Source organism: Castanea sativa, chromosome 4, assembly GCF_040712315.1.
Source record: "Castanea sativa cultivar Marrone di Chiusa Pesio chromosome 4, ASM4071231v1".
Classification (NCBI taxonomy): Eukaryota; Viridiplantae; Streptophyta; class Magnoliopsida; order Fagales; family Fagaceae; genus Castanea; species Castanea sativa.
In genome coordinates this window covers 23964713-24036801 of record NC_134016.1, presented here as the reverse complement: position 1 = coordinate 24036801, position 72089 = coordinate 23964713, and the positions used below count along the sequence as shown (strand labels likewise).

Sequence of the window (72089 nt, the reverse complement as noted above, 5' to 3'; positions counted from 1 at the left end):
TATATATATATATAGTAGCTTTTAGACCCTTGCATATACACTAGATACATTTACAAATAAACATAACTAACTTTGGATTAAAATTTTACCAATTTAATATATAATATTTATAAAGTTTGTATATTTGAAAATATAAAATAACTATTAATAAAATAAATATAAGTTTATTTCAAACAAATGAAAAAAAAAATCATGTAAATTTTTATTCATAAAATTCTAAATTTTAATTTATCCAACCACTATTTGTATAATAATATAAGAAAAATGAATCAATGTTGGTGATTTTTTAAAGGTTTACAAATTTTGATTCTATGGTTTCTCACCTTTTTTTTTTATTTTTTTATTTAGAAGACTATGATTTCTCACTTAATAACTCATTTAGGACAAAAAAAAATAAAGAAAAAAATTAATCAATGTTGGTGATATTTTAAACGTTTACTAATTTTGATTCTACAATTTCTCACCTTTTTTTTTATATATAGAAGACTATGATTTCTCACTTAATAACTCATTTAGGACAAAAAAAAATTAAAGAAAAAAATAAATTGGACTCCATTATTTTTTAAGTATAGTAAATAGGTGCACCAAAATTAAGAAACTTGAATGGAACATGTTTGTTCGTTTAGACCTCTTAAACCAGGTTGTTTAACCTAATTAATTAACCAGGTTGATTATTAGATTTATTATTCAAATCTAAGTTAAACAAACATATATCATATCATGCATAAACACGGAAAAGTAAATAAAACCACGATATGATAACCTAGAAAAACCGATAAAACGAACTGTTTCAAGGTAAAAACTTGGGGAAGATTTGATCTAGCTATCTTTAAGGTAAAGCAAATGTTATAAGAGAATTGAAATTTTTACAATCAGATTTAACTATAAATCTATTGTTATCTCATGTAGTAACTTACTGACACAACCATTTGCAAGCTTCAAATCCATGGACTCCTTCTCTTCTTAGATTTATACCAACAGAAGCACCCTTGCTTGTGACTTTGAGATCCTACTCAAAGGCTTCAGATCACCTTCAATAATGATCTTTATGCAGCAACTATTTTCTACTAACACTTGATTGTAGTTCTGGCTCCGGTAGATTTTTGTGTAGTTAAAAGGTACAAAATCTCTTAGATCTCACTAGGAGTAACACACAAATCTTCCAAAAGTATTCAAAACGTAGCTAGGGTTTCCCTTTTATATGTGGAGAAGTTGGAATGAAACCCTAAACGTTTTCGTGGGCTTGGGCCTAGTTCAAAAATTTACAAAATTTCTGCTCCTGCGATTTTCGATCGGTCAAGCCTAATTTCTCGATCGGTCGAGCAAGGCAGAAACTCACTTCCTTTTTTTGTAGTTAGCTGGACTTGAAACTTTGAAAGAAACCCTTTTAAACATTGCCTAATACCTAGACTACACATGTTTTTTTCTCAGTTTGCCAACACAATAAAATCATGATTATAAGCATTTAAACCTAAATCTTTAGAATCCAACAGAACACAAAGCATAAAATTAGACTTCAATTTAAGTTCTACTTGGATTTTCTCTCAACTTTGGTTTATATATATATATATATATATATATATATATATATATATATATATATAAATGCTAAAGCTATATATTAAATTTTACTATAAAAAACTTACAAATTGATGCTGTTTGAATGTGATCAACAACACTTCAACAAAATAATAAATAAATATTTGAATGAATGATGCTAGAAATATTACAAATTTTACAACATAATACTTATGTATCACCAATCATAAAAATAACAAATAAAAAAAAAATATGTATTTGAATGAATGATGCTAGATATATTACAAATTTTACAACATGATACTTATGTATCACCAATCACAAAAATAACAAATAAAAAAAATATCAAAAACACTAATTAGCATTGATAAAATCCATTTATATGGGTCAAAATACAAAAGAAAAGTAAAATGAATGTCACAATTAATTTATATGTTATGGAAGGAGATTCATGATGGGAGAACTAGAAAAGAAAACAAGTCATAAGGCTTATATAGATAAAGATTATCATCATGATCTTTACTTTTATTTCTTTTAACCAATGAAGCATATTACAAGAAATGATCAACACTAGCTCTCCTTTCTACCTCTTACTCTCTATTTTTTCTATCCCCTTCTTGAAATGGGGGTGGGTTTTGTTTATACAGGTGATTCATCTCTCTCTCTATAATTTGTGCGGTAGGGAGGAAGATATTTTTCCCATCAAAGATATCCTCCATCTTTTTGAGGGAGTAAGTGAGTAGATGGGTGAAAAGCACTATTGTGATGAATTATTCGATATTAAGTGTAGTCTGATTGGTAGGTACATTCATTTACAATTTGGACGTGAAAATTGTTGGATTTAGGTGCTACCTTCTCTAGTTCATTTGCAGCATTTCTTTGTTATTTTTCAAGTACTTCTTGGCTCTTCCACAGTTGGATCATCTCCTTAGTCACAGGACAAGGACAAGATTGTCCTCGCCCATGTACCCAGTAAGAGTGGGGCCCTTGGTGGGTTGGGCCATATTACCCAACAAGGTCTCTTTGTTTTCTCTTTGGTGTCCGGCTCGTTCCTTCTACTACTATCTTGGGCTGGATCTATTATTTCCCTTTCCTTTTTCTCGTTCTCATGGTTTTTTGCCCATTGGGCTTGTATTTATTCCACTCTCCACAATATTTATTGTCACATCAATTTGAAAAGACTATGTATTTTGTAGTATCTCAAGTATTTTCCTATCTGAATCATTTCTTGAAATTGGTGATACACCTATTATAAGACCTATGTAGTAAAATTTGTATTATCTCTAACATTTACTCTATTTTGGAAACTTTTTTAAAAGTTGAAGAAAAAAACAAGGTACAAATAACAATTATTTTTATTTATTTTTAAATAAAATAATTGCCCTTAAATTTAGCGGTCTTTCTCTTGTAGGAGGCCTAAACAAGTGGCCTAGGCCCAATCAGCTTGTTTTATTTACAAAAGTGGTGGAGGGGTTTCAACTTATATATATATATAAAACCGAAGCCTCTGAAACTTCCACAAATTTCCACATCATCACTATTTTCTTTTTCTTTTTATTTTAAATTCTTTTTATTTTCGTTCCCCCACAATATAGAGTTTTGGTCGTGGTGATGTCCTTACTCCAAGGACACTTTGGATGTAGTTTAAACATTTCTGCCTATTTTTTTGATAGGTCGTCTACCTAAATCTGTATCTACATTAGCTAATATTTTTTTGGAGAGGGCTTAAAAAAAATTATTGATATTGTTTGTTATAATTAGAATTCTACAATACAAACCAACACTCTTCTAATTCGTCGTTTAAAAAAATAATAATAATAAGAGAGAGAATTCTATTATAGTTGTATCACGTACAAATCCAATTTTGTTATAGTATTGTTTGATGGTTCTTCATGTTTTTATGTTTTTGTTTTCCTTTTGATTTTGTAGGTTTCCTAGGAACACAACCTAGCAGGTAAGAGAATCAGTAATGTTTTTATCTAGTTTTTCTTTTAGGTACAATGATGTTTTACAATATTCCTCACTTAATGTCACATATAATCTGGTATATAAAGAGTAGATAATTGAAGGTGATCTACAACCATCAAAATCTAAACCTTCTAAAGGTGGTGTTTTGCAAATATTAGAATCTAAATCTACAGCTACAAAGAACTTGGTATGTGTGTGTATTTTTTTTTTTTTTTTCATATGAGTTTGTCTAATTCTATGTTTTTTAATTCTTTAGTTTGATTTCAAAAATATGTGCATGTTTATGATTCCTTTTTGTGGTAATAAGTTTCTTTAGTTTTTGTTTGCTTTTTATGTCAAAACATCCTCCTTCCTCTGTTGTAAGTATTGAATTTAAAACAAAAAATCTTTTAAACTATAATTTTTACTTATCAATTTTTATGTTAGAATATATTCATGAACTTTGAGGTTTGTAAGATTTATAGTTGGAGTTTGTGCAAGTATTTGGTTAGGAATACAATTATGTGCTCTCTACTGTGTGGGCTAATGATAAGTTTGTTAGAGAAGCTTAAAATGTAATATCAACTTTCTCATTATTTTTATGTTTTTATGAGAGTAGACCACAAACAGAGAAGTTCTATTCTATTCAAAATTTACTATCAACTTTCTTCTTCTTTTCTTTCAATCTATAAATGTCTCACACAACTTTCATACGCCAACTTCGTATTAGCTAGAATCGTATCACATGTTTAATGTCTCTTTCAATGCAGAGATTTGTATGTAATGTTTCTTATTGGCAGATTTATGGACATTGAGAACATGCTCTATTAGCTTGAACTCACATGTCTATAACAAAAACTACTCAAAGAAGCGACTAGTTTTTATTACGGCGATAGAAAAACTAGTGGATCAAATGAGTTTACCAAAACCGCCTAAACTAGACCAGTTTGACCAATTATTTTATTGATCTACTCTAGTCTAGTTTTGTAGAATAGTAGTGGTTGCGCTTGCGCTTTTGGTGAAATTTACACCAAATAAGCACTGCTGATCCTTGTCAAGTTGCTCACACTGAGCACAGCCACCTCCACTCCTCTCAAGTCTCCCACATTGAACACAATCAACGCTATTCCTCGTCAACCTCTCGTCATTAGAGAAATTTGCTAAATAGCATCTTACCAAAGTTATTTAGTTATGTAACATTTTTTCGGAACTCATGTTTGTCAAACTCGAGTTTCAAGTGAAACTCAAGCATTATGTTTGATCAAATTGCCATAATGCTTGGAACTCGAGTTTGACAAACTCGAGTTCCAAAAAGATGCTATATAACTAAATAACTTTGACCTAGTGTTTTTTCCTAAATTATTCCTAAAATTATGCTATTTGGCAAAAAACGCCATCATCGTCTCGTTGCCAGCAACCCAATCAGCAACCTTGTTGGTAATACCTCTCTTCCTCTCTTTCTCACCAACAAAGACTGAAAACTAGAATCTTGATTGAACCACACCAAATCGACCCAAATTAATTTGGTGCAAAGGTGCAAAATGTGCGGTCAATCTCTATGCCATGTCCCCTCTAACCAATTGATGTAGTTCTTTCCATAAACACCCCCCCCCCCCAAAAAAAATGATTGGACCACAAAAAATTCATCCTTAATTTGTATGGGTATCTTATTATTCTTACTCCTTCAAACCTCTCATTTTATATTCCCTATTATTGGGAAATTTGAAGGGTGAGGAGAGGGGTTGCACTTAAATTAAAAAATAAAAATTAAAGATTAAATTTTCTTTTATGATGTAAATTTATATATAATTTTTTTTAAAATGACAATAAAAAAGGTTAGTATAACTTGAACCCAATATATAATTGGTGAAGCTTTAAGTATTTAACCACCTAATAACTTTTTATTGGATTAATATTTGAATATCTGGATTACATATTCTCTATGTTCTTAACACACATACCAAATTTTATGCCAATGGAATATTGCTTACTATTTATTTATAAACTTATCTTTTATACATAATTTTAAAATATCATATTGAAAATTTACAAGCATAGAGGGTATATGAAGGTAATTTAATCTAATAGTGGATTTGTCAAAATCATCCAATTAAAAATATTTGAGTGATGACATGTTAGGAACCCACATTTGGGTATAAAATGCATTTATTTAATTAGATAGTTAGTTACAATTTCAAACATGTTAATCACATTTAACACATGTAGGAATTATCAATGCACATGGAGAATGATAGGACCATTAGGATATGGCCATGTGGGCCAATAGAATAATTTTCTGGTTTTATAAATACCTACTTTTTTAATCACATTTCCATCATTGAAGAATAAACCAACTCATTTCTAAGTGCATTTCCTCTCTTTCTTAATATTTCTCTTAGTAATGTTAATTTGTTTAGTGAGACAACTAAGTTTGTAGCTAAACTTTGTCCTTAACAATATATTAAGCCCTTAAAAAAAACCCCAAGAAATATTTTATCTAACTAAAACTTTGAAAGAGATATAGCTTGCAAAATTGATAAAGAGACTCTCAGGCAACGATTTCAAAATTAAAAAACTTGTAAAAGGAAATTGTAAAACTTTATTGGTATGTTTTATAACTGTTTTTCTCCTTATTTTCCATTTCCAATAACAATTTTTTATTTTTGAGACTAAAAAACTTGTTTGGCAACCTAAAATGGACTAAAAACAAAAACTTTTCTCAAAACTCAATTTGTGAAGAAAACTAAAAATATGTAAAATGCTATTTTTAGTTTCTAATTTTTGAAAGTCAATGAAAGTACACATTTAATTTAATGAATCTGTCTCATTTAATGAGTTAGTATTAAAGTTGAAATCCTAGTAACAACATATTTTAGTATTTTCTATTTTTTCTTCAATTTTTTTTTAATTTCAACTAACCAAACATATTTTTTATTTCAAAAATTCAAGAAAATTGTTTTTTTTCCCAAGACAAGTTTTTGAAAATAGAAAACAAAAATTGTTACCAAACATAACTTATATATTTGTGTATTTTTTTTGTTATTATATGAATTTTTTATTAGATTTTGTATAATTGAAGTTTCTTAATGACCACCATCACCACAACAATGCTTCATAGATAACAATAAAACATGCCTACTAAATAGTTACTGCACTACAAAGGATAGAGAATAGAGAGAAAAGCTTGAAGGTACTTGCTTTTAGTATTAACTAACTGATGGCTAGTTTAGAATGCAAAACGAATGAAAAATCGAAGAAGCCACGAATGAAAAATCAATATGAAGTAACAACTAGTTAATACCTCACCGAAGTAACCACATTGGTTAATCCATGAATGAAAAAACAATTTAGAATGTAATGTACTACTTAAGAGTATGTTTGGTTGGGGTGATTATTGGGAGGATGGAAAACTAATGAAAGAAAAAGGAAGAGAAAACATGTTTTTTGTTTGTTTGGTAGGAGGTGAAAATGAGGGTGGATTTTGGTAGGGCCTAGGAGTTTTTTCTTTAAGCCCACCAAAAATGAATCTCCCCAATCAGAGCATCCACATTGGTGGAGTCATAAATTTAGCAATTTGACTTCACAAAAAGTTATTTTAGCTTGTTTAGACCTTCAATTTTAAACTTACAGCTAAATAGTTTTTATTCTAACTTATCTAAGTGTAGAACAAGAGTAAATGATACGCAATAACCGGAACTACTCTCTAAGCCATAACCACAAGCAAACAATAGCAAATATAAAACTTAAAGAGTAAATGAAGAGAAATGCAAACACAAGATAATACCGAGATATGTTATTGAAGAGAAAATCAAAGTATTTGGTGAAAAACCTCTATGCAGTCCTCTAAGCTGAAATTGATCCACTAGTGAATAAAGTTGGAGTAAAAAGACCCTCTAAGCCTAATTTACTCAATATACTTGAACCCTCCAAGTTCCAGCTACCAACGGGCTTTACAGAGCCATGTCTTCACTAGTTATTCGAATCTCGCAATTAGTTCCAAATTGTATCCATCAATCAATGGCTTTTTCCAATACTTCCCATACGCACCAAAAGTTCTCTCAACACTCAGAATGAGTGAAGTAAGTGTTTGGGCTAAGAACCTTTCCAGAATATGTAAATGGAGAGGTAGGGGTAGAGGAAAATTTTAGAGACATGATATAGATGATTTTGGGTTTACAATCTATAACTCTTGTTGGGGGCGATTTTTACGCGTGACCATGTGTCTTTCGCTGGAGGTGTGATTTTGCTAGGCCCGAATTTGTTTTGGGGAGTTCAACTCGGAACTTGACATTGGACCGCATAGACCAATGGCTTCTGGTACATTTTTAAGCCTACAAAATAGATAAAGCCCAAAGTTTTAGAATCATGATAATAGTTGAAATAAATAAATAATATATTTAATTGAATAGCTTTGATTAAAGGATTAGTTAAACATCATTATTATCTATTTTAAGTGATGTCCAATATTGGAAAGTAATTAATTGTCATATGTCTAGTAATGAGATGAGTCCAAAATAGTCCATATCCAACTGCGGTTTAGTTCATGTTCAATATAATAAGGTATGTCCAGTAATGGTCTATGTCCAATGATGTATGTCGAATAGTTCCTATCCAGTCATGGTTCTTGTCCAAATAATATATGTCCAGTGGTGGTTCATATCCAAATGATATATGTCCAATAGTAGTTCATGTCCAAATAATATATGTCCGGTGGTGAGATAGATTCAATTTATCATTATATATGTTTATTAACAAAGCATTGGTGAATCCATACATATTAGATAGTGAGACAATATTAAAGTAGTTTGCATCTAGTGGTGCAATAGTGATGAGTTAACATGTACTCAATAATGTAATCTTAAAGATAGAGAAATATTGACTTATCTTGTATGTTTCTGATTCCAGCTGTATATCATCACTTTGTTCTTTATATGATTTGTGGCTCCAACCGTATAGTGTTAATGAGCTAATAACATTATAGCGGTATAATAACATTAGTCAAGCGGTATAAATATAATGAATATAATATACTTAATAATATAAATTTGAAGATAAAAATATAATGACTTATTTTCATAGTTTGTGGCTTCAGCCATATAATATCAGTGGACTAATAACATTCCAGCAACATGATAATATGAGTCCAGCGGTACAATGTGTTATTAGGAGTCCTTTCATGGTGACTTCATAATCGAAGGGGGAAAAATGGATGCAATTGGAGAGAGAGAGAACATGTCCAGCCGTGTGCATAGATTGGTTAAATTTATCCTCCTTATCATGCACTTAAATGATTTTCCCAATGTAATACTTAGTTTTTTGTCAATTATGAGTGTTATTGCCTTTCATAAAAAGGACTTTTATTATTGGAAATTTATGTCTTTCATGAGAATGACTTTAATATAAAATTATTGTGTCTTCTAGGAGAAAGACTTTTAGCCTTTAATGTTCATATGCCTTCCATGAGGAAGGCTTTAGTAATATGTTTTTGGAAGAGTGTTTGGTATAGTTAAAGATGTATGGAGATAGTAAAAAATATATATGTTTTGTGAGATATGATGTTTATAAGATAGATTAGAAATATGTGAGAAGTATGTATTGATAACTTATGAGGAATGTGTTTATAAAATATATGAAAGTATGAGATAGATAATATGAAGGTTAAATATAGTAAATACATGAGCTTATAATTGCTGCTGGAATGATTTTTTGTGTTATGACATTGGTTATGTTGCTTTCTAAGAAGAGAGGCGTTGTAAGAGAAATAGATAAAGAAATGGAGATGTGTTTTTGGGCAGCAAAATGATGAAGTTTTAGAATATTAAAGTGTGGGAGAGATGGGTAATAGTGTGTGCAATAGGTGTTATTTAAGGAGAGAGACTTTGTCAGAGAAATGGAGAAAGATATGGAGATGTTTAGAGATATGGTAGCAAAATGAACGAAGTTTTAAAATATTGAGGGTGAGAAAGGGATGGATAGTGTGTGTGTGTGTGTGTGTGTGTGTGTGTAAGTGTGTGGCTTGGTCCTTTTTATATAGAGCCAAGTATGTAACAAAATTAGAATTAGTTGAAGGAAAATTTAGTAAATAAGGAAAAGTCTTTGACAAAGTAAGTGGTTTCATTAGTGGGTTTTTGGTTTTTAGCCAAAAGAAGAAGGTTTGAGACTTTAAGGCTGCTGCTGCAGCTGTCAAGTCTACAGCAGTAGCACAGCTGGATGATGTCAGCTGTGTGAGGTCTTCTGCTAGAGAAAATATCTTACATTAAATTTATGAGTTTGGCTAAAACTGGTAGGATAACCTTTATGGAATCTTCCTATTTTTAGTACAACAGTTAAAGACTAAGGATCTTAGCTTAAAATGGTATGATTTCTTTTATAGGACCCTTGCTTCTTTGGGTATGGCAGCAAGCTGCTAGGATTGGACATTAATGGATTAATGATGTTACTTTTGGACATGTGTCAGTTGCCTAAGCTGCTGTTGGAGCTACTACAGTTGCTGCTAAAGCTACTATAGCTTCTGCTGGAGTTAAGGCATTTTAGCTGGAACTATTATTGGTATTTTTGGCTAAGTTTACTTTTTTGGAAAATTATATGTTTAGTTCATATATAATTTTAGTAAGTAATAAACTAGTTGATTGATATTTGATGAAGTTTTAGAGATATAATTATGGTCTTTTTGTGCTTTAACCAAATCTTGGAGAGCAAAAAGAGCATTTAATGCTAGATATGAGATATTAATATAGATTTAGCCACATGCTTGAGATTGATTTAAATAAAAATAAAAATATAATTTATATGAAATAATATGATTGCATTTTTAAACTTATATTATATGATGAATATTAATTTTTTATGTAAAGAGCATGGAGAGTTTTATCTTTTTAAGTGTTATGTGATATGAGAGGCTTACCAGATACTACCTATTGCACACTAACTTGTCAGAATTCAGGAAATTAGGGAAGACATGCAACCAGATGTTTTCCTTTATCAACTTTGAATCACGACTCCCAAAATTCCTCTGATGAGATTCATGAGCTTGGATCATAAGCCGAAAATGAGATGTTGTGCCATGAGCTTGAACTATGAGCTTTGATGAGATAATATCGCTATGGGTTTTGGACCATGGGCTTCAGTTTCATTTTGTTAAAATGGCTCTTTTGGGCTTTAAAAGAAAATTTTTCAAAATCCATAATTTATTGATGCGGTGCGAGTTGCCAATGAAATAAATTCCATGTCTTGTGAGAAATTTGTCCTCAACAACTCTTAAGTGTATTGTAGGGTTTTATCTTTTAAAATTTTCTTGGAAAAACTCCTTACAATTTCATGGGTAATGTGGGCTTATATTGTGCTTGTAAACGAATGAGAAAATCACACTTTAAAAAGCTCAAAGCAGTGAGTTTTACGGGTCACTCGCGTCTTGGCCTGAGTCACAAAGTGGGTCGCGAAATCCAACTTGGCATAAGACTATTCAAATTCCAATATGTGCTTCTCGCGTGGCTTTTCGTGGGTTGTCACTTGCAAGCCAGTCGCGAAATCTTATTTTTCACAAATCTTCACTAAACTCTTATACACAACCCTTACATTAAATCCCACAATAAATACAAGGAAATGATTTAACTAAATTACAATCAAATTTGACATAAAATTAAAGCCAACATAAAAATATAGTTGTAAATTACAACTTTACAAACATAATAAAATAATATATCCTCTACAATAAAATAACGTATATTATACATAAAAATAACATAAAAATTACAACAACATAAATACATACAAAACATACCACCCACCACCACCTTGGTCAACCACCACTTTACACAGCCCACCACCACCACCACTACCCACAGCCTACTCTTACCTCCACCACAACCACCAAAATTAGCCCACAACTACCCAAGAAAATTAACCCATAACTGTTAAGTGCACGTGGACACCAATGTCCAGCCCACACTAAAGTAGTGCTCATTTATTGAGCTTATGTTTGTGTGACTTTCAAGCCACATGAAGTTGAACTCTCTTAATTCAATTAAAATTAGAAAATAGTAGTAGTAGTGCTCTTCAAGAACTATAATTAGAGTAGTGTTAGGAATCCTTGTGTTCCTAGGATTTATATGTGTGGGCGCAAGGGGTCTTTGGAATCACCACCTAGTTATATGGTCTAGGAACCATGAATATAGCTTCCTTTCAAGGAAAGACTTTTGATCTTACTACCAAAGTATGGGTTCAGAGTTTAGGTACGTTCTTGGGAAGATATTAAGCACCCAAAATCGCCAAAACCTAAGGTTGGCCTTCCATCATTGTGTCTTACGTCTTAATCTTATTAAAAACATGTTCAACACTTGCATCTATATTCACACATACACTGGCATACATATAAGCATATGACATGGCATCTTTCATCACAAATAAAATATACTCATCTATCTACCCAAACAAAAGAGAGCCAAACATATAAAAAAAAACCTAGCATTCATCTATCATGTGAAAACCTGTCATACATCTAAAACATATCATGCATATCATAAGCCAAAAATTAACAAACTAGAAACCCTAATCATAGATCTAAGCATGTTCTATAAGACCAAAGCACAAATGCATGGACATTGCTAATGCTTGACTTACCTTTTACTTACCTCTCAGCAGCACAGCACCTATGGCATCAATGCATGAGCATGTGAATGAATGACATTAAAACTAAGAAACCCTAAGGAAAACCCTAAGACAAACCCTAATCTAAACATGTAATAACAAACAAGCATGTTAAGAGGTGAAAGGAACTTATGGGGCTTAAAACTTATGAAAAAGAGGCTAAACAAAACAAACATGTGAGGGCGAAACAAAACAAGAAAAAATTTAATGCTTCTAGACAACGACATCATGCACGCTAGAACAGGTCTGCGTACGCATAATCAAGCCTGGACATGCCTACGTGTGTAGGCTAGATCATGCATACACAAATCCTAGCCCAGAAAACCTAAAAATGCAAAAACAGAGAAAAACCTTAAAACAACTATCTAACAACCTAACGTACACAAAACATGAAAAGAACTAAAGGACTAATTAAAACAGACATACACAAACATAGACTATGCAAGAAATAAAATCAAAACGCAAAAGAAAAGTAGAAAAGGAAGAGAAATAAAGAAAGGGTTAGACTTAATACCTTAAACAAAAGCTTTCCAAGCTTGATTTTGATTGTTACCTCAGTCAATTCTATTCACAAACTAATAAGAAAGTGATTAGCAACGTTGAACTAAAAAGATTGGGGTTAGAAAAGGTTCCAATCAAATAAATTGACTTGAGAGTGTCTTGTGAAAAAATCCCTTTTGATTTACTATTTTCTAGTGAATCTTAAACTTTTGCTGTGGGGTTTCTGTGTATTTTGAAAATGTACCATGTAAGGCTTTATATAGTGGAAAATGGGGTTTGGAATGGCTCCCAAACGAAGTGAGATTCATTCCAAACCTTAGCCATTATTGTAGAAAACTTACCTTTCTTATACTTTTGAAACCCTAGCTGTGTATGCAGGCCGCAACCCACGTATGCAGACTGAGGGTCTTTTTGGTCATTTTATTTTCAAAAATGGATTTTTGCTCATTTAAAATAATATACTTTCTATTTTAACACTCCTCAAGTCAACTTAATATCTAATTGGGCTCTAAACTGGCCTTGGGCTTTAGAGTTCGAGCATCATTCAAGAACGGTGGCCCAAGTCGTAAGAGGTATGGAATATGGTGACTACAATGTGGGGCGGCAAACTTATTATATAAAGCAAGGAGTGGGTGCCACATAGAGGTGTGCCAAAAAGGAGTGTCACATATTGAAGAAAACAAAGAAAGAGGGAGCTGTGCAAGAAAAAAGAGAGAGCAGACAAGAGGGAGCCGCTTAGAGAAATGAAGATAACTAAGAGAGAGCTGTGCATGGAGAAGAAAATAGAAAGGAGAGAGTAAAGTGTTGTTGCCTTTGAGAGTGATAATTAGTGTGTATGAGAGTAAACAAAAATAAGAGAGATTTTCTTTAGCCGTGAGACATACACAAAAATTATTGTAATTGATTTGATAATAGTGAAATTATTCGAAATTTGTCCTGTGGTTTTTTCCTTCAAAGAGAAAAGGTTTTCTATATAAATTTTGTGTTCTTGTGTGTGATTATTGTTTTGGATTGCTAATATTGTTGATACTATTATTTGGGACCCAACAAGTGGTATTAAAGCAAAGGTTAGAGTAGAAGCGATGGGCGGAGAAGAAGGCAAGGCTTCAGGAACTGAGAAGTTTGATGGAATAAACTTCGGGTATTGGAGGATGCAGATTGAAGATTATCTCTATGGGAAGAAATTTCATCTACCTCTTTTGGGGAAGAAACCTGAAACTATGAAGGATGAAGACTGGAACCTTCTTCATAGACAAGTATTGGGAGTTATTCGATTAACTCTATCATGATCAGTTGTGCACAATGTTGTGAAAGAAAAGACCATAGTGGATTTGATGAAGGCTTTGTCTAGCATGTATGAAAAGCCGTCGGCTAATAACAAGGTATATCTGATGAAGAAGTTATTTAATCTGAAGAAGGTAGAAGGCACTCCTGTAGAGTAGCATCTGAATGAGTTCAATACAATCACAAATCAATTATCCATTATGGAAATTGAATTTGATGATGAGGTTCATGCATTGATTCTTTTGGCTTCTTTACCAAACAGTTGGGAAGCCATGAGAATGACAATGAGTAATTTTGCAGGGAAAAGAAAACTCAAATATGATGATATATAAGATTTGATTTTAAGTGAAGAGATTCACAAGAGAGATGCAAATATAGACAATGCACAAGATCAAGCTTTTTTGTCACAGAGAACAAGAACAAAGGTAGAAGCAGAGGACTTGATGATCGAAAATTCAATGGTTGGTTACAATCAAAAGATAGATCTTAGTTCAAGGAAACTAGAAAATGTTTCCGTTATGGGAAAAATGGTCACTTAAGAAGAGATTGTTGGCATTGGAATAAGGAACAAAATAAAGGAAAATATGAAAAGAATGATAGTGAGAAAAATACTACAGTTGCTATGATTGCTGAGGATGTTGTGGTGCTCTCTATTGAAGAGTAAAAGTGTGAGCATGTTACTAATAGTGATGTTGAGTGGGTTGTTGATTTTGCAGCCTCCCACCTTATTATCCCTACGAAGGGGTTGTTTACCACGTACAAAGTAGGAGACTTTGGTACAATTAAGATAGGTAATTCTAGTTACTAAAAAATTGTAGGAATTGGTGATGTGTGCATCAAAACAAATGTTGGTAGCACTGTGATGTTGAAGGATATGCGATATGTTCCAAATTTAAGGATGAATGTGTTTTCTACATTGCTTATGGATCGAGCTGGTTATCGTAACTACCTTGATAATGGAAGATGGAAACTTACTAAGAGGCCATTGATTCTTGCAAGAGGACGTGCATGTTGCAGTATGTACAAGACTCATGTGAAGACTTATATGAAAAAGTTCAATGAGATTAAAAATTTTGAGAAGACTCCACAGTTGAGAGTTGGAATTAATGGTGTTGATACCAAAAGTGTGAAATTCTTATTGCCTAATAGTGCTTCAAAAGAGAAAGTGGTAGGTGATGAAGAATATGAAGATGTTAAGGCTACATGGGATGATGATGATGAAGAAGTGAAAGATCCTAGAGGTCTTGAGCATAGGGAGTAATATCATCCACTAGAGATTGTTAAACCTCATGAGAAGAGGACTACTAGAGAACGTCGAATTGTTAGCTTCAAGAATAATTGGGCTTTTGTTGAGGGGCAACTAAGGGATTGGATTAAAGAAATCCAAAATGAGATGAATTCTTTGAGAATGAAAGGTATTGACATTGATGAGGTGTTCTCAATGTTGGTGAAGATAATGAAGATGGTCAAGTTTGGAGTCGGCTTGACCGACATGGAATTGAATTGAAGAGATAGAATGAAGATCTTCCCCCATCGGTGGCCTAAAGGGGAAGATTGTTGGGTGTATGTGGACACCAATGTCCAGCCCACACCAAAGTAGTGCTCATCTAATGAGCTTATGTTTGTGTGACTTTCAAGCCACGTGAAGTTGAACTCTCTTAATTCTAGAATTAGGAAATAGTAATAGTAGTGTTAGGAATCCTTATGTTCTTAGGATTCATGTGGGATGGCACACTTATTATATAAAGCAAGGAATGGGTGTTGCATTGTGCCAAAAAGGAGTGTTGCATATTGAAGAAAACAAAGAAAGAGGAAGCCACGCAAGAAAAAAGAGAGAGCAGCCAAGTGAGAGCCGCTTAAAGAAAAGAAGACAGCCAAGAGAGAGCTGTGTGTGGAGAAGAAAATAGAAAAGAGATAGCAAAATGTTGCCACCTTTGATAGCGATAATTAGTGTGTGTGAGAGCAAAGAAAAACAAAAGAGATTTTTCTTTAACCATGAGACATACGCAAGAATTACTGTAATTGATTTGATAATAGTGAAATTATTTGGAATTTGTCCCATGGTTTTTCCCTTCAAAGATGAATGGTTTTTCACGTAAATTTTGTATTCTTGTGTGTGATTGTTGTTTTGAATTGCTAATATTATTGATAATATTATTTGGGACCCAACAACAACTACAAAAATTAAATCCACAGCCACAACCATAACCAGCCACCACAACTCTGATTTAAAAAAAAAAAAAAACAACAACAACAACAACCACTACCACCAGGCTTAGGTCGTTGGAAAGAAATTTCAGGCTTGGGTTGGCGGCGGCTTGGCTGACTGCTTCGGTGAAGTGGTGGTGAAAGGAGGAAGTGAGGGAGAGGGCTTGAATTGGTGAAGAAGAAAGAAAAAAAAATAGAGAAAGAGAGAAGTGATCTGTGATATGGTGAAGAAGAAAGAAAAAGGAAAGAGAAGGAAGTGAGGGAGAGGGCTTGAATTGGTGAAAAAGAAAGAAAAAAAAAATTAGAGAAAGAGAGGAGATACTGTGATGCAGTGAAGAAAAGGTGAAGAAGAAAGAAGAAGAAAAAAGAAAGAAAAAGGAGGGAGAGAGAAAAGATTATTTTAATAAAAAACCTACTTATAGAATAAAAAATTAGTATTGGCGGTACTTAAAATAGCAATTTAGCTTTTTAACACCACCAATACTAATGCTCTCAGAAGGTATAAAATAAACTAATTTTTTATTCTACAAGTAGATCATTTTATTAAAATAATATTTTCTCTCTCCCTCTTTTTTTCTTTTTTATTTCTTCTTTACCTTTTCTTCAACGTATCATAGAATCTTCTCTTTTTCTCTATTTTTTTTTCTTTTTTGTTTTTTTCACTGATTCAAGCCATCTCCCTCACTTCCTCCTCTTTCTTTTTTCTTTCTTCTTCACCGTATCACAAATCACTTCTCACTTTTTTCTTTTTTTTTTTCCTTTCTTCTTCACCAATTCAAGCCCTTTCCCTCTCTTCCTCCTCTCGCTACCACTTCACTGAAGCGAACTGCCAAGCCACCGCCAACTGAAGCCTGGAATTTCTTTCCAAAGACCTAAACTTGGTGGTGGTGGTGGTGGTTGTTGTTGTTGGGTTTTTTTTTTTTTTTTTTTAATCAGAGTTAGGTTGTCTTGTTGTGATTGTGGTTGTGGCCATGAGTTTTATTTTTGTGGTTGTGGGTTAATTTTCTTGGGTAGTTGTGGGCTGATTTTGGTAGTTGTGGTGGCGGTAGGAGTAGGCTGTGGGTAGTGGTGGTGGTGGCGGGTTGTGTAAAGTGGTGATTGACTAGGGTGGTGGTGGGATGTCTGTTTTGTATTTATTTATATTGTTGTAGTTTTTTATGTTATTCTAATGTGTAGTATATCTATACTACTATTTAAAGAGCTTCTCCTATTTGAGATCCTCATTTGTTTTGTTCAAAAATATCCTTACACCCCTATCTTTAAGTAAAAACAAAACTAAATGACAATTCAGTAAAAATACAACTTTAACTCCTATTGAAATATTGTCTAAAAAATAGGGTCACTCGTTTGTTGAATTTCAAATTGCTTTATTCACTTATAAATTAAATTCTTAAAATAAAAATTATACATATATAATAAAAATACAGTTTTTTTTTTAATTTTTTTATTTTGCTACAAAAAAGCCTCATTGCATGTGCAAAGCGAGGGTAATGAGGCTAATTTATCTTTAATGTTTTCAGCTTTGTGTGTATATATTGACTATTCAGGAACCTTTTTCACCCATTCAAGTGACGGGCTGGGTTGTCCGATCCAATCCGACCCACCTGTATATAGACTATAGGGTCCAGTTAATGGTGCCCTCAAGACATTTGTTAATTTTATCATTTTAGGAAGAAAAAAGCTATGTCAATAACATTTTCACAATACTTTCATAACAAATCATAGGTGATAAGTTATTATTGGTTCTAAATTAAACTTACCACTAAAATTACTTTTTTGCCCACTAATAACAACCTGTTACTTATGATTTGTTGTGAAAATGATGTAGACATAACATTTCTCTTTTAATAAAGTCTAACATTTCTCTTTTAAGAAAGTCTTAATATTGGGCAATACAAAAAAGGTCAAATAATCTATTTTCTTTTTCTTTTTCCCTAAAAAGTTTATAAAAATATTTTATAAACTTGTTGGGTTTTAGATTGATCTCAATTAATTTTTGAATAACCCAAGTTGATTAATTAGTCAACCTACATGCATGTAAGATTAAGGCACAATCAAATCACCAAGCTAAATTATGTGAGGTGGAAAACTCTCGTAGGCAAAACCCTACCAGGTCAATTTTAGGTCACTAATCCCAAAGAATCCATTAACAAAAAAAAAAAAAAATTACGAGTACAAAAAATCTTACCCTACATACTTATCCCGAGGTGCCTACCTATAGTAGAACCTACTAAGCTATACCAATCTCAGCTCCATATACCTAATTGGATAGATATTGTAAAAGATTTCTCCTTTGCACGAATCTCTCTATCCATGATTGACTCTACAACAAACTTTTATTTTTATTGTTGTAATTTTGTAGAGTTTTTCAATCCACGCTTGAATAAACCAAAAGTAACATTGAACAAAACCCTAGGTGCACAAACATCATAGCAACTCCTATTATGCATGTAACTCTATGCCTCTCTAATGATGACTGTAAAATATGGTTTTTATAAGTTTTGGAACCTTGGTACACGAGTTTCTAAAAGTCAAGTCATCATGGGTCAAAAACATAACTTGCTATTAAATTTTTCCGAGCCTTAATAGATAAAGAGGTGTCAAGCTAGGTATTAATGTTCATTAAATCTCGATAAATAGATAAGTATCAAGACCTAGTAGATGTAGTTTTTCTTGAGCAACTTCTTTTGCAATCTTGTGTTATTTTATTGTAGTAGATATAGTATTTTATTGTGTTGTTTATATTATTTTATTATGATGAAAATTAAAATAAGACCGACAATATTGAGTGTTTTGTAAAGTGAAGAGATAAAATAAATAAGGTAATTTTTTGTGAAGCTAAATTTATGATTTCACCAATGTGAATACTTTGAGCTATAGTAAATAGCTACTCTGGGCTGTTTACCGCAGCATGAAGGCAAAAAAATTTACCTTTGGAGGAAAGAGGATTGAAGATGAAAAGTCTCCAAAGAGGATTGAAGAGGAGAAGTCTATTTTGTTTCATGGTAACGTTATGGCCTTGTTTGTCACGTTTACACTTTTCTTCTTTATTTATTTTTCCTTCTTGTCCAGTATTAACGTACCAGCAGGACCTACCAACGCTGCAACGCATTTGGTGGCTTTTTTTTTTTTTTGTTTTTTTTTTTTTGTTTCAAGCTGTACATTGCCCATTGATATCTCAATTGAACTTTCTACTGGATATTTTTTAATATATCATTATTTGAATTTTTCTTTAAATCTGGGATTTTTCTTCTTTTTTAATATATTATTTTAACCAATTTAATTAATCATTTTTATAATTTGTCAAATTAGTTCAAATATATTTTCTCCAAAAAAAAAAAAGACTTCTATAAAATAAATTATTTCTTATATACTATATAATATGGACATTAAGAGTAAATTTATACAAACTACACATTTTATCCTCTCATCTTTCTTTAAATAAAAAAGTTTTTCGTCCCTTAACTTTTTCACCCCTCCAATCAAACACAAATGAGAGATATTAAAATCTTTTCTATTCTCCCACTTTTCCACCACCTCTTCATTTTCTAGTCTTTTACTTTTCTATTCTCCCAACCAAATAGACCCTAAGGCTTATCAGTTTCAAGAAAAAAAATTGAATTCTCTAGTGTCCATTTAGGAATAGCTTATCTAGCTTTTTGTTGAAAGTATGCTAAAGTATACTTGATACAATAGTTGGAATCACTATCTTGACAAATTACTAGATTGAGAGGTATCTGCACGATTTAGACGTTTCTTTCTGTATCTCCATGCTACCTGAATTCGGCTTGCTGCAAGGGATCTCCAATAGGGTGATTCATACCTGCAATAAAGCAAATTTCACATTATTATATGAGGCATTTGAAATGCACTTTCTAATCATCATAACTAAGAAAATCACTTGCTTTTACAACATGTGTTGTTATTCATCCTAGAAAAATAAGTCCTACCTAAGAAATCATGTCGCCAAAAAAAAAAAAAGTGAATTAGTTAGACTCGGTTTGGCAAGACTGCAGCTTTGTAATATATGTGAAACTAGGCAAAATTTGCTGAATAGTATTTTTTTTTAATTTTTTTTAGGAAAATAGCATGTGACTAAAGTTATTTAGTTATGTAAATTGTTTTTGGAACTTGAGTTTGTCAAACTTGAATTCCAATCCAAAATCAAGTTTAGCAAACTCGAGTTCCAATTTGTTATACAATGTCAGACGGCCATGCAACTTAAACTAATTAAATCTCGAGTTTGATAAACTCGATTTTGAGTTGGAACTCAAGTTTAACAAACCTGAGTTCCAGAAAGAGTCTACATAACTAAATAACTTTGCACCATGCTATCCACCTAAAATTTTCCTTCAAATGTGTTATTCAGCAAATTTTGCCTGTGAAGCTTTATTTATCAAAGCACGCTTCTGAATCAAGCTTTCCGATAAAAATTGAAAGCAAAAACCTTATGGCCCCTTGAACACGTGGTTTCCGCAAGAATCTTGCAAAAAGACTAGTGACTTCCTCAATGTCTGCAGCTCGGAGTGAAAATGCTTCTACATTTGTTAAGCATGTTACTGTCCTGTTGCTAAGCAATCTCTGCCCCCAAATCCTTATTTTTCTTCCATCTGCAATAGAAACTATGTTGATAAATGGAGAATTTAATCAATTAATCTAACACACTCCTTCACACATGGGCCTAAATTTCCCTTATTAAGGAGGCCCAACATGTTGAAAATTTTTAAATGGAAGGTAAGGTGGAGAAAGGTTTTGAACCCAAGACCTCCTGCTCTGATACTATTATAAATTACTTTTGTTACAAAAGTCTGATATTAGGAAATGGTTGATTAATGAATCTAACAATAAAATATGCTGCTGCCTTTTAAATGCAGGAATCATAAAGTAAAGCCAAAATTCTGGCTATTTCACGCCCACTAGGTAGTATTTGAAAATTATAAAGTTTATTAATGATTAACTATATACCTTTGCTTACTGAGGAATGCTCAAGACACCATGTTAGAAGTTCCTCACCACAAACATCCCCTTCAGATAAGGGAACTACAATGCCATCTTCTCCTTTGCTCTCTGCTTTTCCACGTACAATGAAAACCATCTTCTCAACCAGACCACCATGATATAAAATTTTGCTTCCTTTAATGTATATCTTTTGCCTTAGTCTCTCACAAATGGCATCTAAGACAGGATCATCCATCAGGGCAAATATCCGAACCTGCAGTATATTTTCAAATCCTCGAAAGTTTATGAATATATCAAACTTAAGCATGTAGTAGTTTGATGGGCTCAACTTAAGCATGTTAGTCTAGGGAGACAGATTTTCTCTATGCAGAAAATCAAGAAAAAAAGAAAAAGAAAAAGAAAAAGAAAAAGAAAAAAAAAAAAAAAAAAAAAAAAAACAAACTCAAGACATGAAACCCTAAGGCCCTGTTAGGTTGGAGGATAGAAAAAGTGTATTTTCCATCATATGTGTTTGGTAGAGAGAATGGAAAAGTAAAAGGATAAAGAGTAAATTATTATTATACCCTTATTATTAAAAGTGGAACAATGAAAAAGTGGTAGTTTTGGAGAAGAAAAAAATAGTGGGCTTGGGCGGAGAATTTTGTCAACCCATTTCTTTCCTCTCCCTTTTGACTCCAAACAAACAATGGAAAATCACATTTTCCTCTCCCTTATCTTTCCCCCATTTCACATCCTTTCACTTTTCACCCCAACCAAACATAGTGTGATAACCAACTAAACCAAAAAGGAACTGGAAATTAAAAAATTAAATATGGCAAATCTGATGCAGTTCATTTTTAAAGCTAGTTGTTAACTAGAGCTTATGTTGTATAATAAGTAGATCCTTTCACTTGTAACAGAAAGTTAGTTAGTTGATCAAATGTTAGTGATAAGTGAAACAACCTATTAGTTAGTTAGATATGTTTGTTAGGCTTTGGCAAATCACATGACAGCCACATGGTAGGTTCTTGTAACTAACTTTCTAGCCAATCAGCAGCTTCCCTATGTATCTATAAATAAACAAGGCTATCCTCATTGTAATTAGTTGAATTTGAATCCAAGAAATCTACCTATGAGTTATTATTCCAAGAGTGTCTCTTGAAGAGCTAGTTCATTTTTTCTTTTCTTTAAGCAAATTAGCTATCTAAAAATCTTTCCTTTTCACCATTTTCCCCATCATAATTTGGTATCAGAGCTTGAGATCCTTAAGATTCAAGTTGGTTTGCAATTTGTTTCTTCATTTTCTGTCATCAAGAACTTATCAAGATCCTATCTTGATTTCATTTTTCTTATCCTGTACTAGTGAGCCTAAGAATTTGTGAAGATGACAACAATATGTTACAATAGAAGGAACAAGAAGGGTTCTGCAGCACATGAATCTGAGGTGCAGGTTCATCCCAGGCAGCAGCTGCAACCACACCAAGAAGGAGAACCCCAGGTGACATTGAAGCAAACTGTGGAGCTGCTAAGGGGGCAGCTTGCTGCCTTGACTGAGGAAATGAGAAGAAACCAGCGTTATCATCCTAGAAATGATGATGAACCTGCTGAAGATGCTGAAACTGACAGTCACAACAACTTTAGTAACCCAATTGGTCAGCCTAGAGGAGGTGTTCCAAGGCAAGTGCCTAGTCCTCCAAGGGGAGAACCAAAATGAGAATCAAATTTCAAGATTGAGTTACCTAAGTTCTACGGTAGCTTGAATTATGAAGAATTCATGGATTGGCTTAACCAAGTGGAAAGAATCTTTGATTTCCATGAGGTACCAGATTCCAAGATGGTGAAATTGATCTCTATCAAGTTGAGAGGGAGAGGTTTAGCCTGGTGGGAACAGCTCCAAGTTCAAAGAGTTAGGAGGGGTAAAAGAAAGATCCAAGATTGGTGCAAGATTAAGCTAAAAATGAGAAACTAGTTTCTGCCTTTCAATTATATGCAATCCTTGTACAAATAACTGCATAATTTGAAGTAACATGGCAGTGTGGAAGAGTATACAGAGGCATTTTATCAACTGGTAGATCAATTAAACCTGAATGAGAGTGAAGAGCAGATGATTGCAAGGTTCTTGAGTGGTCTTAAACCATCAATTCAAGATGCCTTATCATTACACCAACTGTGGTATGTTTCCGAAGCTTACAATAGAGCTTTGATGTTTGAGAAGCAACTTGCAAGAAAAGCTTTTTTGCAGCTCCATGCTTATGGTAGTAGCAAAAGTACACAAGTCAGCACTCAAGGAAGGCCAACTACTAAAAATGCACAGCCTTTCAAGATTGACAGTGCAGGCTTGCCTTCAACTTCTGGTACAGTCAAACCAGTCCCTAAAGTAGCACAAAGCTTACATTTAAGTGTTACAAGTATGGAGAAGCTGGGCACAAGGCCACAGATTGCAAGTAAAGGGGAGTTAATGCTCAAGCAAGGGAAAAGCTTTGATGATTGAAGGTTGTGAAGACCAGAAAGATGAAGAATTCCAATATATGAAGAAGAAGAAGAAGAAATGTGTGATAGTGTAGTAATAATTGAAGACAATAGAGAAGGGGAGTGCATTCAAGAACCTGCATATGATCAATACATGGAAGAAGTAGATGCTCATATAGAGAAAGAAGAGGATTTGTCATTAGTAACAAACGTCTTGCAAGTTCCAAAGAAAGAAATGGAGGATGACAAGTGGCTTAGAACAAGTAGTTATGAGAATATGGTGTCACAATAAGTTTTTAAAAATCTTGAATTGAGGAATCAATACTAGCCCCAACCACAAAAGTTATCTTGCTTCAAGAAAGGAGGTGAAGTTAGAGATTCTAGAAAGTGCTTAGTGTTCTTAATGACTTTCAAGATTATGTTCTTTGTGATGTGACAACCATGGAAGTTTGCAATCTCTTACTTGGGTGCGAAAGATTATGTCCATATCAAACCATTTCGGGTGGAAGGAGCAACACATCCAGCTTTTACAAGAAAGGAGATAGTTACACATTGCAGCCAAAGAAGGGGAAAGCTAGTCCCAAACCAATGGTCAAAATAAAGAAGGTTGGATGCAAGAGCATTTACATGGCTGCTTACACTTGCATTGACACAAAGCAACAACAGACCTTAATCTCTAGCATGATGCAGTAGCTTAATGCAGCAACTAATGAGAATGCAGATCAATGGAACTACCAGATCATATGCATATCCCCAACAGTTTCAATGTGCATCACTTGCTGCCCTGTCATGCACCAGATCATCTTACAACTAGCCACACTTGAGGACAAGTGTGTTCCAAAGAGGGACATTCCTAATGCAGTTCATTTTTAAAGCTAGTTGTTTACTAGTGCTTATGTTGTATGATAAGTAGATCCTTTTACTTGTAACAGAAAGCTAGTTAGTTGATAGATTGTTAGTGATAAGTGCAATAGCCTATTAGTTAGTTGGAGATGTTTGTTAGGCTTTGGCCAATCAAATGGCAGCCACATGATAGGTTTTTGTAACTAACTTTCTAGCCAATCAGCAGCTTCACTATGTATCTATAAATAAACAAGGCTGTCCTCATTGTAACTAGTTAAATTTGAATCCAAGAAATCTACCTATGCGGTATTATTCCAAGAGTGTGTCTCTTGAACAGCTAGTTCATTCTTTCTTTTCTCTAAGCAACTTAGCAATCTATAACATTCCTTTTCACCATTTTTTCCCCCATCAAAATTAGGGTACATATATAAGAAACACCAAAAGCCCCAAAAATCCACACATCTAAGCTAGGCTTCACTTACTGTTTTTTTCAATTTTAGTGTCCTTTAGATGAAGCCTCCTCTTAACTCTCCATTTCAATGATGGCAATATGATGATAGAGAGGTTTATTTCAATAACAATATTTTGTCAGAGTTTGATTAAGGTCTTTTTAACCAAGTTTGGAGAAAGAAGGTGTGGTTTGAGAGACCACTCTTGACTTTTGTCTAGAGTGTGTGGCATGAGAGACCCACTTGACCCTTCTCATGTTAATAGACCGTTGGTCACTTCTCTTTAGGATTATGGTTATTTTACTTCTGTTCATATGATAATTCTAATAAGGCCAAAAATTTATGGCTTAAAATTACAAGGACAAAAGTGAGGATTTCACTGAATCTCAACGTGATTTTTAGGCTTTCCTCTTTTTAAAGCTTCTAACTTACTGAAGCTTGAACATGCAAGAAAATTCTTTCCTGGATTGAGTAGAAAGGATGAGGGCAGATTCACTTTCAGAATAACAAGTTAAGTAAAAGGGGAGAATTGGTTAGTAGAGCCATATAATTCAATCCCAGAGAAATTTCTACTAATGGTCGCACAACAGGTATGCAGCAAGAAGCATATAAACAAAATGATCCTAATATTTTTTTTACTGTGATCACTTGGACTGACCAGTGATAATTCATCTTGAAAACTGACAATTTGAGAGAAAAGGAACACAAAAAAGGAAAACCATAATCTATGAATTGAACAAAAAAGGAAACCATGAAAAGTTTTGGACTTTCTAGAAAAGATGGTCTCATTGTCAGTAAATCTCTGAAAATATAGCATATCATGACAAGCATGACTCAGTTGTTAAAGTTTAGATGACCCTTGATGTGCAGTTTGATGGAGATTTGGTTTTGACTATGAGCATTTAAATTTTTTGGTAAGAACCAGGTGAAGTTTACATCAATTGTAGTTTATCATATGATAAGATTCCAATAAGAGAGAAGTTTTGATTGATGATGTGGAGCAAGCTATTCCTAGAATTGACAACATTTGAATTTTTCTATGATGTTGGTAGAGCAGGCCCGTTCAAAATAAGATACAAAGCCTCTAAAAGGGAGTTTCATGTGACATTTTTTATTATTTTATTTACACATTAGATGTGCCAGATCAGCTGTGCCTCTTAGAACTCAAGTTTTAGAGACTCGAGTTCCTTAAGTGAACTCGAGTATCTAAGACTTGAGATGCCAATTAACGTGCCAATTGACGAAATTGTTTGGTTTTTCTACTACATAACGAAAATGTTAGCAAAATCAGGCCAAATGGCAAAAGATGCCATACCAACCGGTAGGGGTAGCAAAATCTAACACACCTTGCGAACCTGACACGACTAACCCGTTTATAAACAGGTAATGGATTGAGGCTAAACGGGTTCGGGTCATATTCGGGTTGACACGGCTAACCCGTTTAATACACAGGTTGTATTTGTGTTCAACATGCGAACTCGCCTGACCTGTTTAGCTTATAAAGTTATTAGTTATTTTGATATTATCACTTAATTTATAGTTGTTTTTATATTTTTATTACTATATTTATAGTTGTAAGTGTATTTCAATTTTAGACATATGGGAATTGATAAAAATTATATAGGTTAGGTATGACCTATTAATCAAATAGATTATTAAACGGGTCATTTGTATTGACTTTTACATGACTTATTAATAAAACGAGTTAAATGTGTTGGGTTAGGTCGACATGTTTAATAAACAAGTCGTGTTCAGGTTGATGATTCCTGACACATTTACTAAACAAGTCGGGTTCGGGTCAACCCATATAGCCGAATACTTATGGTTTGACACAACATGAACCATGAACACGAATTGTCACCCCTACCGACCAGTATTTAATGTACTGGTGCATAAACTGGTATACAAAACATAGGCTCTGTATTAGCTCAAATACCGAATCGTGTTGGGGTGTTTTGGGAACTTAGGTTGTTTTGAGCGAAACTCCATTTAACCCAGAGTAGAATTTGGACTAAGTTGTGATTTTTTTTTTAAAGAAAAAATTGTGCATATTGGTAATTTTCCTCCCCAAATCAGACGTCAGGTACATTTCTATCTTTAATTGCTTAATTTATTATTATTTATTATTTCTCTTTTTAGAATAATTCTACTATGGGTACAAAAAATGATTTGGTTGTTATCTAGGAATCAAGGATGCGGATTTGAGTTCGAGTGCGGGTGTGGTGTCATGGTAATTTTTGAAAAAGTAGGACATGGGTACGGCGGAATACGTTTATTTAATTAATTATAAAATATATTTTTATTTTTATTTTGTATATATTATTAAGCATTTTTTTTTTCAAATAATGTTAAATATATATCAATTTAAGAGCAATAATGGATAATAAAGTGAATATATAACTATTAAATGATAAATCTATAATAATTATAAATCTATATTTCAGCCAATATATCAAATTAAATTTATTTTAATAAGTATTTCGGCCCATATCAGCTCCTATTTCGGACCGAATTGGACCATGTCGGAAAAAAAAAATCATCAGGGGACGCGTGTGCAGCTGCGTCCAGGTAGCACAGCGCATCCCGCCGAGTCCGACATGGGTGCGCTGACCAAAATGGCACACCCATGCTTCCTTGGTTATTATAAATGACCTTTTCATGTTATAAACCTTTTATATTGAGTAATGAGATGCCATGAACCATATAGGTCTTATATTTATTTTATGAGGAGTTTTTATAATTATACACACACAAACACACAAGCACACGCAAATACCGAAATAATTGATCTCAATCCAATCTGAAACAGCCACCGAAAATAGTATTCAAAACTTTGCTTTACACACTGATCTGCGAATATCATTGGTGAGATTGTCTTAAGGCATTAATGTCTGGAATAGAGGTAAGAATTGAGGGAGGACACATGATCAAGAAGAGAATGGAACAGAGCTCAATGCAATTTAATAATTTTAGGAAAAACTAATTACGAGCGGGGTTACAATTGAAAACTGTAAAATGGGTATAAAGCTAGGGCAAAACAGTAAGAAACCTGGCCACCCTTTGCCGTTAACCCCACAACCATAACCCATCAACTTCCCATCACTGGAGATCACATTTGTCGTTGTCCTTTATCACCAATCCCTCATTCCAACTCTGACAACCACAACGAACCTAGGTTCGCTGAGCTGGAGGTGTCGACTAGCTCCAACGACTGCTTCGTGGGTCTCACGACATTGTTCAGTCGTTGCCTAACCACGATTCCATTGTAGTTCTAGTCGGCTTTCACTAGCGACCCACAGACACCCTTTTTAGCCACCAACCGTAGCTCTAACCACTATGCCCTTTTTGTTGACTTGGTCATGTTTTTTCTTGGATCCTGGTGTTATTTATGTTGCTAAGGTATTCTTTTTTGGATTTTTGGAGTGGCTATGGTGAATGGTTGTTGGACTTGTTTATTACTGGGATTTTTTGGTGTTGAATTTGTTTAGTTGTAGTTAGTTGACTCAATATTGGAGTTTCTTTCCACAGTCCACTAGTTTATTGGTTTATTGTGAGTTTGTTGAAGCATGAGATTGCTGCTATGGAGTTCAAAAATAGTGTTCAACCCACTAATTATTTATTGTCTCCAAACATGTTATCTATAACTTCCATTCGTCTTAATGGAAGTAAATAATTATGCTCAATGATTCTAGGTAGTTGAAGTGTTTCTTCTTGATAGAAAGAAATTTGATTATGTGATAGTTGACCCCTGCATCTAAGAACTCAAAATATGTTGATTCGAGTTGAAGATGCACAAATTAGGAGCTTCTTGTAGAAGAGCATTGAGTATAAGATCAGTTGCGGTTTGGTTTTCTTACCAACTGCTAAACTTGTTTAGGAATAGGCCAAGAAACTTTACTTTGGTGTTAACAATTTAAAGAGAAAAATGCTTTCTCCTCTCACATGAAAGAAACCCTTTTGTTAATGATTATACTAGAGTCACCTATCTTTATCTTAAGAAAGAAAAGTCTAAATTGTACTCAATTTTCAAATAATTTTTTTATGAAAATAAAGACTCAATTTATTGCTACACTTCATGTTTTTCGATTTGATAATGCTCATGAATATTTTCATACATCTCTGTCTCAATTTTTTCATGATCATGGTATAATTCACCAATCTTTATGCCCCCATACTCCACAACAAAATGATGTTATTTGTTAGAGGTTGTTCATGCCCTATTGTTTCATGTGTGTTCCTCAATCATACTGGGATGATGCTATTTTGACTATTGGTCACTTGATTAATCGCATGCCATCCACTGTTCTATGTGGTCAAAGCCCTTATACTATGCTATCTCCTAATGCACATTTGTTTCATCTACTGCCTAAGATCTTTGGTTATGTGTTCTATGTTCATATCTTAGGTCCAAGGAGTATTTAACTTAATCCTGGATACACTAAATGTGTTTTTCTTGGGTATTCTCACACTCAGAAGGGATATTGATACTAACCTTCTCTTTGTCGTTGTTTTAGTGCAAATGTCACCTTGGATGAGTCCCAATCCTATTTTTCCTTTGGTTGGAGGTGATAGTACTCTTGTCTTCCTCTATCTCCTCCTGAATCTCCTCCTCATAAACCACTCCAAATGTTGGTAGAAACCTCCCATTGAGACTTCTTCCTTGCCTAGTGATCCACCTCTTGACCCCCAACTCTTCCAATTGCTCTACGCAAAGGTAAGCGTACTTGTACCTCTCATCCTATCTCTCAATTTGTCTTTTATGTCCATCTGTCTTTATCTCTCTATGCTTTTGCCTCATCCTTGAATTCTATTGTTGTTCTTAAGTCTGTCCAGGAGGCTATGTCCATCCCTGGTTACACGTCTGCTATAGAAGCAGAAATGTCTGCACTGTCTCAAAATGTTACTTGGTCTTTAGTTACTCATCCTCTAGGGAAACTATTGTTGGTTGTCGTTGGGTGCTGTGAAGTACTTGCTTGATGGCTCTATTGAGCATTTGAAGACTTGCTTGGTTGCCAAAGGGTATACCTAGACATATTACGTTGATTATGCAAAGACATTCTTGCATGTTGCTAAAATTTCTTCTATCAAGATTTTGATCTCCTTAACTGCTAATCTGAGTTGACCAATATTTCAGTTAGACGTTAAAAATGCCTTCTTGAATAGAGATTTCAAGTAAAAGCCGTAAATGGAGCAACGACTGGGTTTGTTGCTCAGGGAGGAGTCTGTAAAGGTGTGTAGGTTGCATATGGTCTTAAACAAACTCTCTGAGCTTGGTTTAGTAAATTCAGTGAAGCAGTGTTAAAGTTTGGTTTGCGACATAGCCAATCACTGGTGATGATAAGAAGGGTATTGATGATTTGAAGAGATACCTTCAAAACTCCTTTCAAACTAATGGAGCTCCAGCCCATGTGTTCCTGTTGTATTGGCTTATATGCATTTAATTAGTGCCACCAGCTATTTTTTTTTATTTCTGCCAGGAGTATATTAGTTAGTAAGTAGTTTTCCTTTGACTATTTAGCATTTTATATTGTTCATCTGATGACTATTCTAGAGAAACATGCCACGGATAACCCCACTCTTCATATTACCACAGTCAAATTAGATGGACATAATTATTTAAATTTTTTATATTAACCCTTCTGAGTGTATATTTTTAATATGCATATTATTTTCCAACTGTAAGAAACCGGTGTTCGGTTTTTTTTGATAAGTAGAAACCGGTGTTAGGGTTAATCATATTAACTTAACACACAATTTTTCTCTAAAATTCAACAGCTTCTAGGTACTTTAACTGGGACTGTATGTGCTTTTATTTATCCTTTTTGTCTAATAAGCTGGGAGATTAGAAAGACATCTTTGAATATAATTGCAATCATTCCCAATTCCCCATTGATCATTTGGATTTACTATTGTAGTTCTCCAATGAACCTATCAAGGCTTGAAACTTTTGAGAGACTGCAAAGGAAATTTGATTCTGATTGTAAAGAATTTTTTGCAGGGCCTCAGTTGTGTTCTAGCATTATCAACCAATCAGTTTTAGTGCATTTTGCTGCATGGATCAGCCATTTGGATATTTCTGGATGGATTTTTGATCTTTCAAACATGTTTAGTTTGTTGTTCAAGATGATCAAAGTCATGGGGTGGGAAAATTAACTGGTATAGCTTGGAGATCAGGTTGAACATTATGCAATCTATTGGTGGCATGGGTTAGGGTTCCATTGCTTTGGGATCTGTGACAAGGTCTGATAATACGTTCAAAGGCTTTCTAGTAGTAAGGTTAGGGAAATGGGTTTGGCTGTCCTGTGGTGATTGAGGATTTTGATGCTCTGGGGAGATTTTGAGATAAGGGTTTTGTTATTTTTTGCAGGGTCTTTTGATTTTTTTCGTCCTCATAAAGAATATAATAATAAAATTTTCTTAAGGTTCTCCAAGGAAATCTGCTTAACATGTAAGGCCATCTTTCCCCTCCCATCCAAACATAGGATTAAGGATCTGACTACAAGATTAATTCTTAGTGTAATTAATAAACATGCAATATTCATTCAAGAAACTAGTCATGTTATGAAGTTCGGACATATTGATGCTTACTTTCTTTACAAATTTGCAGAGATGGCGTCTTATATCTCTCTGTAGGTCTTCAGGCAAATTCTCCAAAAGTATTTCTTCATTTACTCCTCTAGTAGCAGCCCAATTATACCGTTCAGCTTGCCGTACTTGCCTACAAGATAAGCCAATTACATGGGTCAGATTACCAATAAACCCTGCATCAAAAGGCAATTTGAGAATGTGAAATCCATCGTGTGCATGTTATTTGCAAAGGCTTCGAATATATGAACACACACACACACACACACACTTAGGAGTGGTTTAATAAACAGTAATGTTCCGTTTGGATTGAAGGGGAGGGAAGGAAGGAGTAGAGTTAGCCCAAAATTAGCCTATTTTCAGCCAACTTTACTCGACTTCCCTTTGCTCCCCCTCCCTCCCCCCTCAATCCAAATGGGCCCATTAAGTATTTGAAATAGCTCTTCTTTCAAATAAAACTATTTTATTTATCCACCACGGGGGGTGAGGGGTGGAAGAAAGCCAATAAAATCTAGCTCAGATAGTGTTTCCTTCCCTTGTAAGAACAAGGTGGAGATGAAGTTGTGTTCAAAATTCACTTGAGTGCCCATGTAACCAAACTAGGGAGAGAGAGAGAGAGAGAGAGAGAGAGAGAGAGAGAAACCCACAATGAACAGAGTAGGGACAAAAAAAAATCACATCATATTTCCTTTTCCTACTCTCGGAAAGTAGATTAGGGAAATAATACTTTTGATGCCTGAACCTATCCACCCATCACACAAAAATCTAGCCTTCCTATCCATCTACCTCAGGGAAAAAAGAAGGGAACCAATAACAAGTATAACTTGCATTTTTAAGTAGTTTCTAATTTGTATTATAAATTTTTAATACCCACTACCAAAAACCAAATTGCTTCTCATCCACAGGTGCTCCTACCACCATTATTCACTGTTTAAACAGTGGGCTGCTTTCGACTAATACAAAGCCTGAATTCTCACCCTCTCTCCTTCATGATTTATTGTTTTACCATCTCATCTTCAGTGATTGTGCTATGCTGGGCAATCAAAAGTTCAAATATGCTTTTGCCTAGAACTGGTGTGCAACAACCTCAAATGCAATCTATCCAGATTTTAAATCAGTAGATAGGTTCTTCTTGGTCTACTGATTTGAGCTGTTTGAGAGGCAACTAACATTAGAAAAATTTATCAAGAAATTAGTTTCCTTTGGCTATAGTGAATCCTAAATATAAGAATATCCAATGGAAGGGCTGTGATGGGAGTTGGGCTTGCACAAATGATGGCCTTACTCCTTCAATTTTTCCTCTTGATTTCTTTTCCGTGTCTACCAGGTTTAGCAAACAATTATCAAATATGTTAGGTGTTATTGATCAAAAATCAAATAAGTTAGGTGTCTTTTTCAATTTATTTGCTTATGTTCCTATTAAGTAAACTTGAGATACTCATCTTGCAATGTCTATCACTATTTTTTGGTTTCCAGGGATGTACTACAACAGAGAGAGAGAGAGAGAGAGAGAGAGAGAGAAGGGGAAGAAATGGCCCTTTTAACACTTTCTTAGCATTAAAAAAAAAATACTAAAATTCCTTCGGTTTTAGGAAAAAAAGATGGGTGTAATTGGTCCAATAAAAGTATTATTATGATATGTATAATACCCTCTTAGCACGCACCAAGCATGTATTACAAGCTCTCTTGAGATAGATCATACTTTAGAGAGTGCACAGATAGAGAGGAGAAAATGGGGAAAAAATTGTGAGAGAGAGAATGCAAGTAAGGGAGAGAAGAGTGGGACAACAGGAAAGAGGAGGATGGAGTCAGTAAAATTTATGCTGACATCATCCTTAGTCATCTTAAACCTAAATTAATTTCTCGTCTTCTCTTAAAATGTGTGGTTTTGAAGCAAGATTAAAGAATGAGAAATTTTTTGGATAAAAATTTGAGTTTGGAAAAACCGCTAGAGAGATTACTCTGTAAAAAAAATGTAGTTGTATCTTATATGTATGTAAATCTCTAGCCTGACCTATAATGAAATAATTTGAAAGGTAATTTAAGGTACCAGATATCCAGACTGTAAAGATATGTGTGACAGAATTAGTCCAAGTCATAGGGCACTCAAATATTTAACTTAACAATGAGAAAACAGGAACCTCAAATAATTCAATTACAGTATTCCTTTTGAGGTGACTTGGAGTAACATCTATAAGCCACATTCCCTCTAAAATGCCAAGAATGTAAACAAATGACAAGAATGGCATACCTTCTTAGTTCTTCTGGCAAGCGTCGATGGCTCATCCATTGCTCAACATCACGACGTCTCAGAGACATTTCTAACCTCCTAGGGGAAAACCCCCAAAAGGAGGAAAAAAATATGAAACTAGTTAAAGAAGTTCAAAACTTTGGTGGAAGATTTATAAATTCTGAAATTAAATCAATAACTTTTATTTTTTATTTTTACAGTTGTACTTACTGAAAAGTATAAATGAGACACTAAACATAGATGTCTATAATTGAAACACTTGGCTTATTTACAGAATGACAGCTATTATTCATTTATTACGTGAAAGTGAGTCGAACTTGAAAACAAATGGAAGAATGAATTTCCTGTTTGAGCAACAGAGAAAGTGTATTGTGTGCTATTTTAATTACTTGCAACACTTTGAACCTGATGCAATGAGATGGATAGTCTAACCGACAGGACATTAGAGAAATATAAAACTAATTGTTTCTAACAATAATTTGCCAATGGATTTAAGAAATTTATTTATACTATGCTCAGAACCAGAAGGGTAGAGAAAAAGTAGCAGTTACATAATGCAAAAGAAGGAAAATGACAAAAAAATTACTCCCTATGGAGGTCATCACACCAAAAGATAGGTGTCCATGTAGATCATGAAAGAAACATAATCATAAAAATGACCAAACTTGTGCACAAAAGTCATGATTTTTGGATATTGCTTCAACGGCTAAAGTAGTACCAACTAAACTCTAGCATTAGTTATACTAGCAGACTTACTGAAAATTGAGGGAACAAGGTTTTTCTTTTTTAAATTAAGTAGACACCTCTTAGTCCAAAGTTAGTGTTATTATGTGGTTATTTATAATTGGCTTCTGATTATTGTATTAACTTGAGGATATAATTGTAATTGTGTCATATCAGGAGAATATATATATATATATATATGCCACTGTGAAAGGACTAACTAATAAAGCTCTAAGCCTAATTTCTAATATTTCTTCCCTTTAATTCTTCTCTCTCTTCACACCTAACCCTAATATTTTAAGTGGCTTTTGCACGCACAATGATTTAAGAAGCATATATCATATCACCATAGTAAAAAATTGTACCTCCGCCCAAGAGCCTGAAGAAAATTTTGCATATTTCCAATGAGAAGAGCAAAGAGCAAGAGGCCCAGCCCAATAATGGCCATGGTGAAAAGGACTTCCCAAACAAAGTAGCTTGGAGTTTGATTTCCAGCAAGTGTACTGATTTGCTTCATAAAATCACACAAAACCAAAGTTAGCAAGGGGTTAATTAAATTATACATTTCCAATCATTAAAAAATTAATTGATCACATATGAATACACTTCCTATCATTTTACCAAAGGAAATGTATCAGGTCAGTATGGAATACAATTTTGAAAGAAAATCATTTTGAGACAAGAATAATTTAATTAGGATATTATTATAAAGTCAATAAAGTTCTTCATTAGCAGGGGATGCTATAAGATGCATTATTTTCAGAATACTATTATAATCATAAGATACTAATGTGGTGAATTTTGAGATTGTATTCCAGCATGACATGCAAAACTCACTCAATCAAGTGTGCCACATCATGAGATAACATATATGACATAACATTTACATTTTGTTTGGTTTGATGGAAATAAAAGGGAATGGAAAACTTTGGAAGGAAAGGAATTTGTTTCCCTTGTTTGGTTCAAGGGAAGGAAATGAGATGGTAATGACACAGAGAGATGGGAAATCCAGCTTGGCCCACGTCATTGTGCCCGCCCAAAATGAGCAAAGATAGAGGGAAAATATGGATGTCTATTTAGTTACAATTGGAAATTGCCAAGAGCCTGTGTTTCTAATGAAGACATCTAGGGTTCAAATGCCCCCACCCCCAACAATTGAATTATTAAAAAAGTTATAATTGGAAATTGCTTTAGTGCCTGTAGGAGTGTTGCCCTGCTTCTCTTGGATTAAGATACTAAGCAAAACACGTGTTACAATTAATTTATGATATGGGTGATATTGATCCACAATGGGAAGTTTGGACAAAAACACGTAAAAAACCAGAATCTCCTTTATTAATTTCAATGCCATCTGTTACATCATCCCCTTTTTGAGTCTTATTTTCTTCGTTTTATATGAGCCATCCTCTTCTTCTTCATTTTTTGTCCCAATCCACCTAGATTGCCACCTGGATTGCCAGGCTTTTCTTTTCATGGCTTTTCATCATGAATGGAGACTTCTAAGGTATTTTTAGGTATTTTTATCTATTCAGATGTCCACTTGTATAACTCATGGTCTTATCCGACTCTTCTTTTGCAAGTTTTTCATCATGGACAAAGACTTCTGGGACTCCTACTGTTCAAACTTGTCCCTCTGCATTGAATGCGGTGGTGTTAGGCTGGCGACCTATCTCAATGTAAAGGCAATTGTGGAATCTCCAGGAACCTTTAGAGGACTATTTTGTAGAAGTTTGGTCTTTCTGCTACTTATCTCGTTAGCTCGGATAGACCTCAAATGTGACCTCTGTATGCTGCCTGGGTGGATGTTGGGCCTAACCGAGGATTCGAGATTCTGTGTGCATTGATTAAGAAATGGGTTGGCCATAGTGGGCGGTTGATCCATATTACTTGGGCTGATATTCTCGTTGGGCCCAATGTTTACATTTATTATAATTAGGCCCAAGAATTGTTTTTGCATTTGCCCCACTACAATAGCCCCCCATGATCTTGCGCCCATTTATTTTGTGGGATGAGATCATGGTCACATCGTGGGGTTTGTCCAAGACTTTTGTCTGACATTGATTGGAGTGTAGCCATTTAAGTAATTAATGGATTGGAGAACATCTTTTCAGCTTCTGAACTGTCACGCCACTTGTTAGCATCCAGAAGGTGGAGGTTGAATAGTGGAGCGTATAGTGGGGGGAAGCGCAGGAGGTGGAAAGAAATTTTTCCTACCCTCCTGCTATTTAACTATTCCAACTAATTTTGCAATGCCTTCGCTTCGGTCCAATACTTTACCATCCTTTCATCTCGGGCTTCAAACTCTCCATTAACCTGATTAGTAACCAATCGAGAGTCACAGAGCACTTTTACCTTGGCAGCCCCCACTTTTCTAGCCATCCTCAATCCGGACAATAGTGCCTCATATTCCGCTTCATTGTTGGATGCCGAGAACTCCAATCTTATCGACCATTCAAGAAGAGCTCCTTTTAGGGAGAGAAGGACCATCCCTAGTCCAGAGCCTTGGTAATTGGATGCCCCATCAATGTAGATTTTCCACAGTGGAGTTGAATCCGATACTGCACCACAAATTTGATTCAATCCGAGGTTCTTTCCCATGCTTTCCGAGGTAAATTCTGCTACAAAGTTTGCCAAGACTTGTCCTTTAATAGATGTCTGGGGCTGGTACTTGATATCATAGGCCCCTAGCGCAATTACCCATTTCACTATCCTCCCTGAGAAATCAACTCTCCTCAATAAAGCCTGAAGTGGGTATTCAATGAGGTCAATGATTGTGTGGGCCTGAAAATAGTGCGGTAGCCGTCTGGTTGCATGCACTAGAGCGAGGGCAATCTTTTCCAAGGGAAGGTATCTCACTTCAGCTTCGAGCAGTGTCTTTCTCATGTAATACACCGGTTTTTGAGAACCTATTTCTATTCTAACTAGGACTGCACTTATGGCATGATCTAACACTGATAGATACATGTATAGATTCTCTCCATTCACGAGCCGTGAGAGATTAGGGCCTTCGTCAAATATTCTTTTAGCCTTTGGAATGCCTCCTCACACTCGAGTGTCCATACATAATCATTCCATTTCTTCAGGAGCTAGAAGAAGGGCTTACAGCGTTCTGCCAATTTAGAGATGAATTGGTCCAAGCAACGACCATTCGCATGAGAAGTTGTACCTCTTTGGGATTCCTCGGGGGCTGTAGGCATTGTATTGTAATGATCTGATCGAGGTTCACCTCTATCCCTTGATAAGTAATCATATAGCCAAGGAACTTTCCTGAACCAACGGCGAATGCACACTTCAAGACATTTAATCTCAGAAGATGCCTTCTCAGGACTCCGAACACCTCAGACAAATCCTCCAGATGTTTCTAAGCTTCCTTGCTTTTTACTACTATATCGTCTATGTATGCCTCCATGTTTTTCCCAAGTTGGTCCTTAAACATCCTAGTGACCATTCTTTGGTAGGTTGACCCCACATTTTTTAATCCAAAAGGCATTACCATATAGTCATAGTTCCCCTCCCGGGAGATGAACGAAGTCTTTTCCTGATCCTCAGGTGCCAAAGCTATCTAATAGTATCCTTGAAATGCATCTAAGAAACTCATTCTCGGATAACCAAACTCACATCGACTAGTTGATCTATTTTCAAGACTGAGAAAGGATCTTTTGGACATGCCTTATTTAGGTCCGTAAAATCGACACACTCTCCCTTTCCCAGTTTTCTTCTTTACCACCACTGTATTTGCCAACTAATTCAAATAGAAAACTTCTTTTATCACCCCTGCTCGTTTAAGCTTGTCTACCTCTTCTTTTACTGCCTCAGCATGAATATAAGACGATGGCCGGGGCCTTTGTTTCTTAGGAGTGTACTCAAGATTCACATTTAATTGGTGGCAAATAAAGTTCGAATCCACCCTAGGTACATCATAGGGGCTCCATGCAAAAACATCTAAATTCTGAACTAAAAATAGTAGCAATTCTACTTTATCAAGTAATGAAAGTTTCTGGCCAACCTGGAAATATTTATCCACCTCGGCATCGATGTAGACCTTTGTGAGGTCCTCGCATTGACTATCTGACGCTCGGACCTCTGACTGTGATTGCTATGGATGTTGAGTAGTGTTAGCCAAATCTTCATGAGTTCAATTTTTCTAAGAAATGGGGGCTATACAGCACTGCCAAGCTGTATTCTGGTCCCCCTTGATTTCTACCACTCCCTGTTCAGTAGGAAACTTCACTTTTTGGTGTAGAGAGGATGGCACAGCTTCCATTTCATGCAACCAAGGTCAGGCCAAGATGGCCGTATAAGGGGAATAAGCGCGTACCACCATGAAGTTCGCCAAAACTTCAATTCCCTCTGCAACTATAGGGAGTTTGATTTGCCCTACTAGTGACACTACCTTTCCATCGAAACCTACCAGTGGCATATCGTACTGACTTAGGTCCTCTAGTTTCAAACCCAATTCCCGGTACAGGTCTGGATACATGATTTCAGACCCACTTCCTTGATCAATCATTACCCTTTTAACATCACAACCAACTATTTGTAGAGTGACCACGAGGGCATCGTGATGTGGTTGGGTGGTCCCTTCTTTATCTCGGTCCGTAAATCCCAATACCAATTCTGGTTCCGATCTTTTCCTCTTTCCTGAACTAAACTGAGGGCTAGGACCGATATAGGGCATCACAATCATGACTCCAGATCCCCAAGGAAGATCACTAATCCTTGCTGCATGAATCACTTCTATCATTCCAAGGGAAAGACGGCCATTTCTTAACTGTTGTGAGCCTTAGGGGTTGGGATTGAGAGCATGGTTTGGCGAAAAGAAATCATTTAAATGCCTAGTCCTAGCTAGATGATTCAAATGATCTCGCAAGATCCTGCAATCTTCCACTGTGTGTCCACACTCCCAATGATACGAACAGTCTAGACTTTGATTTCTTTGGGATGCATCTCCACCCATCTTATTCGGCCACCTGAAATATGGTTTATGCTTGATTTTTTCCAAAATTTAGTGGACAGGTTCTTTGAAGATGGAACTAACCACATTGGCCCTTGATCTAGGATTGGGAGGAAAGAAGTTATTTCTTGGTCTTAAAGGCAGTTGGTCCATTCTTCCTTCTCTTCTTTCCACTACCATCGACTTTCCTTTCGCCCGAGCTTGCAGCTGGTACTCCTCACTCCGTTCCATGAGCCTGTGCATGCTTTCAGCAGGGTTTTTAGTGAGGGACTTCCTTAGCCCAAACTCCTTGGGCAGTCCTATTCTAAAGGTACTAGCTGCCACCTTATTGTTACTCCCTCCAATGTCATTGTACAATTCTCAGTACTTGTCAGTGTAAGACCGTAGGGTTTCCCCTTCATAGTCACGGTCAATAGGGAATCAATGGGTTGGGAAACTCATTCCTTCCTCTAGGCTGTTGAACCATCTCATGGTTGTGGGTCCTAGGCTAGATGGGAAGACTTTGCACATTAGGGCTTCATGTCAAGCATACAAAGCCATACTTTGATTGAAATGACTTACATGTTCAACAGGGTCTGATTTCCCATTATAGATTACAAAGACAGATCAGACAAATCTGCGGGGTTGATCTGAGCTCTCGATCTCAACAGAGAATGGGGACTTAGAGATCTATTGTAAGGCCCGATTCACAGCATCCATCCCTTGATGCTGCGGTGCATATCCTCCATGGTGATGAGTTGGTTTTGACCCCTTCCTCCTCAAAGACCTTGATCTATTTCTAAGCCAGGGAGAATGTTGGTTTCCTGGCCTCGTACTTTAGCTGCTGCATTCATCCGAATTGGATTAGGATTCCTCCCTAATTCTTTCTTTCCTTTGGATCTCCCAGTGCAGAGCTCGCACTTGTCTCCAAAGATTTTTTACTTCTTTACTTCGACTATTGGCCTGGGATCTGTCAATCTGGTTGGCCGGCATTTCCTCCCTCCTTAAACGAGAAGGAGATAGGGTTATAGTGAAGCTGGACTTCATTCCGTCCCTAGGATGTTCTCATCTATTCCCAACCTGCATATGGTGGGGTTCGGTCTACTAGATCTAGAACGTCTTGATCCGTCTCTGCTTGCAATACTTGCAGTATGTTCTTCCCAAACCTATTGCTTGGTGGAATTTCCCAAAGATTGCACCAATTGTAGGAGCGTTGCCCTACTTCTCTTGGATTAAGATACTAAGCAGAACACATGTTACAATTAATTTATGATATGGGTTGATATTGATCCACAATGGGAAGTTTGGACAAGAACATGTTAAAAACCAGAATCTCCTTTATTAATTCCAATGTCATATGTTACATCATCCCCTTTTTGAGTCTTATTTTCTTCCTTTATATGAGCCATCCTCTTCTTCTTCATTTTTTGTCCTAGTCCACCTGCATTGCCACCTAGATTGCCTCTGATCTTATTGGGCTCTTCTTTTCATGGCTTTTCATCATGACAGAGACTTCTGAGGTATTTTTCATTGTTCAAATGTCCACTTGTATAACTCCTGGTCTTATCCAACTCTTCTTTTGCAGGTTTTTCATCATGGACTGAGACTTTTGGGGCTGCTCCTACTGTTCAAACTTGTTCCACTGCATTGATGTGGTGATGTCAGACTGGCGACCTATCTCAATGTGAAGGCAGTTGTGGAATCTCCGGGAACCTTTAAAGCACTATCTTGTAGAAGTTTGGTCTTTCTGCTACTTATCGCGTTAGCTCGAATAAACCTCATAGGTTTTTTTTTTTTATAAGTAAGACATTTATTGATATCAAAAAATGAAACACCCTAGTACACAGGGAGTGTATAAGGGTTAAACAATCAAGAACAAAAATTACAAGAATCTAAGAAATCAAGAAAAGATAAAAATGATTGGTTCCACAAAGCAGCCAACCAATCTATTAAGGTTCTAAAGAAAAATAGCTTCAAGTCTGAGATTGATCTCTCCTTATCTTCAAAGCACCTGCTATTTCTCTTTCTCCAAAGACACCATAATAAGCAATGTGGAACAATCATCCATATATACCCATTTCGATGACAACCAAATCTACCTTGCCAACATGCTAATAGCCCCACTACAGATTGCGGCATCACCCAGCTACCTCCAAACAATCCAAACACCATTGCCCACATATCCATTGCAACCGGACAATGAAGAAAAAGATGATCAACTGATTCACCATCGCACTTGCACATGTAGCACCAATCCAATATCCAGACCTTCCTTTTTTGTAAATTGTCAATCATTAAGCAGTTCCCCCAAGCAGCAGTCCAAACGAAGAAAGCAACTCGAGAAGGAATTTTCTATTTCCAAATACTTTTCCAAGAAAAGCAACAGTCATTAGAGCCCACTAAGAGACTATAATAATCCTTAACCAAGAAACCCTTCTCTCTATCAAGTTTCCAGCACATCTTATCCTTGCCAAACCCTTTCACTAAAGCACCATAAATGGTATCCACGAAACCAGCCAATGCCTCTGATTCCCGAGCATGCACACCCCTAAAAAAACTTACATCCCAAAAAATGACTCCATTATCAAGCTTCATAAGTTCAGCCACACTAGCCTCCTTATCTCGGCAAAATTTATACAATTTCGGATAGCTGACTGCAAGGGAAGTCTCAATGGTCTTCCCAGAATTTCACCCTTGACCCATCCCCAATATCATATAGAATGTGGTGGGAAAAAGAAGGCCATCCCCGACTAATATTTTTCCACAAGCGCACACCATATGGACCATTAGCAGGCCTAGTACACCAGCCACCCCATTCACAGCCATATTTCACCTCTATCACTTGCCTCCAAAGGGCAGTCCTCTCCATCCCAAATCTCCAAAGCCACTTTCCAAACAAAGCTTCATTAAAAAGTCTTATCTTCCTTATCACCAAGCCACCCAAAGCAATGGGACTGCAAACAATAGCCCATTTAACTAAGAGTGTGTTTGGATAGAACTTATTGCTGAAAACTGAAAACACTGTAGCAAAATAAATTTTAAATGTGTAAAAAGTACTATTCATGCCAAAAATTACTGTTCATTGGCCTAAAATCACTGTTCATGGCCAATGAACAGTGACAGACGCGCTGAAAAAAAAAAAAAAAAAAAAGCCCAAACGTGGACGCGCTATCCAAACTCCACCTAAATGGAATTTTGGTTCATCTCCAATGCCACCCCATAAGAAATTTCTCTGTAGTTTCTCAATTCAGTTCGCCACAGCAGCAGGAATAGGGAATAGAGATAGAAAATAAGTAGGTAAATTAGATAGAGTGCTCTTAATTAAATTGATTCTACCTCCCTTGGAAAGGTACAGACGTTTCCATCCTGCTAATCTCCGTTCTATCTTCTCCAGAATTGGGTTTCATATTGCCTTATCCTTGCATTTAGCTCCTAAAGGAAGACCCAAATACTTCATTGGAAGAGTACCTTGTTTACAGCCAAGAACAGTCAACAATAAGTCCAAATTATGCACCATACCAACAGGAACCTACTCTGACTTGCCCAAATTTATCTTTAGGCCAGAAACCACCTCAAACCAAATGAGGATCATACGGAGAAACAAAACTTGATCCAGATCGGCACCACAAAAAATCAAAGTGTCATCCGCAAAGAGAAGATGAGACACCGCCAATGATCTTCCCTCTACACAACCCACACTAAAGCCTGACACGTGACCATCATGGACAGCGTTCTCCAACATCCTCCCAAGGGCTTCCATAACCAATACAAACAACAAAGGGGATAATGGGTCACCTTATCTCAACCCCCTATAACTCTCAAAAAACCCATAAGGAGAGCCATTTATCAGAATAAAGAAACGAACTGTAGATATACAAAAGAAAATCCACTGCCGCCATTTAACAAAGAACCCACCCTTTTCTAATAACTGCATAAGATATCCCTAGTTTACATGATCAAAGGCCTTTTCAACGTCTAATTTGCAAAGTAGCCCTGGCAAATCAAATTTCAATCTACTATCAAGGCACTCATTAGCAATAAGTACAGGGTCAAGAATCTACCTATTTCTCACAAAAGCATTCTATGACCTTTGTATGCTGCTTGGGTGGATGTTGGCCCTAACTGAGGATCCGAGGTTTTGCATGCATTGATTGAGAAATGGGCTGGCCATCGTGGGGTTGATCCCTATTACCTGGGCTGATATTATCATTGGGCCTAGTGTTTACATTTATTATAATTAGGACCAAGAGTTGTTCTTGCGTTCGCCCCACTACAGTGCCGTTTATATTACTTATTTGTTTTGTGTATTTTTTTAAAATATTTGAATACAGAAATTTCTTTACACCTATATTTCTCCAATCCAACTCTAATGTCATCTCCCAGGTGTGGGACATCTAACTCTAAAAAAAATTATTTCTAACACTAATAAACATGAGAAATGAAAAATAAAAAAGAACATTAGATTTTTTTTTTTTTTTTTATAAGTAAGAACATCAGAATTTTATATGAATATGTTACTCTTGTTTATTTTATATTCACATGTTGTTTTATATTAGCATAGCCATCACTCTAATTATTAAGCAACCCCTACGGCATGTTCCATACTTCCATTGAGCTTCAGGTCAATGCCAAAAATAAAAAAATAATATGCCAGATAAGAAATAAAGTGTAAGAAACCAAAAGCTATGATGGCACATGTCAGGTTTGCCTCCCGCCTAAAGGGCTTGACAAAAATTGCAATGTATTTTCTTACAGTACATCCTTAGTTGATTTAAAAACTATGTAAAACTAAATTCTGACTGAAGTTCAACTTGTATCAACACATTTCACATAAGAAGATAAAGTAAAAATGCAGAAATATATAAAAGGAATACCTGGAATCCCCAGAATAATGAAAATATATATCTGGTTATGATGCTATGTTCCGTAGTAAGATTGACAGCTTTCAAGTAGATTCCATAAGAAAAGCCATCTTCAGTAAAACAAGCAGTGGCATTGTCATTGTCTTTCCAGCTCCGTGAAGCATTGGGTATATGTTTAGAATTTTTCCCATCCCTGCAATCTATGAAACTCGTGCATGCATCGAATCCAGAGTTATGACAGGCAAGTCGAAGACATTGATTAACCCTCTAAGAGAGGAAAGATGAAAGAGGAGGTAAAATGAGAAAATTAGTGAATCATTGAAGAAAAATCTTAATGCATGTACCAAACAGAATAATTGGCCAAGTAGAAATAAGAAGCAGCAGTTGGCAGACTTAACCCTCTCATGCTTGTAATTTATGTATTTGATTATTTTGGTCCCCTGCTGTATACTTCCTGTATACTTGGGTGACTCATTATTAAGTTTTTGAATAAAATTTCCTTTACTTATCAAAAAAAAAAAAAAAAAGATTATGACTTCCAATAAGACAATAATGTCAAAACTTTCTCTTTCTCTTTTATTTATTTATTATTATCATTATTTTTTATTTGGGCTGAATTTTGAAACTATTGAAATGACTAATACATTAATAAAACATATTATTTTCTCGGTAGTAGTTTATTTTTCCTGTTACAAATATTTTACTACCATGTTAACAATAAATCAAAACATTACTAACAAAACTGAGAACATAAATGATGCAATGTTTGGTTTCTTTCCTTTTCCTTTTCTTTTTCCGTTTTTCTTTTTTTTTGGGCGGGGGGGGGGTTGTCAAGGAATGTTTGACTTAATAAGAGGAAGTGTAAAGTTCAAAAGAAACTTCCAAAAACAGCAAGAAGAAACTTGCCAAAAAAAGAAAGCAAGTTCAACACGTCTTTAGTGATATACCAACCTCCGCCTACCTGCAACCCAAAGAGATACCACAATGACCCAACAATATGGCCAGACAACATGAAGGTGAGAAGATTTATAACGAAATTCGCCCATGCTGACTCAAATACGAAGCCACTTGGAGACTGACCAGCAAGTAGAGGTAGAAACCTATACAATCTAGGAGTGTACTGAACAAGAAGAGCTGCCCGTAAAAGATTTTTAGCATAATTTGCTCCTCCCAAAGATCTTGGTAGAACTAACAACATTATGATCTGCATTTAAAAATAATTTATGACAAGGACAGAAATTCGAAATAAACTTATCATTTAAATAAAACCCATACTACCATGAAGGTATTTAAACAGATTGATTAATACATGAAACCATCTTCTAGGGAAAAACTTGATCACACTTAGAAGATCTACTACTGCATATTGCACTTTTCTAGGAGGCAACTTGATTACTTGGAAAAGTAAAAGTAGACTTTAATATCCAGATCTAGTGTAGAGGCTAATTACAAGGCCACAACACATACGTCATGCAAACTTATGTGGATTAAGCATCTACTTAAATAATTACAGTTTGACATGCAGTTGCCTCTGACTTTGTACTGTGAAAATCAAGCAACAATTCATACTGCCTTTATTCTTGTGTTTCATGAGCAAACCAAGCATATAGAGTGGGATTGTCATCTTGTTCGAGAATGGGTAGAAATTGGTGTAATAGCTACTCCATATGTCTCTATAAGAGCCCAAGTCGCTGATATGTTATGAATGTGTTGTGTAAGACTCACTTGGATTTGTTATGTAACAAGTTGGGATAGTATGACATATTCGTCCTAGCCTGAATGGAAGTGTTATGAGATTTTTATTAAGTCAGGGAACAATATTAATATCATTGTAATCACCCACATATATAAATTATAACTTTGAGTGTTAGGCTAATTAACTTTGGCCATAATTACACCCTGAAACAATAAGCTAGAAACTTGAATAGTCAATAAGAAGATTGTAACACATTAAGTGCATGGATGTGTTATATGTAGATGGTGATGAATACAAAGTTGATGAAGGGAAGAGGACGATTGAGAGAGGGTTCTTACTTGAGGAAGAGGTAATACAACAAACAAGTCAATAAAAAAATATCCACGAATGTAATTAAGAGCAATTTTCTTTGGATGGTCAACTAACTCTCCAGCACCAACCACTCGCGACTCTGGGGCCACATAAGCCAACCTAAACTGCAGAAAAGCAAATTATATAATTTAATCCAGGCTAGAGGAAAGGCTTCAATCAAAGCTAAGACAACAACAAAGGGATTAATGATTGGAGGCATTGGATATTATGAATGAAGTTCTCAAATTAAGAAGTGAAATATGAAAGATAAAACCTATAAAATTCTCTTATCACAATATTTCACTTTATTATATCTATATTCTTTTTCAATAGCATACAGTATATTTAAATAAATGTATGAGGATGCGTATGATATATGACATAAGATGAATATGTACAGAAAAAAAAAAAAAATTCGTATTTTTTTGTATTCCTACTATTTGTGATTGTTATTAAGCGCCAAAGCTTTTGTATGGAACCTGTACATCTAAGTCACTCCCTTTAATAAAATCATCTATTCATAAACATGTACAATGCCAAGATTTTAGATAGGACTTGCTGATGTCCCGCTCAATGTGCATGTATGTTATAAGTTCATTTTGAAATATTTGATAAGAAATTATTCTTATGGCCAATTTGTAATACTCATATTATAACATTTGAGAAATAAGTTTCAATTATTTACATGACATTAGAAAAAGGAAAAACGTAATTTTTTTAAATTAATATAATTTAGGATATGAACCTGTTGTAATATTGCTTGCGTAAATTGGCAAATATTTTTAAGTGACTAAATATACCCACAAAACAATAAAAATTATTTTCAAACCTTTCTATCCACTACCTTTCGATTACATTCATTGAACATAAGAAATTTGAGCATTATACCAATAATAATAGGAAAATGTTAATTAATAAGCCATTTTAGGAAAGTTTTTATGGAAAAAGATAAAAAACAATTTTCTCATAAAAGTGGTATAAAAACTTTCCTAAAATGGTTTATTAGCAATTGCCCTAAGGGCACCCGTTAACATAACCCATAATAATAATAACTAATATATAATTATAACTGGTTTGAGGCAATTATAAATTAGGGCTGTGAAATCGCCTCCCAAGCCATTTAGTTTTTAAGAGGGCAATGAGTCAATTCAATTATGCACTGACGCAAATGACCAAATTGGTTTGTTATTGGGTTTTAATTCAAAACTGCTTATAACATATACATTGCATGGGGCAAATAATTAGCAGCAAGTTCATGGTTCGACTACCCCAGTTAAAATTTTACCAACCTTTAATCTCCCTTTCTAGGAAACTTTTGTAACAATAGGATAGAGGATGAGGTCGTGAGTTCCAGACCCACCATATGAATGGGCAACTTCCCAATAAAAAAAGATAAGAAAAGAAAAACAATCTTCGACCATGGAGCTTTGTTTTCAAGCATAATGCAATCCATAGAACAGGATGGGAGGCAAACAACCACCATGAACAGAATCCACACAGAACTAATGTGATGTTTGGTTTGGCTCATCTACCACTGTGAACAGAATCCACACGGAACTCATGTGATGGTTTGGTTTGGATCATCTTTTAAGATTCCTAGGAATCCTACGAGGAGTACCAAGCATTCCCTTATTTAATTGTAAATAGCTCAAAGGAAATCAAATGCCCACGGCCATTCTAAATTCCCTTCAAACCTCACATTTACAAGAATGTACATTCCCTCCAAAAAAGGTGGTAGCCACATTCTCAGGCCATAAGAAAGCTCAATTTTTAAAAATGACAATCAAATTAGACTCTGAAATGATAAAGTATTCTTTTTTTTTTTTTCACAATTCAAAAAGCATATCTATCAAACCAAATAATTAATCAATCTATGTTTACAAAAACAGTTCATACACAGTTTAAGTTTATGTTATGTTAATGCAAGGTGTTCATGCATTGGAGTCAGTTTTTGGAATGGTTTGTGCTATGTCCTTTTGGCAAAGCCAATCAATCTATATTTACAAACTAATCAATGCGAGGGGTTTATCTCACTCCTTGACTCTTTTTTCCTTTTTCTTTTTTCTTGATTCTGTTTTTTTAAGTTGCATGATAATTTTTGGTAAACTTTTTTTCCCTCAATTTTATTTAAGGTTTTTCAAGATAATATTATTGGTATTTTCAAGAAAAATTAGGACAGAAATTTTTTTTTTTTTTAATACATATAAAAATAAGAAATTATATTTTAGAGAAAAATAAACAGCTATTAATACACTCAACTATCTCATAAGAAGTATCAAATATACAAAGAATCTATAAAGTCTAAAATATTAGATGATCAATTGTATTTTAGAAAAAAGTTAACAGTTTTTGGGAACAGTTATGAATACACTTAATTATCCCCTAAGAAGTATCGAATATACAAAGAATCTATAAAGTCTAAAATATTAGATAATCTACCCTCATCTACTAATAATCAATGGAATAAAGAGCCAATAAACATTGAATTGACTTCTCAATTGACAACTCCTGTGCCACAAAAGTTCTTCTATTTCTCTCTCTTGACAAGGTCCATATTAGACATGACGATACTACAATCCAAGCAGTAACTCTACCGTGTGGCAAATTAAATCAAAAATACAAAATTTAAGCTGGCTTTTCATGTTGCAATGTTCAGATCTCTTCTAACTGCAAAGATGTTACAAGATATCTAAAACAAAGGTTACTCTGAAACTAATAATGCCTGGATCAGCAAGCACTCAAACATAGTGTAGTGGAACTCTATTAGCAAGAATTATTCCACAATAACAATAATTTTAAATTTTAAATTAGCTTCAACATATAGTCCATATTAGCAGTTTAATTAAAACAACTACGTAATTGCAATAAATTTTAAAAAATGAAAAGAAAAAAAGCAAAGAGCTTCTGCAAAGGGAAGAGAAGTAGCAGTCACCTGAAGAAGCATGTGAAAGAAGTATATCAAATCAGTCATGCTTCTGAAAACCACAATTGTAGTGGTCATGGGCCAGTTAATTATTATACACTTGTTATCCTGCATTCAAAGCGTGGGGGAAAGCAAGTAAAGTTTTTGCTATAGTTAACCAAGATTTTTTTTTAATCAGTAAATGTAAGTTTTATTTAAATAAAGATAAGTATAGCACAACAACAGTACACAGGCACTGTACAGGGGCTGTTAAAAATCAAATGAAAGTACATAAATCCATAAAAACTAGCATATCAGAGAAAGAATGACAACTTAATGCTGCCATCAGTCATACAGAGTGCATAAAAATAACATCTTCATATTTGAATGCAAGCCTCAAACATACAACACCCATCTACCACACACATTCTCCACATACTCAAATTATCCGTTGTAAGGACTCTCCCATTAGCCACGGTCCACACAAAAAAAGCTACCATAGATAGAACTTCACCTTCCAAATACTCTTCCACAGAAATAACTGAAATTCCCTAGAATAGAGATCTTTGTAAAAAGATTTACCTCAAATCACCACTTTTGGTAAGGGTTCACCATTCACAATCCTCAGCAAATCCCCCAATTTTAACCAAGTATAATTGAGAAACAAAGGAGTGCAAAATCTCCAATACCCAATCTTGGCAAGCACGATTAAGCACTAAATCCCAAAAAAATCCCCATCATGTATATGTCTACCACCATAGCCTCTTTGTCTTAAGCTAGACGATCCAGGTCCAAAAAAGCTTCTTAAGAATTACATCACCACACCAGTAGTTGCGCCAAAAACAAATCCCTGAACCATTACCCACTTCGAAGAAAATGAATTGTGCAAAACTATTCCACCCACTCCTGACATGTTTCCACAAGTTACATCCATGAGACCCCGAAGTCTACCTACCCCCAATAACTCCATACTCTGTAATCATATGCCAAAAGCCTCTTTTTCAAAAGTAAATCTTCACAGCCATTTCCCTAATAGAGCTTGATTAAATTGTACCAAGCTATGAAGGCCTAAGCCCCCCTGTTGGACAGGTTTGCAAACCATCCGCCACCTCACCAAATGGAATTTTACACAATCATCCATCCCACCCCACAAAAAATCCCATTGCAGCTTTACCAAACGCTGCGCAATGCTGACAGGAAGGGAAAATAAATAGATATAGTAAGTAGGTAGGCTAGAAAGAAGACTCTTAATCAAAGTAAGCTTCCCCACCTTGGATAGATAGATCTTCTTCCACCCCGCCAATATTTTCAATCTTTTCTAATCCCACATCTCCATGGACTTAAAACATTTCCCTCAATGGAAGACCCAAATACTTTAAAGGGAAAGTAGAGATCTTACATCCCAAAACACTAGCTAGATCTTCAATATCATGCACATCCACTACCAAAGCCATCTCTGATGCCAAGATTTATTTTTAATCCCAAAACAGCTTCAAAGCAAAGCAGTACAAATCTCAAAAAACCAATCTGCTCACTCTCATCACTACAAAAAATCAAAGTGTCATCTGCAAACAAAAGATGAGTCACCAGAAAAAATCAAAGTGTCATCTGTTAAGGGTTCACTATAATAATTGACATGAGTATACATTAAAGATGTAGCTGCTTGGGTTTTATCCTGTAAATGTAAGCCATCCAGCTGAACCACATAATCTGCTCTTCTCTCTTTCTTACTTCCACTTCTCTATATTATTTTATTCTCATCTTTAACAAGGCCCTTTCAACTTCAATCTTCTGCACCACTCTCTTATCTCAAAGCAGTCAAATGCCACTGGAATCCCCTTCCACATCCAAACAATCCCCATCCACAAATTGACTCCCCCAGACTCCACACCACACTACAGTTAATTACCTCCATTTTCGTCTCCTGTAAGAAAAGAATATCCCCCTTCCACATTCTAAGAGCATTCCTCACCCTCAACCTCTTTTCTCAGTCATTCATACCTCTCACATTCCATGTGATGAGTCATAAATTCATGATGCTAAAGCACCCTATTCTTTCGACCAGCACTATTGCGGCCCCCTCCTCTTGTGTCATAATTGACTGTTGAGATCAAGTTCTTGAGTTCCCTTATCCCTTTCAAACCAGATTTCGACTTTTCTACTGTGAATTTGGTGACATTGTAGCCTCCAACTACTCTCAATTGATGTAAAATCTAATAGCCTCCTCCTCGAAGCCCACAAGGAAACTACCAAAAATTTGCTAGAACTTACAGTCTTTACCTTTTCTTTATCTTTCCATTGTGACAGGATAAATAATCAAAAGATTGAGTGCAATGCTGGAAATGAAAACCTTTTTTTTTCTTGATAATTAATGAAAATTTGATTAAAAACAGAGCAAACACAAGTACTTTGGGAATGCACTATGGGCCAATACATTTGTCAATGAATACATATTATCAATTGTTTAATTCGAAACAGATCACGTGCCATCTATATGTTGGAATTAATAATGTTTGAGAATAATCCCAAAATACTGAAACATATAGACTACCCAATAATAGATGTTGGCCACATGTTGAAATTTTTGAGACGTGATTAGAGCCTCATCAGGTGCACAAGCAAAACCCATCAAGATTAATAACTTCAAAATCAATCTAACTTTATACTTTAAGAACAAGATCCATACCTTTTGTACATACAGCAAGAAGAAAAATAATGGGTCTACAAAAATTGCCACCAAGCAAGAAATGACAACAAATTTGTTCCATCGTTGCACAACTTTAGTATGAGGGTTCATGACCCCAGGAATATATTGTTGGAGAAAGGAAAAAGATCTCCTAGCCCAGCCTTTGGCATCCCCATAGAGAACATTACGGAACTAAAAAAACAACAATAAAGCATAAGAACATCAAAGTATTTGTACAACATTATTCTGCTAAACAAAAACTAGTGAAAATACACAACATGAAAAGGTCATAGGAAAATAAAAGTACAATAAAATGAATTTGCAGCCTCAAGAATTTTTTCATAGAACGATAACAAAGTGTTTGGACAACAACGTAGAGCACTTTCTTACTATAAGAAGTGGGGGAAAAAAGACACATAAACTGCAATGTAGCTAGAATTAAAAACTGTCAAATTTAAACAAAAACTAAATGTTTGAGTTATTTTCTCATTATTTGTTATATTAGCATATTAAATGGGCTTTTGTGTAATCATGTTATAAACCCTAATATAAATAATAGATATATGCTAAGGTGGTGGCTGACCAATTTAACACCAAAACCTAATTTTCTTCCTTTTCTCTGTCACTCTCCCCCTTTATTTTCCTCTTCTTCATACTTCTCTTTAACCCAAATTTCCATAGTTTACAATTTAACTTGATATTAGAGCGTCCCTATCCAACCCTAGAACCCACTAGAACACAAGAAGGTGGCTGTATCTATTGATAGGAGGGTTGACGCCAGAATCTGTATGATGCCGTCAATGCTGACGCAAGTGCTGAAGTCAGCATTGGCATGGTCACCAAATTCCGGCGAAGACACCATCTAACTAGTCAGAATCTAGTGCTATTTTAGGTGATTCTTGCCAGATTTTTTGAAGCCATCTGTTATGACTTTTTTTTTTTCGAATTTTTTTTGTCAATCTTATCATCGATTTTCCGATCTCCTTTTCTAGTGTTTTCCGGCAGCGTGGATCGATTGGGCTTCCTTCTGTAGGGGCCAACTAGACTATAGAATAGCATATTTGATGTTGCTTTGTTGATTCTTGTGGGTTTTGTAGTTTTTTTTTTTTTCTTTTGGGTTCTTCTCTGTCTCTGCTGCCGAAATTGTGACCCTCCAGATTTCTTCCTATATAATTTACATTTGGTACGTTGGTTTGTGACTACTTGTTGGAATTGAGTATTGTTCAAGTTGCTTGGAGTTGGCTGTTGTGATGTTGGTTTGTTGGCTTGGTATTTCTAATCTTGTTTGAGTTGTTTGACAATTTGAGTTTTGTATGGCTAAAGAAAAGACCACCACTGTCACGGCAGAGGACAAATCATCACTGATTAGATATGATGATATGCCTAAATCCATTACTTCAAAAAAATTGAATGGTTTGAATCCTTTGCTTGGACACATGCAGTGAAAGTTTATTTGCACAGAAAAAAGAAATTAAAATATTTGACTGATCAACCACCTGATGTTAAAGCTTCAATTATAATGATTGGATGAGTGAAGATTCAATTGTTATGCAATGGTTGTGGCATAGTCTGGAACCCCGCATTGCTACTGCTGTTGAATTTTGTGATTCTTTGAACAAAATTTGGGACACTCTTGCAGAATCTTTTTCCCATCAAAGCAATGTTTCTTGGGTGTATAAGATTTATGAGAAAATTTTCACTATGAAGCAATCTACGAAACCATTGTCAGAGTAATACAGTACTCTTAAAAATTTATGAGTGCAGCTATTACAGTATCAGCCTCTTACCACTGATTTGGAACAACAGAAGCGACATTGGAAATATATTTTGATTGCTTCTTCGCTATCTGAGTTAGACGCTAACTTACATGGATTCAAAGATCAGATTCCTGCTAGTGAGACCTTACCCACTGTTGCTAATGCCTATTCTCGACTATTGCGCTCATCATTGGGATAAAAGTCCATTGTTACTTCCTTGGAGTCTTTAGCTTGACTCTTAAGTAGTGGGGATTGTGGTAATTCTCATGGTGGTTTCCATGGCAGTCATAGCGACCATGGTTTTTATGGTGGTTCTTGAGGGGGTGATTGTGTTAACAGGAATTGTGAACATTGTGGTGGTCTTAATCATACTGAACCTTATTGTTGGGTGAAATATGGGAAGCCAGATTATGTGAATTAGGTCGTTGATGGTGTTGTACAGCCATAACCTAGTTCTACTCCATTGGGCATACAACTTCTAGGTCTGATCCTCGTGATGCACTTACTACTCAGCTTAGTGAGCTTGTTCAACAATTGTGCACTACTTCCTCAGTAGCTACATTAGATAATTCAGGTAATGTTGCATGTGTGGCTGGTTCCTCTCCATCGTAGGTCATTGACTCCGGTGCTAATAAACATATATCTAGTATATTATCTCTCTTATCTGATTTACTTCCCGTTAAACATCATGTTGTTTTAGCTGATGGTTCTTCTCGACCTGTCCATGGGAAAGGTATTCTTCATCCTAATAAGTCATTATCTTTACTTTCTATAAGTCAATTGACTAAAGCCTTACAATGTTGCATCACCTTTGATCCACTTCGTGTGTTTTTCAGGACCTCAAGACCAAAAAGATGATTAGTTCAAGGCATGAGAAAGACGGTTTATATTATCTAGATCCTAATGATTCTATCTTCCACACCTTCTCAGCTTGGAGTGCTACCGCATCTCCAATCCAGTGGCATTTTCGTTTGGGTTACCCCTTGGCCAAGCTCAAGTTTGCCATTCCAACATTAAGTCACATGCTCAGTCTAGAATGTGAAGCTTGTCAATTAGGGAAGCATCGACATAGTTTTCTTTTTTGAGTAGTAGTAGTCATAGTCGTCAATCTGAGTCTTCACCCTTGCCCATAAGATTCTAGTCAAGCAAAATGGTGAGGACAACTAATCCGTGCAATGGCAACGAAGCAACAAGCTAAGAGAGACAAGGGAACAAAAAGTGAGCAACTACAGGTAGAGAGGAGATAGACAGAGGCAACTAGGCAAAAGCACAGAGGAGATCAATGGTATCAAGGCTAGAAATTTTTCTTTGGTATTTTGGTCATTATGCAATTTTGTGAGGATATTTTAAGAATTTCACACTTAAAAAGGAACTTTGATAGTAAACCCATATTTGCGTTTTCACTAGTGATTTTGAAAAAGCTTGAGCTCATTGTGTTTTGAAAACGTGAGTTTTTGGCAATTTAAAAAATGTGATTTCTTTATAAACGCAAAGCCAACTTCTGACTTCTAGCATTTTCATACATAAATGCGCATTTTGATTATCATATCACTGATCCAAACGGGCTCTATATCATCCTAATATAAATACATGCTAAGGTGAGGGACTAATTAACAAAGCCCCAGACCTTTCTCAACTCTCTCTCTCCACTCTTCTTTTCTCTCCTTCAAACCTAATACCTGATATTTTACAACTGAGCTTGGTATCAAAGTGTACTGATCCAACCCTAAAAGCTTCGAGATCAAGAGAATGAGGTTTCTAACCAAGAAAACTACCTCCTTGTGTTGCCTGATGCAGCCAACTAGACCTAGCGAGTGAACCTTGGCAATTTATGTCATTTTGGTGTCGCGATGAACACAAAGTCACTTGTTAGAGCCGCTGACTCGTCAAGCTAGTGAATTGTGGTCATCGGAGTTACTATTGGGGATTGAAGGGTGAAGTTGTGGTTGTCTGCATGAGGGATTTGGTTAAATATGGTTGCTGGTGTCAGGAGTTTTGTTGGTTGTTGTTGTTGATGTTATGGAACACTAGAGCTAGCGGCAATGGGTGGTGTGTGAATTTGATAGCTTGTTAATCTTTCAGAAGTGTATAGGGTTAAGATTAATTACCCTAACACAACACATATTTTATATAATATTTCAAATACATTCTAACAAATTTTCCCCACACATACATTACTCATAAAAAATACAAAGATAAAGAAAAGGATTCAACCAGATTGTTCACCCCACTTAAATCTCTAACGTCCTCGTTAGGGTCCACTTTGTGGGTAGTCTCTACCCATACGGAATTACCGTCTAGCCACATTTGCACTATACCTCAAAAGGACCAGTCGCAATTGAGGCTCGGTTCAACTCAATATATGCCCAATGTGGAACTCATCACACACCCACACAATCAATCAAATTTGAGCATCACAGGAACAAATATCGAGCATGTTGTCCTTCAACTGCAAATGACGTAGGCCTTCCACAAGAGGCTGAGTTGGGGCTCTAATTCCCAATATTTAGAAGCAACATATGCATTCAAGGGACCAAGATTTTTTTTAACCGATAAATATAAAAATAAAAATAAATAAAACCAATTATGGAGCCAAAGTGGCTGGTGAGAAGTGCCTCAGCTAAAATTTAGCAAAACTTGGTCAGCCTGTATATATGTTTAACATACAAACCCAATGCATCAGCAAATTTAAAATTCATTGGTACTTTCAATATATTATCACATTGGCCTATATCTGTTTATGATAATTTAGAACATCTTATTTGTGATGTTAATAATCCAGTTTATGATGATTTAGAACACATTCTTTGTGATGTTAATAATCCAGAAAATGTTTTGTTCTTCCATAAGACAACAACAACAACATAGTCCCAGTCTAAGGTTTTGGGTTTATGCTGATATGATGACCCAAGAGGCCCAGTTATGTTGTAAGCCCATGTAGGACTAACCCTAGCTTCTAGTCTCTATATATATCCTGTTAAGGATATACTGTAATAGTTTACTTAATTATACAATAAAGATTTAGACACTAGGGCTTTATCCTATGGACATAGGCTGTCAAGCTGAACCACATAATCCCTTGTGTTCTTCTCTCTTTCTTGTTTATGCTTCTCTGTATTATTTTATTCTCGTCTTTAACAATCCCAAAAATTGTACTTCAATAAGACATTTCAACAATTATCTCTTTCATGCATAATCTAATCTATTTGTTGGGAATTATTGAATGTGTTTTGACGATCATTGGTTATTGCTTTTTGTGAAAACTAAAGATCATGTAATGATACCTCGGCATCAAACTTAATAATTTCATTACCAAAACTTTCAGAAGGTATTAGTAGATTTGTACTTACAAATTTTATAACTAAATTTCATACATCAGCTATTGGATCCTCATGGTAGATGTAGTTGAATGTTCGTCGTCCTATTTTCCTTTATATCTATCTTACATTTTCCCCTGCTGAACAAAATGAGACCTGCCACTACAAGGAGGCTATTTATGATATACCAAATTGGAAAGCCTGGGCTTTACACACTTTCTGATGTACATAGATGTACTAAGTAAGTCTTTTAGCATTACTAACCTCCAGAATTCATTATAATTTAAGAACAAAATTTCAACCTGGACGGTGCTCACTGTGCTGCAAATGATTTACTTGAATATTTATCTCCTTTGGGCCCTAAAGTTCTTTATTATGCAATCATAGAATAAATGAAGGCTGTTGCTATGCCTAGGAGAATGTATGTTGAACAATCATCAATAGAAATTTTAAACCACGTAAGAGCTGAAAGATGCAGAGATAGCACTGGACATTTCTAACAGAAATTTCTAGATGCTAATAATGGTAGTTGTATAACTAATAAAATTAGATATAAACATCAGCACAGAATCCACAGAAAAGCTTCATACAAGAGCATGCATGAACAAGTATGGAAGTATGGCTTTTTTTTTTTAATCAAACAGTTAAAACAAATATAAGAGAAAAAAAATTATGAACTGCAATAGAGATCTTTGCTATTCATAACCAAGTTTTTGAGGGGAGAATTCTATTATGATACACAACCAGCCATCGAACTTGAAATCCTTTTTTATCTTTTTTTAAGGACCACCAAACTTGAGATCTACGCAACAAGTTAGCACAGAGTGAAGTTTTTAGCTATAATGTAGGCATTTGGCTAAGAATTTGGACTACCAAAGCATATAATGTTTTGATAGACTACCAAAGCATATAATACAAGGCAAAATAGAATCGCAATAAACGTATAAATTAACACAGGAAGGACAGCCCTAAGGTTAAGAAAGAAAAACACCTTAGGATCAAATACAGATGAAGCTTTTGAGTTCTTTTGTTGAGTGGCTATGAAATTGTCATATGTTGGGCAAACTGTGCAATAAGGATCATTGCACACTCCTAACTGCCCAGACCTCAGTAAATGTTCATTTTTGGTAGCATAGTTGTCATTCGGCCAGTCATTCTGATCCTTTCCTCTGGAAGAAGTAAACTTTTCTGGCACAGGTCCTGCTTTTTTCCGTCCTGTTACACCTTGATTAACCGGAAAAAAGCTTTCAGGTTTACGGCTAACATATAATGGACCACTCATCTGTGTGAATGGAGTCCTTCTTTCACTCCGTAAGGGACCAGTATAGCCCACAAGGTTAGTTTCACTATCATAGGAATCCAGTGAGTTCATAGGAATGGAAATTGATGCACTCCTTGTTGTGGATGCAGATCTCTGAAATCGAGAATCCGGATGTTCATCAAAGGACTGCGCATGTGTGTCTGAAAGCATAGGTTTATCATCTTTTTCAAAACCAGCCATTTTTCATCAACTAGACCTACAAAAGAATGTAAAATAAACAGTTAGAATGAATATTTGCACCTGCTAGATAGCAAGAAAAATAGTCATGCCACCACAATGCAAGTATATATATTCAGTAACGTGGCACCAATGCTTTTCCAACTAGAAGGAAACAAAACCATCTTCTAAGGCTATTCATTCAATCCTTATGATCTAAGCGCTTGCTCAAGATATCATAAATTCCCTTCTTTGTTGTTTCCTCTCAAGTAATGTAATCCAATATTCAAATTCTTCTTGTTTTCTTTCTTCAAAAAAAAAATGCTCAAGAAAAAAAAAATGGAGAACAAAAATTATAGTCACAGACAGAGGATAGTAGATGCATATATGGAGAGTAATGATGTGGCATGGGATAGGTGGAATGACAAGGCATTGTAATTTGTAGATTGATTGTTAACAGATTTCCTCTCTCTTGAAAATGAAAGTACTAGCAAAAATACATTTCAGACATGATTATGATTCTCTCTCCCCTTGTAGTAAAAGGAGGAGGATGAGGCTGTGGGCTCAAAACCCAGTACCAAACAAAAAAAAAAAATTGAAAGATTATCTTCTACTTCTAGACTAGTGTGGCAGGACAATTTGACTTAAACAAAACGAAACATTTGCTATTAACATCGCAATCAAGAGTGAGTTTAATAAACCTCTTCCAGCATCACCCAACATAAGGACAATTGTAAATACTAAATACTACAAGTACAAGGTTAACAACACACTAGTAGAGTAAGCAAGGGACTTAGAAACCATTAGCAAAGAGTGGTATTCTTGAAATCAAGAGGTGTTCTTGTAATATTGTCAAATAAAAGATTACCATTGAAACTATAAGATTTTTTTTTGTCTTTTCAATTTTTGGGTTCTGCAATCTAATAAAACCTCATCAAATTCCATTGGCATATAATTCATATGTATGTGCATGTGAGCGTACAATAACATAATCTAATATAAACAGGTTTAAGACTTAGGAGATAAAAGAAGAAAAAGAAGATTTTTCAGAAAAAGAGAAGAAATGAAGGTTGGAATTAGTGGGTTTTGAAATACCTGTTTGAAGAGAAGAGCAGAATGGTAGTAGCGGGTAGCAGGGAGCTTCAAACAAACAAAAAGAAAGCAGGTTCTCTAACTCTCTCAGACAGAGTAAAATTGGATTTTGGTTCTGAAAAATATATATACAAATATATAATATATAAAAAATGAAGCAACGGCCATTTTTAAGTTCAGGGTGACTTAAAAAAGAAGCCGCTGACTGCAAAGTAAAGAAAGAAAGAGAAAAAAGAAAAGAGTTTTTAATAATAATAATAATAATAATAATAATAATGACTTTGTAAAGTCAGTCGTCGTGTGGGAGCGGGAATGGGATGTATGGACAAAAGGGCGAAAAGAAAGGGTTTGTTTTTTGTTTTACATTTACATTTACATCACATCACTTGCTTGCTTGCTTGCTTGGAAGTTTCAGCAAAATTGGTGGGAAAGAGTCGTGAGCAGTACTGGGTCTCACTTCGTCCCATTTAAGACGGTGCTTCCTTCCTTTCTTGGAAGTTTCAGCAGAGTTTGACTCACTTTTAATTTCTTTTTCATTATTAAATCAAAACAAATCAAATCAAATCATCTGATTAGGTCCGTTTGGGTCATGCACTACCAACACAGTAGTATATTTCAAAAATATCTTATTTAATTCGTAAACACAAATAATTTTTCTAGTAGACAAGACAACCAAGCCAACTAAGGAAAGGAACCCATCTTATCTTTTTTTTATTTTTTTTTTTAGGTATAGATCATGTATCTCATGAAAAGGAAACAAATAAATAGATAGATAAATTAGTGGACCAAATACAGATTTGTAATAGAGCCAGTAACCTCCCCCCCTTCCTTCTAGGAGCACAAGACCTTAGCCTTAAGTGCCTGGAACAAACTAGTATGAACTAACACAATTTCACATTAAAGAAGACTGGACAATTACCCTCTTCAGCAATGGGAAGCAAGTTAGTCCTCAAAAATATCGATTATCTATCACAAGCCACTTTATCACTGTCTAAATTTTTGTTTGTCTGAGCACGCTCGAAATTATGTGAAATCAAGAATGTTGCCCAACTTGAGTTTCATAATCCTTCCACTAATTATCTGTTTGGATCCGTATCCACGTCTACTGCATTTGCCTTTTCAACCTTTTTTTTTTTTTTTTTTTAGCCATAAAATTTGACTTTTCCACCCATGCACTGTTCACGCGTTTCAAATTTTCTCCAACAGAGTGCATTGTTCACGCACTGTTTATGGGACCATAAGCACTTTATTCAGAAAAAATATATATATTAAAAATGGACCCCACAATACTATTCACACATTTAAAAACTATTTTGCTATAGTGTTTTCAGTTTTCAGCAATAAATTCTATCCAAACAGACCCTAATTCTAAAGCTTGTGACATCATTATTAATTTTTTAGTACAAAATTATTTAACTTTTTTAATTAACAATATCAACTTTAACACTAATCTTTGACATTAACAGTCAAAGTCTAAACTTAACAGGATTGAAACTCTAGCTCCGTTTGGATACTCCCCCGCATTTGCATTTTCAGCCCTTTTTTTTTAACCAGCGCCTATTGCACTGTTCATGGGACATAAACAGTGCAATCAGGCCTATGAACAGTGCCAAACATGTGAACAGTAACTTTTTTTATTATTTTCAGTTTTCAGCAAAATAAGCGGTATCCAAATGTATACTCTATCTCTCTAACAAGTCCAACTTAAACTCAAACTCAAAAGTTGATGATTTATCTCCAAATTTACGAGGTTAATCATGAACACTATAAAAGCAGTGCAAACCCCAATAATTTTTTTTTTTAAAGCCGAGTAGATTTATAAGCTTTTCTTCTGTTATTTTAGGGTTAAATTTCTTTTCTTTTCTTTTCTTTTTCTTGCTACAAAACTTTTTTTTTAATACACACTTATACGGGGCTTAAAGCTCTTTTTCGTTTGAGTGGCTCTACATATCCTATACTAATGCTAAATTATGTTTTGTCAAGAATATTGCTGAAGACAATCCATGATTTGGTAATGTACATTTTTTTTTTAGAATACTATTTTTTTTTTTTAACAAACATACATGGAGAGAGAGGAGAAGGTTTTAAAGAGAGTGATAAAGTGATGAATACGGTTTTCTTTTCTTTTCTTTTTTTTAAATCCATACAAATTTGTAAGAGTGCATGACCTAAAGTATTTTCTAGGTGGTTTGCATTAATGAAAAGATGTGTGAGAATTATTTAAGATTGTTTGGTAACGTGTATTAATGACAAATTTGTTATAAGTCATTGCACGTTCAAGCAATGACTCTTCATTAAGTTGTAACACAAATTGAAGTCATACAAGAGCAAATCATGCAATAGTGTAATTTCTTAATCAATTTAATATTTTATAAAATTATTTTAGTTCACCTCACGTATGGGTAGATTCTCATGCATAGCACAGGTTAATGACTAGTTGTTGTTGTTGTTGTTGTTGTTGTTGTTGTTGTTGTTGTTGTTATTATTATTATTATTATCATTATCATTATTATTGTAGGGAGATGATTTATTGGGCTCAAATAATTGTGGGCCAAATGAGCCCAATACAGGCTAGCCCACTTTAAGGACAAGCCTCAAACAAAAAGTCAAACCTTGGACCACGGATTGAACAATAAGTCACCTTGAGTTTGAGGACAAGACTCATTGAGGACCTCATCTGAGGACAAGACACTTACCAAGTCAATCAAGATAAAGCATCTAATGAGCTTCCAAGGAAGGATTCTGGAATGTTCTCGATTGTCCAAGGAAGCTTGCTGAAACTTCCTAATGAATCTATAGTCATCTCCGCATTAATGAGCCTCACCTACCTGGTACAATCGCATTTATTACTAAATGACTAGCCTGAATAGGGCAAAGAGCCCCAAAAGTCTCCATTCATCATGAAAGTAAGGAAGAAAAAGGCTGATGGGACAAAAAGATCTCCCTCTATATAGGGATAGCACATCCTTGAGCTGGAAGTAGGGCAAATATAAGGAGAAGAAGAGAAAAAGGAAGGGGACACAAAATAAATCACTAAGACATAGACAAAGGATTGTAGAGAGAAAAAGAAGGTTCCCAAAACACCTTAGAAGGCTTGTTCTTGAGAGAGAGTTTGTAATATCATTCCCTATACTTGAATAATATACATTTTTACGTGGTTTTTACATAGATATTTTTTTCTTATTCAATCTTCCATTGTGGATTATTATTAGCCCATAATACAAATTAGTTGTGACCCTAACTAGGTATTTTACCTAGTTCAAGCCCACACAATTATTATTATTATTATTATTATTATTATTATTATTATTATTATTAAGGGAAAGGATGCCACCTAGTCATATTAGCATACCTCAGGCCAGTAGTAGGGATAGGGAAATAGATGATCTTAGGGAGCAAGTACGGTCTTTACAGGAAGAAGTTCGGAGGAAAGTAAGAAATAAGGAAAGGGTCAGGGAGGACACTTATTCTAGTTCTGATGAAGATAGCCATTGTAATACGAGGACTGGAAATCGACATGTTCGTCGGTATAGGAAAATTCTCAATGCCAAACAAAAGCTTTTTATGTGGCATTAGTTAGAGGAGAAATGAGAAAGAAGTGCACTGCCAGCCAACAACAAAGCCCACCAAGTGTCTTCTTCATCTTCTTGGATTGATTGATGTGAAAAGGGTTTTGCTATAGGATTAAGATTTGATTGAGGTGAATAGGAACCCCCTCTTCTCTCTCTTGTGTTTCAAAATTAGACAGGGAATGGGCGAGTTGAGTTTTGATTAAGAACTGGGTCAGTTGCTTATTATGTGTAAACTTCATGGACTAATAGTGTAATTTCACCAAAAGATTTCAAGGTCATCTAAAAGCTCAACATCTGTTGAGAACTCTTTTTTCAAGCCATATGGCACTATCTCATACCACGTCAACATTATCATGGATTTTATGAATCAAGCTCAAGTAATGATCCAAAGCTCACAACCCATATTATCTCTCTCAAAATTATGTAAAGTAACTTCACTAATGAAATCTCATATTTACACTAAACGACATCAAAGCCCATAACAAATTATCTCATCAAATTCTATGGTTCAAGCTCATGGCAATATTATTTCATCAAAGCCCTGGTTTAAACCCATGGGCTTATTCAACTCATGATCATGATCCAAGCACAAGAGTCTCACTCAAGGAAACTTTGGGAGTCATGTTTTGAGGACCAATAAGTATATTTAATAAAGTTTTAGCGGTTTAAAGTTAATAAAGAAGCATGAAGCTTGACATGTCTTCTATGAGGAGATGGTAAGAAGATAGAAGGTAATGGTGTTGGAGGGTATTTATGTTGCTAGAATTTTATGATGAACTGAAAACAAGATAGTAAGTAGAGAATTTATGAGAAGATAGTGTGATTTTAGGAGTTGATGAGTTGATGAAGGGTTCCTTTTATAGTGGAACATTAGGGAGTGTATTGTACCCAAGCTCAAGGAAGTAAATATGTAGACTTTATGTGAAGATTAGTTCATGAACTGAAAACAAGATAGTAAGTAGAGAATTTATGAGAATATGGTGTGATTTTAGGAGTTGATAAGTTGATGAGTGTTTCCTTTTTTAGTGGAACATTAAGGAGTGTATAGTACCCAAGCTCAAGGAAGTGAATGTGAAGACTTTATGTGAAGTGGCATCTTAGCCCTACACATTAGTGCCATTGAGTTACAAAGGCAATGAATATAGATGAGGAGAGTCACACCTTCAGATATGCCAACAGCGTGAGCATCACATCTGTAAGGCAGAGAAGACATGGCTCGGATGCACTGTGTCGGTCATTGAGCATTACCAAGAGAAAGGAATTGGTCTCTCCTTGTTGAGTGCTGCACCACCCTCTAGTCTTGTAGTTCAATAGTATAATATATTGGAAACATTTTGTACTTTTAAAATTATGAGTAAGTATTAAAAAAATTTAAGATGAAATAATAAATAAAAGGGTAAAAAAATTAGAGAGAAATAAACCTAGTTGGGTCTATAATTAGATCATTAGATTCAATACCAACAAAGTTTTGGGTCTGTATCCTTAACTTATAAATAAATAACTACCGCACGCCCTTAGTGCAATGGTCACTCCATAAGTATGAGTGCTTATGGGGTATAAAGGGTAAGGGCTAAGGTTCAAGTCTCCAGGAGGGAGTTTCACACACATATACATTTAGATTAGGCTAGAGTAAAATTTCTATCTTGTAAAAAAAAAAGGTAATTACATTAAACCCACTTGTGGTTTGGCCCAAAATCACTTTGCCTACCCGTGGTTTAAAAAGTGTCACTTTACCCACTTGAGATATGTTCTGTTTGTTTTCTGTAACACACCTCTATTAAAATCAAGGGTAAATAAGTATTTTTATCCAAATTTTATGCTTGTCTCATCTATAAAAAAAAATCACAAAAATGCAAGAGAAACAAGATCAAAAGGGAGGGTTTTGATCTTGTTTCTGATGAAGTATACGATAAGCCCCCATGGGATTTCTGTATGGACTTGATTGCAGTGTTGGATGATGAGAAGCATTACTTCTTCACGTTAAAGAGGGGGAAGAATCGTGTGCTTCATTCTGTTGGTTCCTATGGGACTTGGCATGAAAGTTCCACCAAGAAAATCTATGATTCTGGGTCTGGGAAGACGATTATTAGGTTCAAGAAATTGTTAAATTTCAAGGTGAAGGGTGAGGGTAAGGAGCTAAAGACCACTGATTGGTTAATGCATGAGTTTAGTGTTGCTGAAAAAGGCTCCAACTTGATTCTCTGTGTAATTTACAAAAAGAATAAGAAGGACGAGATGGGTATGGCTTTGACTTTGGAAAGACCACCTTCTGTTGTTGATTCTAGTATTTTGGATTCTCCAAAGAGTGTTTTTTATCAGGTGGATTTCTTTGGTGAAATTGATGACACAGACATGGGGGGGTCAGGACCCATCTCATGATCAAGACCCACTTGTTAATTATGGTATTTTGGGTTCTCCAAAGAGTGTTTTTGATCAGGTGGATTTCTTTGATGACACGGTCATAGGGGGTCAAGACATGTATGATGATCAAGGCCCATTTGATGAAAGTCTCAGATTTGCTGCCATTGATGGCCATTCACAATTCCAAGTATTGGATTCATAAGAAGTTGGGTTAACCAAGAAGATGGGTTCTAAAGTTGAAGGGCTCGATTAAGAGAAGAAGGGCATGGAGTGTCTACCACTGCCACTGTCTTTAGTAGATTTCGTTGATGCTTATCACCTGTTTGATGAAAATCCTAGCCCTGCTACCCCTGGTGATCAAGAAGAGATAGCTGAGAAGATGGCCTATGAAGTTGTTGATGGATTTGATGAAGCTGAGGTGGAGGGTCTTTTACTCGACCTTGCTGATGATATAGAGCCCGATTTTGACCCATTGAGTTTTCTAGATCTTCTGGATTCAGAAGAGGATGCCCGGCTGAGCAAGAAGATAAGTTGACTTTTATGATAGTGTATTTTTTTAATCTTGTTTCTCTTGCATTTTTGTGCTCTTTTTTTTTTTTTTTGGAAGGAAATAGATATAAAATTTGAGCAAAAATACCTATTTACCTTTGATTTTAATAAAAGTGGGTTATGGAAAACAAATGAAATATACCTCAGGCCGGTAAAGTGAAACTTTTTAAACCACGAGTAGGCAAAGTGATTTCGGGCCAAACCACAGGTGGGTTTAATGTAATTACCACAAAAAAAACTTATAAATCATATACTATATGATAAAAGTTGTGCTTAGACGCCGTGATTGAGCCAAGTGGCAGCACCAAATAGCATAAATTTTTTTCGATTTTAAAATGAAAAAATTTATATAAAAAAAGTCTAATGCTTCTTAAATTGCAGCAACGTAGTGTAATCTAATTCTTCTTATTTTTTAATTACTCCATTTAAAAAAAAATTCTAATGCATCTTAAATTAGTAGTATCATGGCATTGTAACCGTATATAATGTAAATCTATCCAAAAATCTCTATATATCCCCCAAAGAAAAAGGTATTGTTGGTGAGGATAAAAAGGTTGACCAAAGGAGAAAAATGTTTGTGTTTGTTGTCGTGTTCTTTGTGTTTATGATCTTGTGTTAATGTTTGTGTTTTGTTCTGGGTTTGTGCTTCATGTTGTGTTGATGTTTAAATCTATGATTGTGTTCTTGTTCAAAAAGAATTAGATCTGAATTGATGTATTTTATTTTTTAATTTTTTTTTTCTTTTTTAGTTTCGTTAAAATTGATTAATAAATTTTTTTGTATTTAGAAGTTGACATGGCATTTTCTTAAATGCTAATTGAAATTTTTTATTATTTTTTAATTGGCCACGTCAACATCAATTTGCCACCTAAGCAATTTCTGTTGGTGGGCTAACGGAAATGACCAAAATGGAACGCGTTAATTAATTTAGGGACTAAAAGTGGTAAAATTAAAATGTAGGGACTAAAATGAAAAAAAAAAACCAAAATATAGGGACTAAAAATGCATTTACGCCTTTTTTTTATGCATTGATAATTTTTACTCTTGAGCCATCACTATAAAATAGATTTTTTCTCCTTGCAATTATGGAACCTATTTGACTAAATTAGTAAAATCAAAGTTGAAATGGTAGATTTTTTTTTTAATTTATTTATCTTAAAGCCCAATGATAAGTGGTCATAGACTCATATGTAAGTTGTCGTAGTAAATTCCAGTCATAGACTATTAAATTTAGATACAATTTTGCAATTTATATGGTTCAATTTTTTGTAACTCGGTTTAATTTTCTTCTTGATTTTTTTTCTTTAGGTTTGTCAAAAAATATTTCAATCTTCCTAAGAAAGGTTTCTAATCTATATGTAGAACTTTCCAAAAAAAAATTTTAAATTGAAGGAACGTAGTGTAATCTAATTCTTCTTATTTTTTTATTACTCCATTAAAAAAAAGGTCTAATGCATCTTTAATTGCAACTTGTATACTACACTAAGAAAAAAAGAGAGGTCAAATGCATCTTAAATTGCAAAAACATATACTACACTAAATCAAAAGGTCTAATGCATCTTAAATTGCAACAACCGTATAACACTAAAAAAAAGAGAGAGAGGAATAAGTTGATAAAAATCTTAATTTAATCACAATCCAAATTCTTTTATTCATCTATTTCTTCTTAATTTGATAACAATCCAAAATCTTCATCTTCATCTTCTTTTTTTTTCATTTAAATTATATTACTACACCTATTAGCTACAATTTTTTTGAGAAAAAAAAAAAAGCAACGTGATTATTTTTCACACCTCCACAAATTAAGTTTGAATCCATGAGAAATTGAGTTGAAGTAAAACTATTTAAGAATGCTAAAATCAAATAATAATAAAAAAAAAAACCAAATTACTACACATTAAAAAAAAAAAAAGCAACGCAATATATGATTGAGTTAATGTTTCACACCTCCACAAAATTAAGTTTGAATCTAAGAGAAATTGAGTTGAACTAAAACTCTACTAAGTCTACTCTACTATTTAAGAATGCTAAAATCAATAAACCAAAATTAAGTGAAGAATTGCAGAAGGAAGGGTTTGACTTTTTCAGTGAGTATAACTATCTTCTTTTTATTTTATTTTTAATTTTTAATTTTTTGTGTTTCTATATTTCTATTAATGTAGTTGTGGGGACAAAAGGCCCAAGATATGTTTTTTGGGTCATGGGCTTAGCCGAGAACGTTTGATTGTCCGAAGAGGGATTAATGTTAATAAATAAGGTCGAACTTACAGTCCCAGAAGCAAATGTAGTAGGTGAGATGAATCTGAATAATCCGAGAAAGATTACCTCATCGGCTAAGTACAGTAAGGATCCAGTGGTACGTCATGTTAACTAAAATGATATTCTAGAAGGTCTGAGAGATGAAAATATGGGAGAGAAAGGGGCACGAGAGCAAGGGGGTAAAGAAAAAGATCTTAAAGAAAGCTGCTACCACCGCACTCGTATTGAATGCTCTGTGCCAAAGTCTCTGGCCGCATTTATGAGGAACTGATACCTGAATAGTGATTTTCAGCCTTACAGCTATGATCTAGGGACTTCCAAAAGAGTGGGATGGGATAAGTATCAAGTAGGGGCAATCTGAATGAGGAGTGAGTAAGGGATTATAAGGAGAGAAGAGGTCCTGTAGACAAGGGGGGAGAAAATATTTGTAAAGAATCTTTAAAGTGAGAAGAAATATAAATATTCGATTCTCGGCTTGAGTCCGAGGATAGATTTCATCTTATAAATTTGTTCATTTATATGGTTTTGTGGTTTTGGGTCATTGCCATGAACGTTCAAACTCATTAGAATCAAGATTTCTAGCCCACACTCTAGAAATTCATTGTATCAAGCTCTTTGGGCCCACGTCCTCCTTTTTGTTGGGCCTGGGCACTAAATTGTGACCTTACAATTGGCACCATTTGTGGGGAATTTTGGATTTTTAGGAGGTTTGAAGTCTGTTCATGGCAAATTTAGGTCCACACCAAGTAGAGAGTAGGGGGTCTCAGCGTCAAGATGATGTTCACACTATTGAACAAGGTGGAAATCGGGAGGGAAGTGTACATACTACTCATACGAGCAGGAGTCAGTCACGAGGTGGAAGCAGAATCTCCCATGAAGAGAGGGCTAGAGCCATGTAGGTGGAGATTGACAGTTTGAAGAGAAAGTTACGTCACGAACGACGGAGGCAAATCCAATCCATCTCTGACTCTTCTTCTGGTGAGAATGAGAATGAGGGGGATAGCTACAGGCGAAGGTCGAGAACTCCCCTAGTGAGTCTTACTCGTATGAAGATGGCGGTCACCATAATCGCAGGAATAGGAGTTCATCCACCAGGGGTTTAGGAACTGATGCTATGGGTAGAGCGTTGAATCAAATTTCTAAGTCCCCCTTCACACGTAATGTTGAAGGGGGAAAACTTCCTCGGCGTTTCACTTAGCCAACATTCACCATGTATAATGGTCGAACTAACCCTGTGGAACACGTAAGCCATTTCAACCAAAGGATGGCTGTGCACTCCAAAAATGAAACATTGATGTGCAAGGTTTTCCCATCCAGCTTAGGGCTTGTTGCAATGAGATGGTTTGATGGACTGAGATCGTTGTCCATTAATTCCTTTAAGGAACTCATTTGAGTGTTTGGGTCTTGCTTCATTACATGTAGTAGAGTCCCTCGACCTCTGGATTCTTTGTTGTCCATGGCTATGCGAGAGGGTGAAACTTTAAAAACGTACACAGATAGATATTGGGAGATATTCAATGAGATAGATGAAACTTTTAAGGTCGGCTTACCCGTCGAACATGGTTTAAGGAAGTCATTAACTGGGAAACTAGTCAGAAGTGTGCGCTAGCTTATGGACCAGATTGATAAATATAAGCGGGTTGAGGAGGATCAGTAGTTAGGTAAAGGAAAGGCGAAGGTGGTCTCTCAGGACAGGAGGGACTTTAGGTCGGACAAATATAATGACAACCGTCCTCGACGAGACTTTAGCAGGCAGATTGGGGTTGGTATTGTGTCACAGGTCGTAAACACAGTATTTCAAGAGCCAGTCCATCAGATTCTGGAGAAAATCAAGCACGAACCATACTTCAAATAGCCTAACAAGATGAATGGAGACCCCGCAAGACGCAATCAGAACCTTCATTGTCAGTACCACCAGGAGCGCGGACATACCATCGAGAACTGCAAAAATCTGTGGTATCATTTGGAACAATTGGTTAAGGAGGGAAAGTTACAACAGTTCACATATAGGCCCAATGGGCATGCAGGTCACGCAGGTTCAGGTACTCAAGGGAAAAATTCTTCGAGACCTCCATTGGGCACCATTAATGTTATCTTTACAACCTCTGGAAAGACAGATTTACGCCCCTACCAGGTAATGACTGTGGTTCGACCATTATCCGAGAACTCTAATCTTGGGCTGAAAAGAGCAAAAGTTGCATTACAATTGGAACTTAGTTTCTCGGAGAATGATAACATTGGAATTATACAACCATACGATGATGCTCTGGTGGTCACACTTAGGATTGTGGGGTATGATGTGAGGCGTGTTATGGTGGATCAGGGTAGTGGGGCGGAAATTATGTATCCTTACTTGTATAGAGGTTTAGGATTAAAACTAAAAGACTTGACTAGTTATGATTCACCTCTAGTAGGTTTCAACGGAAAGATGGTTATACCAATGGGACAAGTCAAATTGCCAGTACAGACAGGGTTAGAAGTTGTGAAGGTCAACTTCATAATGGTGGATGCAGATTCTCCATACGTGGCCATTGTGGCGAGACCTTGGCTTCATGCCATGGGGGCCGTCCCTTCCACTTTGCATTTGAAAGTGAAATATCCATTTGGGGACCAGGTAGAAGGGCTAATCGGAAGCCAATCTACGGCAAGGCAGTGTATGATGGCTGCAATTAGACATCAGTTTGGAGCTGGGTCATCGGCATCATGATTTGTAGCAATTAAGGGAGCCGAGGTTATCAAAGGACCTATCAGTGGAAACAGGGTGTGAAGCCTTAGAGCAAGTTGCTATAGGTGATGATAAAGAAAAGTATTTTCAGATAGGCGCCCAGCTGCCTCCTCAGGAGAGGGAAGAATTGGTGAGGTTCCTTAAGGGAAACCTTGATGTCTTTGCTTGGGATACTTATGAGGCCTCGGGGGTCGATCCAAGCTTTATCTGTCATCATTTAAATGTCAATCCCGCTGTGGTACCAAAGAAGCAGCCACCTCAGCGATAGTCTAAAGAGCATTCCGATGCTATCAAAGAAGAAGTAATTAGGCTTAAGAAAGCAGGAGGTATTTTATCCTGATTGGTCGGCAAATACTGTGGTAGTAAAGAAGAAGAATGGCAAATGACGGGTCTGCGTAGACTTTACTGACTTGAATAAACCTTGTCCTAAGGATCCTTTCCCCATGCCTCGCATTGATCAATTGGTGGATGCCACGGCTTGGCATCCTCGGATGAGTTTCCTAGATGCTTTTCAAGGCTATCACTAAATACCTTTGGCTTTAGATGATCAAGAAAAAACAGCATTTGTCACTCCTACTGGAAATTATCATTATAAGGTAATGCCTTTTGGTTTGAAAAATGCAGGGGCCACCTACCAAAGGATGATGACTAGAATGTTTGAGTCGCAACTAGGGAAGCGTATTGAAGTTTACGTGGATGATATGGTGGTGAAGAGTAAGAAAGTGTCCGAGCATGTTAAGAATCTTGAAAACGTCTTCGAAACGCTAAGGAAATATAACTTGCGCTTGAATGCTTCTAAGTACTCTTTTGGCGTGGGATCTAGTAAATTCTTGGGCTTCATGGTCACACATCGTGAAATTGAAGTTAATCCTGATCAGGTTAAGGCTATTAACAATTTGCAGCCACCTCGTACTAAAGAGGTTCAGAGGCTGACAGGAATGATGGCTGCTTTAAATTGGTTTATTTCTTGGTCCGCGGATAGGTGTAGGCCATTCTTCCAGCTGCTAAATAAATGGAAAGGATTTGAATAGACTGAGCAATGTGCTTTGGCTTTTCAACAGCTCAAAGAGTATCTTTCTCAGCCATCTATTATGTTTATGCCAGAAGTGGATGAGGTACTGTTTGCTTATGTCGCTGTAGTTTCCCATGTTGCCAGCATGGTGCTTA

The 72089-nt window shown here is 35.3% G+C and overlaps 2 protein-coding genes across 3 annotated transcripts; one reads left to right on the top strand and one right to left on the bottom strand.

Annotated features, from left to right (window-relative positions):
* Positions 1-19533: 19533 nt before the first annotated feature.
* LOC142631761 (putative cyclic nucleotide-gated ion channel 20, chloroplastic) lies at positions 19534-59697 on the bottom strand. 2 transcript variants are annotated; one of them, XM_075806069.1, is made up of 13 exons: positions 59460-59697; positions 57879-58404; positions 51814-52005; positions 49158-49256; positions 46213-46350; positions 45140-45382; positions 44191-44445; positions 34749-34894; positions 33661-33738; positions 31413-31542; positions 21091-21337; positions 20573-20735; positions 19534-19948 (listed from the first exon to the last, which is right to left on the bottom strand). In XM_075806069.1, the coding sequence occupies exons 2-13, from the start codon at positions 58386-58388 to the stop codon at positions 19831-19833; spliced, it is 2319 nt and encodes a 772-aa protein (XP_075662184.1). In that variant the 5' UTR covers positions 58389-58404; positions 59460-59697; the 3' UTR covers positions 19534-19830. The 2 variants fall into 2 exon arrangements, with proteins under 2 accessions (XP_075662184.1, XP_075662185.1); XM_075806070.1 differs by lacking the exons at positions 49158-49256; positions 51814-52005.
* Positions 59698-70061: 10364 nt separating this feature from the next.
* Positions 70062-70904, top strand: LOC142632613 (uncharacterized). The gene has a single exon (XM_075806988.1). It carries the CDS (start codon positions 70062-70064, stop codon positions 70902-70904), a length of 843 nt encoding a protein of 280 aa, XP_075663103.1.
* Positions 70905-72089: the final 1185 nt, after the last annotated feature.

Bases quoted from the DNA above. Each gene is read 5' to 3' on its own strand.
- LOC142631761 (XM_075806069.1), bottom strand. From the start codon at position 58,388: ATGGCTGGTTTTGAAAAAGATGATAAACCTATGCTTTCAGACACACAT. The intron at 52,006-57,878 runs GTGTTTTTCTTT...TTGTTTTTTTAG, and splicing joins CATCTGTATTTGATCCTAAG to TTCCGTAATGTTCTCTATGG. The intron at 45,383-46,212 runs GTAAGAACCCTC...TTTTAAATGCAG, and splicing joins TTGTATTACCTCTTCCTCAA to ATCATAATGTTGTTAGTTCT.
- LOC142632613 (XM_075806988.1), top strand. From the start codon at position 70,062: ATGAATGGAGACCCCGCAAGACGCAATCAGAACCTTCATTGTCAGTAC.